This window comes from Cyanistes caeruleus, chromosome 18, assembly GCF_971803275.1.
Source record: "Cyanistes caeruleus chromosome 18, bCyaCae1.hap1.1, whole genome shotgun sequence".
In the NCBI taxonomy this organism is placed as follows: Eukaryota; Metazoa; Chordata; class Aves; order Passeriformes; family Paridae; genus Cyanistes; species Cyanistes caeruleus.
Window position 1 is genome coordinate 1,313,287 of NC_141718.1, and position 72,089 is coordinate 1,385,375.

General features: G+C 43.4%; 1 long non-coding RNA gene across 1 annotated transcript; it reads right to left on the reverse strand.

Annotated features, from left to right (window-relative positions):
• Positions 1-48,566: 48,566 nt before the first annotated feature.
• LOC147649872 (uncharacterized) lies at positions 48,567-50,144 on the reverse strand. The gene is made up of 2 exons (XR_015277734.1): positions 49,614-50,144; positions 48,567-49,516 (listed from the first exon to the last, which is right to left on the reverse strand). It is a non-coding gene; the product is annotated as an uncharacterized LOC147649872 (long non-coding RNA).
• Between the last annotated feature and the right edge of the window lie 21,945 nt (positions 50,145-72,089).

A 72,089-nucleotide genomic window follows, 5' to 3' on the forward strand; every position in this document is an offset into this window, starting at 1 on the left:
TTCCTTATCTGACTCTTCGAGGAGTCCAAACTTGGGTTTCCCTCCGTGGCAGCAGCCAAGCCTTGAGCACAGAGGACAAACCCTCTCCTGAAAGCCCACAGGAACAAATCATGAGGACAATAAATCTTACCCAAAATGAAAAATGATTAAATATCGAGAGTCACTTTTCTGGTAGGTGAATATCCATATTTCCTTTTTCACACGGAGCATGTGGATCAGCTCCTGACTCTTTAACTTTCCCCAGACTCTTCCACAGAGCTGCTGTGTCTGTTTAGACTCTTATTTATATTTATTGTCCAAAGGCAGTGCACATTCATCATTTGTCTCCCAGGGCTGGTGGCAGGCACTTAGAGCGTGAGAAATGTTTTGGATATAGTCACTGGAAGGTGCAGCAGAGAATTCCACAGTGGGATTTAAAAAACATTTTCCCTCATCCAAACCCCCTCCCACAGCCCAGGGAGGGGTTTGTCACCTGAACATTCCCAGTTCCCGCGCTCAGGGTCAAGAAGAAACTTCCAGAAGGAAAATCAAACCACTCTGATCTTGCTGGGAAAACTTTCTTTCCTCTCATGGTCTGTGTTTGTGCCTGGACCTCTCCCTCTAAATCAGCTTTTAGAGACAGCTCCCAGCGCTACCAGAGCAGCCTTTGTTTCCTGGAATAAAATCAATTAAGCTCCTTGTTTCTCTGACCCCATCTCATGCTGAGGCTTAGCACAGCAGCTGGAGCACGTTGTGCTGTCCATCCTTTCACAGTTTGGGTTCCAGCAAGGCAGGTGTCAGAGCGAGGATTAATCTCAGTACAACACGATGTGTGCGCGTCTCGAGGCTGCGCTCGTCTCCTTATTACACTTACATGCCTCGCTCTTGCAAAAACAATTTAATGAGCCTGTGACACCTTTCAACAGCCTTCTTGAATATTTTTGTTTTGGTGAATATTCCAATGGACAAAGTGATAAATTTATGGCAGGCAATTTTGAAGATTTTTCACAGACTTAAAATATCGAGCTGTTGGAAAGACGCTTCTAGAACACAACACTAAACTTCTGTCGCTTGTTGAAATACTTTGTTTCCAAATTAACTTCAAGAAAGTTGAGCATTTCAAATTAAAGTTTTTAGAAGACAAGCTTTTGTAGAAAGATTTCTTTTTTTTTCCCCCTGTCAAAACTGCTTCAACTTATTTTGGGCCAGCTTTAGAGAAAATGTTCTTTGGTTTCCATAGTTGATGGCACGATCATTGCTGGAGAGAAAATCAGCACTGCCCTTTGCATTCTGTTTTAAAATTGCTTTTGACTTTGAGCAGGTTATGGGACCTAATTGATCAGCTCCTGCAGTCTCTTGCTGTTAATTGGCTCGGTGGGAGGTGATAAAGGGAATTAGAGCAGCTCCCATCATGGCACAGGAGACACTTTGTACCAGAGATTCCCTTTTCTCACCAAGTGCAGCATCTGTGCTTCTGTAGCAAGTCCTGAGAGCAACCAGGAGAAGAAAAAGGCTAAAGGAGCATCTGAGTTTAGTTTGTTCACAGAAAAGTTCTATTCTACAACTATCAAGATTTAATTAAAAAAATGAAAAGGACAGAACCAAACTGAACTGCACGCTCGGTCGTGTTATCACCACTCCTGCCTTGGCAGTTTCTGGAATATTGAATAAATTGCTGTGCTTGCTGTGATAGCCTCAGCTGAAAACGCCAGTGACATTTCACTTTGAAAACGGAATTCATTGTTCACCCCAAATGTGATTTTCTGAAAGCCACATTTCCCTTTCATGTCTGTAAGCAAAATTTTCAAAGAATTTGATAAATAATTGGACAGAGCTATTCAGAGGGCTCTGCTGCCTTCAGAAAAGGCTGGCCTTGTTTATGAGTGGAACATTCTTGTAAAATGAAGGAGAGAAACTCTGGATTACAGGCAGGTCCTGCCTCTCTCCCTGTGGGAAATCTCAGGGATAGGTTTTGGTTGCTGGAGCTCACCAGGGAGAAGGAATTTCTCAAATCTCAGGATAGAATCCTAAATCAGAGCCCATCACTGCCCAGCCCCTGCTTTTCAAACACGACAACACCAGTGCCCCAAACCCTGGCCCCATCAGGAGAATGGGGACATATCTGATAATTGTGGTTAAATAAGTGTAAAATACTGTGTAAATAATATAAATACATCATTCCCCCTCCAGGCTGAAACATGAAGGTTTTTCTTTTTCAAAGGAAAAAAAGCCAATTCCACAAGTGCCATGTGAGCCTGGCACAGCAGGCAGAAATTCCTGCTCCTTTCCAGGAGGAAAGGACTGGACTGGGAGGTGTTTGTCACAGCCTGGGCTCCAAATATCTGTGCAGCAGAGCCTGACAGAGACCTCCAGCGTCTGAGCCTCTGGTGTTTGTAGGAATGCTGGTGGCTTGTGCTCAAAGGCGAGCAGAGATGGACAGAAATGCTCTCATTAAATCCTGGGTGGCTCCCAGGAGACTGGAAAGAAGGGAACTGTGGAAATCTCTTGATTGAATCTATCCTCAGTGGGTCCTGGGTTGGTGTCCTCTGCCCAGAGCCCCCACGGAAGGAGCCAAGGAGGGACACAGGTGACAGGAACATTTGCTGCAGTGTCCCTGGGATTTGGCTGGGTGTTTTATTGGCTGCTCACCGGCCAGCTGGGACAGCTGGGACTCTGCTCTCAACACTGCAGAGCTTTTCTCTTTGGGCAGGTGGCATTTCCAGGGGAGGGAGAAGCTGCTTTTGTCACCAGCTCGGCTTTCAGGTGCTTCTGTGGCTCCCCAAGGCAGAGGAGGTGCAGCCTGGCCCCGGAGAGAGCTTGCACAGAGTCAAGTTCTAATTATTTCCAGACACATATCTGAAAAGTCTTCTTGCTTAGGCTCTGACACAAGCTGTAATTACGAGGTGGAGCAGAGGAAAAACCCGGTGTTTGAAATAGGAGTTGGGTTGGGATTGTTCTGTTGGTGCTGGGCTGGCTTTGGTGCAGTAACATCCCACGAGGCAGCTCCTGGATGAGCTCTGCTATCAGCAGGAGATTATCTGCTCTGGACAGGTGCAGGAGGAGCTTTTGTCTCTTCTGCAGACTGCAGGAACTGGAAAGAGAGCAAAGAAAATTAATATTGCTAATGGTATTTAATGAGACCTGGAAATTGAAAACAAAGACAAATAATCCTGTGGCTCAACAGAAGTGGTATTTAACACTCATGACCATACAGCTGGAAAAGAAAGGGTTGTGATTTGGATGATCAGGGATATCTCAGCAGTTCCAGAAGTGATGGAGCAATGCTCAGCAGACCCTGCTCTGCCAGCACAGGGGAGCTGATGGAATTACCTTTAATTCCTTTATTGTCCTCCCACGATATTCAAATCCCGCTTCCCCTTCCACAGGGGATGACACTGTTGACAGAAATGGGACTTTCTTGCCAAATTTCACCCAGCACAAACCTTTTCTCCTTTTTGTGTGTGTTTCTGCCTCCCCACCCTCACTCACATCCCAAGGCCATCAAAGGAATTACATCACTTGTTATTCACACCTTTTCCTCAAAGCTTCTCTGTAGGTATAAATCTTTTTGTTTTCCTTAATTAACCTTAAACATTTTAAGTCTGTTTCTTTCAGCAGTCCCTCGAAACGAAGTGACAGCCGTAATGGGGCTATTCTGGATTCTGATCATTATATCTCTCTAAAAATAAAAGCTCAATATGAGATTCATCTAGAATTGTGCACCTGGGGAAACTGATTACTGCCTGCGGTATTCAAGGCTATTAAAACATTCCCAGTGCAAGTGGCTCTGCAGCCAGGGAGGATTTCAGCTCCTCGTGGGCTGGGCAGCAATAAATGTGGTGGCTCTGCTGCCTCAGTTTGCTTAGGAGAGCTGTGTGGTTTAAGTGGTGAGGCAGAATCCAGAAGCTCCTTTATGAGGAATTCCAGGCTGTGAACTTTTCCTTGTCCTGAGAAAGAAACAATTCAGCCACTGGAGCAGCAGGGCAGGAGCTGGTCAAGGGGATGCTCTTGGTGATGCAGGAGTTTTTACCTGTTCTGCAATTTCTAGGTTTGGCCCCACTATGAACCCCAAGACCAGGGTGCTAAAGGAAATGTTATTTTCCCCAGGATTTTTTTGCCAGTTTCTTTGGAGCTCTGTGTTTACAAGGGTTTCTGTAAATCCACTGGAAGTGTTTTTGTCTCATTCCATGAGAATGCCAATGCCTGCTTGTGCCTGGAGCACTTTCCTCCTCAGCTGTTCCCTCTTATCCAGAGCAACACAAAGCCAGAAGGATCAGGACCACTTTTATATTTACTCATTTCAAGTGGAAGCTGTAAGGAAGGGCAGTGAACAAATATTTGTTGTCTTGCTTTCAATAAGGCTAAAGCCATGTCAATACACCGAAAGAAAAAGGCAGGAATCCACGTTGGGAGGACAGGCAAAGGATGGGTCCAGAGGAAAATAAAACTGTCCAGGGGAAAATTCGGCATTCAGAGGGGAACTGGGGGTTGTAACAGTTCGTGCATCTGTCAGAAGTTGAAGTTAATTCAGGTTCACACTGCACTGGAGCCTTGTTTGGTTTCACTTAAGTTAATACTCAGTGTTTACTATTTGGCCTTGTATAACTCAAGCTCTTTTAATAGTTAAAAATCTTAAGGAACTCCAAGGTGTTGCCATTTTCACATATTGAACCATAACTGTGACAAAAAAAGAAAAAATATTTATTAAAGTCCCTTCTCCTTCTCTTATTTAGGCACTAGAGAGAGCTAGAAAAACTATTAAAATGCAATAAAGTTCAAGCAGAAAAACAAACTAAAGAGCTGAAACATAATTATCTCTTCCTGCAAATGATGCACAAGCAGCATGTAAAGCTACCAAACAAATGATTCGAGTAATTTGATGCTGTGTGAGGACACTGAGGAGATTTAGAGACAGGACCAAAGCACGTTCAGATGAACCAAGAAAGGGTTTCTTGTGTAGAGTAGACCTCATATTCTCTGGGGTTTAACCTATCATTTTTAACCTGCCTTAATTAAATATTAGCAACGTGTGTACTCGGTACTTCAGAGCTAACAGCTCTGAATTTTGAAAAGCTGCTGCTTAAAATGGCTTTTCATGCACAATAAGCAAAGGAGCCCATCGTTCTCAGCTAATTACCACTGATGCTGGCTAACCTTGCTCTTGCTGTTGGGAGGAGAGGCTTCCATCATTTCTCTGGAAATATCTTTTTCTTTCCACTGACTGCTCACCTTTTCAGCCTAAATGTTTATTGGTTTGGCTATGGTGGTGATTTATTTCTATTTGTTTTTAATTTCCTTGTGCAGTGTTTCAAACGGTACCACCAGCCATGAATGGATTGCTGTTAAATTACGTGGAGGTGCCACATTGCTCTTGAGTGCATGTTTTTGATGAGGTTATTAAAACTTCGACAATACAAATTACCATAGCAACCAAACCCATAAATTCACAGCCTATTCCAACCTCTGGAGTATGGAAATAGTTCAGAGCACTCAAACAGGGCTCGTGTGCCTTGGCTCACACTTCCTCACTGTCCTAAAACACATCAGCACTCGCTGCTCCCTGACCTGTGTACCAGGCAAAAGTCATGACTTTGTTTTTCTGTTTTTACGGGGAGGGTTTGGTCCAGCTCCAGTTCAGCTGGTGACTTTCCCTGTGACCTTTTGGTGATAATTTGGGTGTCACCCTTAGCCAAAATCACAAATGTGTGAGCAGGGCTGTCTCTGCTGCTGGTGGTGGAGTGGGGCTCTGGGTTTGGCTCCAGTCTCAGGCCTCGTAAAACAACTTCTGATTTTTGGTTTTGTGTTTTAAGAGATCTGGTTTTAGAAATGGCTCTGTAGTGTAAGCTAAAGATGCTGTAAATCCTTACTTCATAAACAGGAGTTAGTTAGGAATGCTCAGCACAGTGCTGGATTGAAGGAATTTCTCCTCTACAGCAATCAAATGTTGGAGGTAGAACCAGGACCAGGAGAATTCGCAGCAGTTATTTTACTCCTAAAAAATTCCAGCCAGCATTTGGTGCCTGCAGATCGTCCCTGTGGCAGCTGCCCTGTGTGTGAGGGGTGAGGCTGAAGTGGAACCTCCCCTCTGAGTGCCTGGCTGCCCTCGGTGTGTTTAGAGGTTGTGTGGGGTGGGTTGGCTGGGCGAGGTGAGGGATGAGGCTGGAGGAGCAGCGAGGGCAGAGCTCCGGGGCTGTGGGACCCTGCTGGTTATTGATGCAGTAATTTCCCCAGAGTCAATAGCACAGAAGTAAGGAAAGTGATGGGGATGGAATCCTGGAATGATGGAATCCTTCTAGGAGCAGCAAAGCAGCGGGAATGATTTCATATCTCTGTGGTTCATGGGGCAGCTCTGCTCCCCGAGGTTTATGGGGACCGTGTGGTTTATTGAGGTGACCCTGGCAGTGTTCCTGCCTGCTGCTCCTGCTGGGCAGTCACACTGCAGCTGGGGAATTTACCCTGGAAATCTGTGCCCCCAGCCCTCTCCTCCTGCCCTGATGGTTATTTCACACCTCTGAACTCTGCAACCTGGGGTTTGACCCTGCGAGGGTTTGAATTCTCAGCTTGCTGGAAACAAACGCTGTCCCTTGGACAAGGACATCCAAATGCAGCAGGGTTTTGACTCAGCTCTGATCAAAATGGACACTACAGATCTCCTTTTTCTTTGATTTAGTTATTTTTGATATGTAATAACCAGCAGTGATGGGTTACACTTCTCCTGGCTCAGTCGTAAACAAGAAAATAAGAATCAGGATTCCACAGCAAAGTTCTTCCTTTAGAACCTGCATTATCTGTTTTTATATGGAGCACATAATCAGATTTATGTTATGGAAAAAAGTGCTGATCTTAAGCATTTCATACCATTTGAAAATCTGAGTAGTTTTAAACTGTTTATTTCTTTATTAATAGGCTGTAATTCAGCTCCAGGACAAATAGCAATCCTAATCTGCAGAAACCCCAACGTGGCAGATTCTGTCCTACATCTCATTTGCTTTATTCCTGTGCCTAAATACCAGCAAATAACACAACAACTCTGCACTTGTGCTGAGGGAAAACCTCAGAGAACCCACGTGCTGTCAGAGCTGGGGATGTGTTTGACAATTATCATCGTTACAAAACTCCCAAATTCCCGTTTTCTCAGCACTTCTACCTTCCAGAGGGAAACTGGTGTAATTTTACTCTGTAAAGAAAGTCACTCTTGTCATAGCTGGAGTTGAACCCCGAGATATTATTTTTAATAACAGGAAATGATCCAGCTTGCCCTTTTCTTGATTTCTCAAGTGAGTGAGAATGCAGTGCCATGTTCCATTCCTTTTCCTGGCATTAGCTTGCAGGAACCAGCAAGAACATCACCTCTTCTGCAATACTGGGGGAGAAAAAAATGAGTTTTCAGCCAAAATTCCAACTATTCTATTAGCAAAATTTAAAAAAACAAAAAAACTGTTTGTGCCAGACTTGTCATAAATTGTTGTGCCAGTGGAGGAAATGCTGTTATTCCTTCTCCTGCATCAAGGAACAGAAGCACTGCCCTACCAAAGCAACCAAAATTCTGCACTGAGGGTTTCCAGAGAACTGAGATGAACTCTGTCGTGGCTGCAAGGAGTGGAAAGGAGGACATATAAAGCCACAATAAGGATATTTTTTTATTTTAAGAAGTGTGGGAGGAACTTGAGAAAGTGCAGAGCAGCGGCTCAGACTTTTCTCCTGGATGAAATGGTAGAAAACTGTAATAAACAGACTTGACAGACACCCAGATAAATATCCTGGGAAAGAGAAAACATTGTTTTTGTAGGGGGAAGTCATATTTCACAAACCCATTCGAGTTTTTGGATAGAATCAATAAATATGTGAAGGGTGATCTGGTTTGTGCTGCATTAGATGGATTTCCAAAATCTTCCAGGTAAGATCCATCAGAAAAACTTTTGAAATAACTGAGCTGCCATGGGCTGAAAGGCTTTTCTTTGGACTAAGCACTTGAAGAAACAGGGAAAAAAGGAAGTTTTTTAGGGTTTTGTAGTGTTTTAATGCCTTATTCCCCCTTAGATTCCTCCCATCCTGAATTTCACTGGGATTCTGTGGCTGAGGAGGGAAGTAGGGGAAAGGGACAGGATCTCATCACTGGTGCCAAAACAGGATTTATGACACCAGGCTGTCATCACTGCTTAAGAAAAAAGTGCTTGTTCTGATTCAAACTTAAAAATACACACACACACACACACACACATATATATATATACACATACATACATATATATTAAATATGTATACATATATATACATATATAAAATATATTAAATATATATACATGTATTAAAAATAAATATAAAAATATATACACATACATATACATACATCTATATATACATACATATTTCTATATATGTGTGTATATATAGATATATGTATGTGTGTATATGAATATATATGTATATATACACATAAAATGTAATTCTTTTTCCTTAACTGCATGCTCCTAATGAAGCCTGTCACTCTCTAGACTAAGTGGCTGCAGACTGGAGAAGCTTTGAAAGGGAAGAAATTGGTGTTTTGGAAGAAATTGTTGGTTCTTCCAATCTGATTTTCTTGCTGGTGCAATGAATGAAATGATCATAAATTCTGACCCAAGTTCATAGGACAGTGCTGGTGCTAAAGGTGACTGTCTGGGGGAGTTTTCTCTTGATTTTAATTTGGATAGGAATGCTCAGGAGAGGTTTGTGAGAGGAAAGGGGGCAGCTGGCAGAAGAGATGATCACGGTGAGACCTGGCGCAGGCAGAGGTTACCAGGAACACGACGGGACCAGAATCCTTTCAGAGAATTATCTCACGTCACAAAACACTTTATTTTCCTTCCCTCACAGTAAACTTGAACGATGTTAATGACAGAAAATGAGATCCAGCAGGTGTAAACTACAGCAGTTAAATATTCATGAGTAAAAGAAAAGCAGGAACTGAATTTGAGCTCAGGGTCAGCACAGGGTGAGGCTCCTCAGGGCACTGAAGTGAAATATCTGTCAGCCTGCAGTGCAGACAGGAGGGAAGGACAGCTGGAAAGAAAAGTGCTGATGGCCAACTGACAAAAGCATGAGGAACTGAAAAATTCCATTTTTCCAGATGGAAAAATGCTCTTGGAATGTGGCCATTCCCAGGGATGTGGAATTCGGTGCCCCAGAGTTCAGCAGAAGCTCTGGGGCAGAATTCCAAGGAGATGTGAAGACAGGAGGAGCTGGTTCCTGCCCTTCTGTGCTTTCCCTGGAATGCTTGGTCACTGTGGATAAACCTGCAGCCTGTCCTGCTGCAGAGTCCCAGCACAGACCAACTTATGGAAATCCTGAGGGGTTGTTCCTCTCCCTCATTTCCATCTGGGGAATGTCACTGGGAGAGGAAAGCCACCCCAAAAGTGATAAAAGAGTGAGATCTGACATTCAGAGTAAGAGAAATAAGCAGGAAGGTTTAAGCTGAGCCCTGGCTCTGTGGCATGGTTGGAAGAAGCCCTTTTTTCCCTGGAAGCAGAGCAGGGCTGAGCACAGCCAGGTGTGAAATTCCATCTCTGTTGAGGACTGTTGGATGGGGGCTCATAGCAAGTGGCTGTTCCCGAGATTGTGTGCAGAGGGCAGGGTGTCAGAGGCTGCCAAAGACCCTCAAATAGCAAAATTTCACATAGTGTGGCCCAGAAATGCTCTGTGAAACTGCTGCTTGTTGCAGTGAGCTCCTGCTCCAGACGTTTCTGTGCATTCCAGGAACAGCTCCTTCTCAGACATCTCTGAATGCCAGCTCAATAGAAGGTGGGGGAGGCTTCCATCCCTGCATTTGGAAATTGTTATTTCACTTTTGCCATGGTAGGAGCTGGTATTAGACACGTTCCAGGCCTAAATGTGCATCAGAGCCTTCCCAAGAAAGCAGAATTGCTCCTCAAAGGCAGGAAAAACTCTGCAAAGATTGGAATGATCTGGGGGTCTTGGAAAGTGTCACTGGGTTCAGTTTAAAGCAGCCTTTTCCATCTGGTAACCTTACCTAGTGTGTGTCCATGGAGGAAAGGAGGCAAATTCATTCTCTAAATGTTAATACACAAAAGAAAAAAGGAAAATTGACCCTGTCCTTGAAGGATCATTACAGTAGGTTAAATCTCTGTGACATCTGAGGAGATAGAAATGGAGCTGTCAGCAAGAGAGCAAAACCAAAAGAAGTTCCAGAAGGTTTCCTGTTCTCCTGGGATCACAGATATTGCTGGAGAATGTTGGCTCTGTTACTGACTCTGTTCTAGACTGGGCAGTGCCCAAATTCCCTGGTGCCCCAAGCCCTGAGTACAGAGGATATTCCCTGGTCTGGGAGGGGATTTTGCAGGAGCTGTGTTTGATATCCAGCTCTTGCTGCTGATTTCATGAGCTCTGTGTAACCCAGCCACAAATGCAGCCAGAGAAATCCTTGTGCTGCCCCACTCCGGTGTTATGGAACACTGGGGAAAGAAATGGAGCATTTATGGCAAAATTTTCAACCTGCTTACAGTTTTTGGATGAGTGTTAGTTAGAGGCAGAAGGCTGGAAACAGTAGGGATTATTTTGCATTTATAAAGTATATGCTGTTCCAAAGGAGTCCCAAGCATGTTATAAAACTAAATGGGATTTTCAAGAGTAAGTTTTAGATAAGAATAAAATCTGCTGGGGAGGGAACAAATCAGATGAAGAAAATCAATTGACCCACTCTTCAAAATACGAGCAGAGAGTAGTAGGATTATTTCTCTCTCTGCTGATAAAGATATTTGCCACTCTCATTTTGCAGTTTCCATCAGAAGACTTTAAGACACTTGTAGGATGTGGATGGCATTGCCCTGTTCTTGGGGAAAAGGAAACTGAGGCAGACTTTTGCCAAGGTTATGTTGGAAATCACTGTAGAGGCAGAAGGAATACCCTGATTTTCCCAGACCTTCATCTCCTGTGGGTCTGGCCTTTGGGTAATGGAGGCCCAAATTTAATATTTAATTTTATATAAATCTGGGTATGTGGCCAGGAGTTAATGGAGATTGGAGCACTGGAGGCACCTGAATGGCTGCAAACTGTGATCCCCATTTCTGGGTGGAGCAGATCCCATTGGTTTGACCTTTAGAGCAACCACTGGTAATTAATGGATTAATAACAAATAAATAAAAATATGTAATAATATATATATATAAAATACAATATGCAATACACAATATATTATTTATTATATATTATATATTATATATTATATATTATATATTATATATTATATATTATATATTATATATTATATATTATATATTATATATTATATATTGCATAGTACATTTTATATATTATATGGTATATATTATATGGTGCATATGTTATATATTATACATTATACATTATATAGTATGTATTATATATTATATGTTTATAATATACAATATTATATATTATAGATATATCTTAATACATTAATATATTAATATAAAATATTGATACTTTGATATTAATATATTAATGTATTAATATATAATAATATATAAATATCTATTTTATAATATATATTATATATGCTATAACACGATAGATAGATAGATAGATAGATAGATAGATAGATAGATAGATAGACAGATAATGGATGGATAGATAGATAGATAGATAGATAGATAGATAGATAATGGATGGATGGATGGATGGATAGATAGATAGATAATGGATGGATGGATGGATGGATGGATGGATAGATAGATAATGGATGGATGGATGGATGGATGGATGGATAGATAGATAGATAGATAGATAGATAGATAGATAGATAGATAATGGATTAATAAAATGCTGGATGAGTGCAGCAGTGTGTGGTTTTTAGCCTCCCTCCAGCAGCATTCCCCCGGTGGGTTGGGCACCCCAGGCAGGTCAGGAACTGATCCAGGGGGAGCTCCCTGCTCCCCCTGTTCCCATCCTACCCTGGCTCAGGGAAAAGGGACTGTCCTTGGGAGGGAGTGCTGTCCTTCTGCAGAGGGGAAGCTTTTAGAAACGGAGCCTATTGTGCAGGAAACAAAAGAGACTGTTTCCATGGCACTTAGGTTCCATCAGGAAATTGCTCCTGGGAATTACTGGAAATCAGAGGGTTTGTCCTCCCCGTAGCCCTTGGATCCTGTACATAAACTGTGCTTTTGAGACCAAGCATAAAAAAACCCAGCTGCTTTTGTTTACAAACCTCAAGTTTTCTGGGAAGCAAGAGGGTGTGACTGAAAGCAAAGTGAAGGATGCACAGGATAGGGCAGTTTAGCTTGGAAATTCAAATTGTCTCTCAGCAGCTCGGCGTTGTTCTACAGAAATTCTCCTTCACCAGAAAGATTTTCACCTGTGCTGCGGCCAGTGGGAACTCAGAAGTGCCTGCATTGACAGCAACAGGAAAATGAGTTATTCTGGTGGCAAAGCATGAAATATGTGACAAAGTCCAAGACATTATGGCAGTCTAAACATGAAATGCATTAGGCAGAGTTTCAATAGATCAGTATCAGTAGGGACTTTGTACTTTGGGGGAGGAATTTGACCCCCTTTTTTTCCTGAGGAAGAGCCTTCTCTTCCTGGCATAATGCTCCCCTTGGGAATGCCTGCACATTTTGAGGCACTGAATATGCTCAGAGATAAAATAATAACTGATTACACACAGTGCATTTTTATTAATGCTGCAGTAATGCAGGTCACCTTCAAAAGCAGATTCCCTTTAGGAAATGGGGAGAATGGCAGTCGAGCTAGGATTGGAGGCAAATGATTATCTGAAATGCTCACTGCCTGTTTTGTTTTTATAAAATAACATGGTGGAATAAGTCTTCTTTTAATGACACTGAAGGGAGGTTGGAGGTTTCCTGATAAGAGGGAAAAGTTGGCATGCAATTTTCAAGCAGGATTTGGGAATTATTCATAGTTCCATATAATCCTTGATCTCCTTTGTAAAGTACTGGGGCTGATACTGTTAGCCCTATTTTACAGATAATGAGAAAGTGGCATGGGGACTTAATAACTTGCCCAGGAAGTTCAGTCAAATTAATTGATAACACAATATCAAAACAGAAGTGGATTCAGCCCCCACAACTTGGAGCAGAGAGGTTTCCAAAGCCGTTTCATTTTGATGAGAAACTGCATTTATTTGTACAATTGCTGCAAAGGATTTACGGTTAGCTTGCATTCCCCTCCATTTCTGTCTTCCCACCTTGTGGGGGACACAAATTCACGGATTTTTTTTGTCTTTTTGCTGCTTTTGTGGTTGTTTGGTTGTAGTTTGTGTCTCGAGAGCAGCTGCTTGCACAGGAATACAGAAATATTTGGGGAAATTCTGGGCCAGCAGCACAGCAGTGCCCACCTTTCCCCTGCCCTGTGACACTCCTGTTGCACAGCTCCCTGGCATGGTTGCTTCAGAGATGGCTGTGGAAGCAATTAATAATAAATTATTGATATTGGCAGCTGCTGTGCAGTTTTCCCCAGCTGTTGCTCACACTTAGACCTGTCATGTGCCTTCAATTCTGTTCTGATTTACATAAGTTCATCCTAAAAGCAGACAGGATATTTTTCCACGTCCTTTTGGTCTGAATATGGGAAGTTCACTTCCAGGCTGTGACAAATTGATGCTTCCCTGCCTCCTCAAATGTCTTAGTGTTAAACTGGAGTTTAAAATTCCATGTCAACCCTCTGAGAAATACAAAATCAGTATTTGAGGTTTTTGCAGCCAAAGCTGGGGTTTAATTTCCCGAGCTGAGCTCTCGTGGTGTCCCCTTGTCAGCCTGAAGGTGACCTGCAGGGGTGGCCCATGCAGGGAGATTTCAGGATGCATTATCCCAACCTGCATCATCCCCTCTGACTCCTGGCTCAGTGCTAATGGACAGCTGATGACTCATTCCAGAGCACAGATTCTGATTTTATTAAAAAAAAAATTAAATAAAATAAAATTATCCTGTCACTTTTAAAACTATCCAAACCTTCCAGAATAATGAAGAGCAGATGAAAGGGCTGCTGGAGCGAGTCAGGCTTTTAGGATGAGGCAGCCCTGCTTTTGACTCCCTGCCATTTTGATATTCTCTGCTGGTAATTGCAAGAAGCACTTGAGTTACACTTTTTCCAGTTGTTTAGTTCCAAGAGTTTTGCTGCCTGATTATCTCTGTCCTTTCTCCTTCAGAACAAAACTATTTGTCTCTGTTTGCATGTACAGGCATTTGAGCCTCCTTCCCCAAGGTCTGGCTACCAGCTTTGCTCTCCATTGGGGTTTTTTTGGTGTTCTCATTCCCTGGGAAGTGGCTGGATCATTTCTTTTGGAGCTTGTAACAGATGAGAGCAGGAGCCATGCCCAGGACTTGCTCCCCAGCAGATAAAAAACCTTCCCAAACTCATTTTCTTCTAACACACCTCCTTGCCATTTGCCTGTTGTTTCTGTTCCCATGGTGTGGGATTCCTTTTGTCCCACTGTACTTTCTTTTGTTCCAGCTGGGATTACTCTGCTGAAAGCACTTTCTGAAATGTGGGATCTGCTGCTCTCCACAGGGGCCCATCCTGCTGAGCTCTGTAGGTTCATGCCTGCAAACCTGAATTTTCTGGCCTAGGATCTGTAAGATTGGTGCCACGAGGACACAGCTCTGTTCCCACCTGACTCTCATGGCTCTCGTTGCTGCTTCGAGTCTGTGCCCCTTCCATGCTCAAAAGGAACCACTTTAATCTCTGCATGGTGTTATTAAACCCAATCCCAACGAGATTTCCTTCTTAACCTCACAGCCAGATCCTCCCCTTGAGCTGGCTTTGTTGGGAAGGGATCAGGTTCTGTGTTCCTGACCAAAACTGGTCTGGCTCTTCCTGCAGCCCTCATCCAAGTCCCTGCAGTCCCACGAGGAGCAGCCACGGAGGATTCTGCAGCCAGATGTTGTTTCCTGAAATCCCAGCACCCACCCAAGCTGCAGCTGGGTGTCTGCTCAGCCTCCAGAGCTGTCAGTTCACAGACACCCTCTCAATATTCCCTTTTTTCCCCGAGTTTTCAGCTGTGCTGACCCATGCAGAGGGTGCTGCTCTGAGAACCTCTTGCCAGGCCCCAGTTTGTGTGTGAAATTGGGCTGGTTTCTTTGGGACACGTCTGTGCAGCCACAGGGCAGGGTCAAACCCTGCTGGCCATTCCCTGAAGGCTCCCAGCAGAAGCAGGAGCACCAGAAATGGGATGGGGAAGGGCTGTGGAGCTCTGGAGGGGCTCTTCACCCTGGAAGGGACACAGCCAGGCCCTGTGTGTCACACCCCAGCTCCTGCAGGAGATCTCTGTGGGCTCCTTCCAGCCCTCCCTCTGCTGGGAACATTTAAAGACAGTTCTGGGGCTGGAAATGAGTTTAAGGACTTCCCATGGTCCAGGTTTTTGTGGAGCCATGGGTTTGCTCACAAAAATGCACTGCAGAGGTTTTCCCTCTGAAGTACTGCATGTAAATCTGAGAGGATTGCTGTCTTTCAGAAAGGGGGGAATGAATTTTCTCATCTTGTTTAGAAGATTTCTTTCTGATTATTTTTTTCTTTTCTTTTTTTCCTTTTTATGATCCTTCAAGTTAAATATATACATTTTGAAGTCGTTTGCATGCGGCAGTTTTCACATCTGAGGGAGGATGGCCTTGGATTATGAGGGTTTATTCCAATAAAAGGTGTCCTGACAATCCTGCATTTATATCTTCTCTATTCCATTGCAGTTTGTGCTCCCCACCTCTGTGAAAACACACTGCTGCAGAATGTGAGACGCTGCTCAAGTTTTCTGAATCTCAGGATTACATCAGGGAAAATTCAATAGATTCATTCCCTGACACCTTCACACAAAATACAAATGCTCAACCCCCAGCTTAAACCGCCAGACTGTTACAAAACCCAGCTAAAACTGAACATTAGCAAGTGTGCTCCTCACACACACACACACACAAAAAAAAAATCTCAATTTTGGTGGAGATGAAAGTTGTAATTATTTTAAGACAGCACACAGCATTAGTGTGTGTTGAACTACAACATTTACAAACCCTGAGTCTGCTGACAGTTGGCAGCAAGGGTGGATTTTGATTAAATAGGCCAAGAACACTGGAAAAAGGAGAAATTCTGTTGAGCCTCTGTGTTTATCTCTCCTGCAGACAGAGGGGTGGGCGAGCAGCTGCCTCCACAGATGAGTGCAGTGCTCCTCAAATGGATTAAAGGAGCCCAGGGTTTGGTTTTTCTGTTGTTCTGGGGAAAATAGAGCAAGGAGGAAGCTGAGAGAGGAAATATTGCCAGCCACCTGCAGATCCAAGTTTTATTTGTTCAGCAGGGAAGTGCCCAGTCCCTCTGTGATTAATGGAGAACTTGGGCTTGTAAAAAGCTAAAAAGATGTTGGGAAAACTCAGCTTGGTTACCCATCAAATGCCACACCAGTATTTCACATACAATTAGAATTCCTTGATTAATTTGTTCTTCCTTGAGTGCCATCTCTTTGTAAGGAGAACTGAAGGAATTATGAAAAGTTTTAAGACATTCCATTGAAACCATTGCACATGCATGAATTTATCACATGGGTGCAAGTAAAAATTGATGAGAAAATTTGCTGAGCTCCCACTTGCCCAGTTGATGACTTAGGATATCAGAACTTTTCTCTCCAGGATGATTCACCCCATCCTTCACCCCTTTGCCAGGCAGGACCACGGGAGGGTCCTCAGAGCTTGACTTAACTCCAGTCCAGTTGGAGGAGATTTTGGAAATGGTTCCATTCTTTTATAAAATTGTCCCTTTGTTTCCAAGGTGAACTTGAGACGGCAAAATAAAATTTACATGTGGTAAGGTTACGAAAGGAAGATTTTGAGGAATGAATAAATAAATACTCCCAGTGCTTTGTGTAACATGAACCCCATATTCTGAATCTGACAAAGTGAAAGATCTACTTGGAAATGCTCAGATTTGAGAGGTTTTTCATTCTCAAGCTGCATCCTGGACCTGCAGGATGTAGAGATGGTCTGGAGTCTCACAAGTGGCATTGCAAGTGTAACACAGAGCGTGGATTTTATTGCTGAAATTACCTCAGTAATGGCCATTCTTAGGTGAAGATGATTTTGAAGGCATAGATGTTCTCAATATGAGCTGTGGGGGAAGCTTGCAGAGATTTTAATCAGTGAAGCAAAATTTCTGGAGAGGATTCAATCTGCTCTTCCCTTCTGGGACCCTGAAGCTTCTGAAGCCAATGCTGAAGTAACTGACACAGCCAAATGCAGCAGCAATGCTTGAGGATGATTTTATCAACCCTGAAAACAGCCCTGGTGATTTGAGTTTTAATCCAGCTTTTCAATGCAGTCTCCTTGCTAACTAAATGTTCCATCTGGCTTGGCTGGTGTTTATCCAAATGTTCTGAGTCTTTGACCTGTCAGTGCAGATGTGGGCTGTGCACTTAATTCAGATTTATTTTCCTAAGCAAGAGCAGTGGAGGGGAGCAATGTTGCTTTGATAGCCCTGGAAAAGGAGGTTGGTAGAACAAATTTCCATTCTCTTCTTACCATCATTCCTGTCCTGCAACAACCAATTAAAAGTTGCTCAGCAGTGCTGTGGAAATGATGCTTCAAAGCCAGGGACTCAGAAATGGATCCTCTTCTACTGAACGGAGAGAATATCTCCCTGCCAGGTGTTTATAAGCACATTTAAAAATCACAGAGACTTTTATCTAGGTACACAAGATCCACGTGATGTAAGGATTTCACAGAGCAGCAGATTTGCTCATTTACACGTGGCAAATGAAAATAGCAGATGGCAGCCAGGAGCTCAGGGTAGCTCTGCAGACCAGCAGCAGAGCTGGAAATTGAACCTCTGAACTGCAGGCAGAGCTCTGTCCTTTAACTTACAGAAATTGTTACTGATAAATGTCACTGATAGTGCTCCCACATCCACTAACTCTCACACTCTGCCTGCTCAGAGTGGCACGGGAAATGTGACCTGCAATGAGTCCCCTCGAGAAGATGAATTTGGTGAGGGAAGAAGGAGGAGCAGAGATCTGTGATCCACAACCCAAAGCTCAGGGCTTTGGGGAGCGCAGGGTGGGCCTGGCCTGTGAAAGAGGGGTTGTTCTAAGAGATAGAAATTAATAAATTGAGGAAGTGGAACTTACTGGTGAGGCTGGGAATTGGAAATCTACACAAAGCATGGCAGGGGAGAGCAGCCATGAGAGGAAAAACAGAGCCCAGCTCGTGCTGGCTGCTCTCTGACCTGAAATATGCAGTCATGAGCTAGTCAGGTGAGAAATCTGAACAATCTTGAGAATAAAACTCAGCTGTCATCTCATAATAAAAGTGACTGGTGCCTGTGGGAATGAAGAACAGGCTCTGGCTGAGCAAATTGCAAGGGCTGTTTATCATCACATGGTGTTGGACGTGCTTTTCATTTACTTGTTACTTCTCCCCCCCTTTTCAAATTGCACCCATAAGTCATGGGAGGGGAAAAACCTCAATACTCAGCTTCATTAGACAAAGTTATTCTTTGAAATTCAGGGCAAGGAGCATATGGAAATTTCTACAGCAAAGAACAGACACTACACCCAGAATAAGAATCAGCCCAGTGCAATATTGAAATGAGTGCCACTCTGGGTTATTTTGAGTCACACCATGATATGATTGAAATTCAATTACTTCTCCTGCTTTGAAGGGCCAGGTAGCTCACACAACACAAAGTTAGACCATAAGGATTAAGAGAACAAAGAATCTGTGTTGGCTGTTGTTCTTGGTGGTTCTCTTGTGGCTGGAGGTAACCTATCCTGAGAGCCCTGGGGCTCCACACAGTAAATGTTGTTTGTGCCATGGTTGTGTTCAGATTTCCTGCTCAGACAGGCTGTGCACAGTTGATCTCTTAAGCAGCCAGAACGTTTTTGGTAGAACCAATGCTGTTTGTAACTCGCCCTGAATCTCTGATTTGTACTGAAAACTTGTTGAGTAAATGGCTTTTGATTTAGTTTGCATATTCTTCTTCTGTTAGGCTGAATCTTCTGTCTGTGTTCAAAGGCTTTTCTCTTCTTTTGTCCTAATGTGACTCTTGCCATTAAAACGGGGTGTGGAGGTGTAGGGTGACAGCAGTCATGTGGTGTGGGCCCAAACCACGCTGCTTTTATAACTAAATGTGAGATGAATGCTCAAAACTCCATGGCTTTAGCCTCTGGCAGTGCTGGGTAAGACAAAGATCTAAGCCTGCTGGTCAACAGGATTCACTTTTATTTATAAGACAAATTGTTTCGTTAAAATTTTGCTATGACTTTTTCCAAACCAAAACATTTGATTCAGGGTGGGACTGAGCCAGTGGCACCCTGCTCTCCTGGAAAATTCAAGAATCCTGAGGCAAAGTGTTGAGTTAGAAGAGAAATCTCCTTTCTCTTACACCACTATGCTGCTCTAAATCCACCTTGGCCTCAAAAGAATGCTTGTCCAGGAGCTGCACTCTGGTGCAGCCACAGGAGCCTGGGTGGGGCAGCACTTTGGAGCTGACTCTGTGCCTTTGTGACCTCTGCTGCAGAAGGAGGACATGGCTTTACCAGCAGACTCTGCACAGTTCCTGGCAGCTCTGAACGCCTCTGGCCATGCCTGGCTGCTCCAGCCTCAGAGCAGGGATGATATTTCCCAATCATTGCTGACAGCAGCTGGCTCAGCAGCGTGTCTGGGGTGCGGGTCCTCCTGCTCTGATGTTCTCACTGGACTCGGATTTCCCGTCCTTCCAGCCAATCTCTGCAAATTCCAGATTCCAAATCCTGACACGTTTGCACCAGGATGGGGAAGGCAGAGCCCCAGTCTCAGTGTGGAAACAGAGGCAATCTCGGGTTTGTAGCCCACAGAACTTGAAGAGAAAGCTTAAGCTGAGATTTGTGTTGCTAAGGGGATAATGCCTTTGTAGCAGATTTATTCTTTGCTTGCTCCTTTGGAAATATTTCCTAACTCGCATTTTTAATATGGAATCTATTCCTTTCTCACACACCCTTTTAATGCAGAAATGTGATTATTGGTATTTTTAAAAAAATAATAACTTGTAATGATCACAGCACTATAATGGAAACAAACTGAATTTGAATCCCATTTTAGGGCTCATTCGGTGCAAAAATAGGCTTTAGGCATAAATGCAGCCTTTGCACATGCCCCCACACTAACAGAGATATAATGCAACATTTTGTTAATGGCTCTAAAAGCAACTATAGGCAAATAAACCCCTTTAGGATAGAGAGATGTACATAATTAGAGTTGTAGATCTCAGATTATTCCATTTATCTTTGACTCCTTACGAGATGCATTGTCCTGTGCCTCTGCACTGAGTCTGGCTCCAGCTATTGCACAAAGGCAATTGTTATAAATGCCTTTGCCTTCTCTGGAAATTAGAATTCAAATTTTGTCCTTTCAAACACCCAGCAAAGAATGTCTCTGAAATTACCATTCAATAGGTAACATGGGATTATTGCCACATCCATTTCCTGCAGCACAGCCTAAAAGCTGCTCCTTGGTCAGTTCAATCACCATTCCCCCTTGGAAATGCACAGCCTGTGGCTTGCTCCTCTCCCCGTATTACCAGAGCTTTTTATTTTTCAAGACAGTCACATATTCTGCAGCCCAGACTCATTGGGAGGCTGCTGTGTTGGAATAGACCGTGTTGTGGCTGAAAATTGGGAAAATAATAAACAGCGCTTCGCTCCAAGCTCAATAAGAACGCCTCGCAGAGGGAGCGGGACACAGGAGCAGCTTTCATTGGGGTTATTAAATTTAGATAGGATCTTAGGAAGACCTTGCTTCAATTTCCATCAGTCTGGCTCCTTCTGCCAGAAGTCACAGAAATTCTTAGAAAGCGAGAGCCTGAGCCGTCGTTTCGTGTCGTAAGTGCTCCAGGTGATCTCTGACCCCACGTTGTGCTCAGCTCATTAGCACTGGCACCCAGGAGCTGCTTTCTATGCCTCAAACTGCTGTCAACAACAGATGGAATTGGAACTTGTTGGAATTCAAGTTTCATCACTCTTCTGTCCTTGGTTTTCTTTATGACCTGATGCTTCAGTAAGCTGCTTCCATACACATGGGCGTTTTGCAGCAGCCACCAAGGCCCGTGGCATTGTTCTCAGCAGCCAAAAAATCCAACTTTCACGGGCTTTACCTGTGATTTACAGCATTTCCATCTATTTCTGAGAAATAAGGCTCAAAAGGGATCATAAAGAGAGAATTCCAAAGAGGATAGCATTCCAGTCTCAGCAGACTTCTTTTGCTGAGCAGATCCCAGTGTCAAACACACTCTGAAAGTTTCTGGTGTCTTTTACTGCTCTTTGTTCTTAGGCTCAATGAATGCATAAAACTCAGACAGGTATTCTGCTCTTCTAAAAACTCTCGGTGCACATCCAAGTGGACTAATTATCTCTAGAAAAGCATTGCTCCCTTTGTAGAAACTCCCAGCTATTGTTGGCAGACTGAGAAATAATCCAGCAGAAAACTTCAGTGCAGCTGAATACAATTGATTTTGTTTCAAGGATTACAGGCAATTTAAGGCATGGCAGAAATGAACTTCCTCTTTTTTTTTTTTTCTATTTTCAGCTATATTCCAATTACAAAGTGCTCCTGTCCTGGCATGAACATCTGCATTCATTTGGCAAAAGACATATTTCTGATAGAACAGCAAATTCTCCCATGGTATTAAACCCCTGGTCTTTTTTTCATTCCCAAACTTGTACAGACAAGAGAGAAGAGGAAAATGATGTCATCTGTGATATTGCAATAATAACTTTTCGTCAGTTCTCGATTCCTCTTGTAGGTTTAAGCACTGAAAAACCCAGCAGTGCCTCATGTCTGAAAAGCAACATTTCCACTGAGTGCAGGACTGGGAAGGAGTTTGCATCCAGTTTCTCCCCCACAAAAATACAAATACAAATACAAATACAAATACAAATACAAATACAAATACAAATACAAATACAAATACAAATACAAATACAAATACAAATTCTTGAGCAATTTTTTGATGTCCAAGGGAACTTGTGTGAAGGGCCAGGAATGCTCAGTTCTCCCATGTGATAACTGGGACAGCCCTAGACTGATTTCAGCCTTTCTTTGGGTCAGTCTCCTTCATTAAGGACATTCATATCTGAGCTGTGAAACTCTGTCCCATTCCTGTGGGAATGAGAGGAGGTCACAGCACTGGCATGTTCCTCCTGCTGGGTGTGGATGAGCATCAGCTGGGAAGGTCATGTCCACAGAAAAACAGAATAATTCATTCTCTTTTCGTGGATTGGTATTCCCATACAACCTGAAGATTTATTCAGAGGAAGGGAGGAAAAGGGAAATAAAAAAAAATCTTGGTTGCTTAAAAATAAATCATTAAAAAATAAACTTTTTTAAAAGTATGAAATATCTAGTGAGCTCTAACAGCAGAACACGGCAGGGTAGGCATTAATGACCCATTAATGCACTTCTCAGGTGGTAAATGGCCCCATTAATGCTCCCTTGTCAGGTCAGCCTCGATAATTTATTCAAATTTACAGCCAGGGCATGGTGGAGGAGGGCAGCAGCCACAGCAGAGGTGTTTGGGACATTAACACCACAGGTCTTGCTCAGAACGTGCCTGGCCACCCCTGTCCCCTCCAAAGTCCATCAGGGCTGAGCAATGAATCCCCTCTAAGGGCTCTGCAAGGATGATCTGCAGCTCTTTGCTGTGCTCTGCAGCAGTGGCAAACCATGGCTGGCCTGGGGATGAACATAAAATCCATCTGGGCTGAGGTTTTCCAGGAACAGGGATGGCTGACAGACACTTAGCACTCCCCCCCAAAACGAGCTCTTCTGCCAACAGCAGGTTTGGAACTTCTGAGTTTAGATCAGCTTAGATTAAGATTTTCCAGATGAGCCCTGCCCTGTGGATCTCTTACTGTAACGCACACTTGGGATGTAAAATCCTGATTTTTATCAGCATGTCAGCACTGTAGGTGACTGTTCCACCCCAAACCTAAACCATCCATCCCCAAACAGGTGTTTATACAAGTGTGTGAGGGAGCTTTGGAGGGTAACCAGGAGAGCTGAGCTTTTGGGCCATCACATCCCCATTTTGTGCTCAGCATCTCTTTGTTCTCCCCCTGTGCGTGGTGGTGGCAGCCAGGAGGGTGCTGTGACCCTGCTGGCATCACCAGGGAGGTGACAGCACCAGGATGGGCCCAGGGCAGCTCGGGGAGTGACACCCACACCCTCCCAACGAGGGCAAAGCCAGGAGGGCAAGCTCAGCTCCTTGGGATGGGCAGCCAAGGAGAAAACAGCGTTGTCTGTGGGGGATTTCTGTCTGTGGGGGATTTCAGGCTCTGTCTGTCTGTCTGTGGGGGATCTGAGGCTGTGGCAGAGCCGTGCTTCCCCACACTGAGCTGTTCCATCTGCTGTCCAAGCAGAGAGCAGCCGGGGAGGTGGGAAGGGAAGTTCTGCTCCTCAGGGAAGCTGCTGCTGGCCCCAGCTCCTGGGAGAAACTGTGTGACGGCATGGGAGCTTCACCTTGTGTCCTGAAATGGGAAAGGAGCAGGAGGAAGGGCAATGGAGGAGGAGAAATGCAAAGAGCCAGCCTGGGGGGATCCTGAATTGTGCAGGAAACAGGATTTTCCCTGACCTCCTTGGAGCTTCTGCAGCTCATGCGGAGCGGGATTCAGGTAGAAAACCCCTCCACAAACCAGCCTGGGCCCACTCCAACTGCAGCCATCCCAGTGGAAGCCAAGAGGCAAATTCCCATCCTGCCAGCACCGCTAACCACCGACAAGGTGCCTTTTTTTAGGGCTCGGGGAGGGCACTGAGCCAAAGGCATCCCACATTCCTTCTGCCGAGCGCGAAGGTTGCCAGAATTAGCGCACGCAGAGTGCACGAGGAGCCACTTCCCGCTCGATCTGCCAAGGAGGCTGAGGGATCTGTGAATTCTGCTGGGAGAAGGAAGCACGTACCCAACATCTTGTCCATCAAAGCAGAAAACACCTCGGAACGGCGGCGGGAGCGAAGCAGCGTTTGAAACCAGCAGCAAATCAAGGCCCGAGCTGGCGCCGACAGCTCCTCGCCGCCTGCCAAGAGTGAAAAAGCAGCGTACGCCAGAGCCTAATCAAGCTCTTCAAATCCACCATGCAAGTGGTTCTTTCTCCGAGAATCTGAAATGCTGAGAGCTGTCTTGAGGGAGGCATTTCACACCCCTGCTCCTGGAGGTGCAGCAGCAAAATTACTTGAGCTGGGGCACGGCTCTTTATTCTGCTTTGCAGAGGTAATAAACATCAGCTGAACAATTTAGGCTGAAATAAAAAAGGCCCTGTATTTTTATTTTTTTTTTCCCTTTGACAAACAGTTATTTCTGTCACCCACAATAACCATTTTTAAGGATAGCAGAGTGAAACTGAGTTTTCCATTTATAAGTTTCATACTTTCTTTTGTTTAGAAGGCCTGATTTATTCACATTTTTGCAACGTTTCACTGTGGTGGTATTTGAAGCCAGGATTTGAGGAAAAACATGATCCATTGGCAAGAAAAAGGAGAGGAGAGATGTATCTATTTCTCAAGCAACTGGCCCATTGTTTTAACAACCAGGGGAAGAAAGGAGATTGATTTCTGTTGAGAAATCTCTGATTTTTGTATATTCATCTGTGAATCTGACTGAGAAGTTCATGGAGGTAGAAGAGGTTTAGGGCCTACTTCTCACTCAGGTGCAGGTGGTCAGAAAGTTCCTCTGAGATTAAAGGATTAAACTTGCAAGAAAAGTGATGAAGGTTCACTGTGTCTGAGGGACACAATTCAGAGAATGTGAGACAAAGCAAGTTCAGAGGACATTTCTCTGGGCAGCTAAAATCCTGTGGCCAAACAGCAGAGGAGAGGTGTAGGCAGCTATTTGAAATATGATGGGAAAATGACCACACACATTAATGTATGATGGACATAAAGGGAGCTTGGATGGAAAACATCCATCCAAAACAGTACAAAACCTCCTGTTCTGATCCATATTAGATCCTACTTCACTCACTCCAGCATCCTTTCTTGCGCTGCACACCAGAGCACGTGGGCTGTCACCTTGGTGTGACATTACAGCCAGGCTGGGGCTTGGCTTTGGCCACCCCGATAGGATGAGCCATAATGATTAACAATATGTATTAATTCTTGGCTCTGCTTGTCCTTAAACTGATGACTCTGTGTATTCATCCCACAGCTTCTGGCGTTGGCTGTGACTTGAGGCCTCCTGGATGTAAACGAGAGCAGCTCAGGGCTCAGCAGTAAATATTCCAGGGCTCAGTAGTAAATATTATAGTGCATGGCTCAGCTTTTAGCTTAGGTGATACATGGCTGGAGATAGAAATGAAAAACTCGCAAAGAAAATGGGAATATCTGTTTACAACGTTATCTTGAATTGCAGAAATCTAGTATCTTACTGCATCTTTATTTTCATGGGTATGAGCCTGGAGAGAATTTTCTTTCTAGGTAAGACCAGCTGCTAGTGAGTCTATGTTATGGAAGTAGTTTCTTCACAACTGTCTTGCAATTGAAATGTTGTTAAACCATTGTCTAAATATAGACTAAAACTAAAACCCACAGCAATTTCTTCCTTTTTTTTTTTTCTTTCCCTGTGCAACACTTGATGGTGTGGGCAAAATCCTGCCCTAGGTCTGCCTGCAGTGGGGTCCTGCCTTCTGGGTGAGAACAGCACTACCAGGCAAAGCTGGGAGAGAGTGAATGATTGCTTTTTGGAAAAGCAGTGAAGTCTCCTGTCTGTGATGCTGAGTTTGCTGCTCTTGGGAAGGTTTGTGATCTGTAGATGTGTTCCAGGAGCCCATTGCAATGTAGTCAGGAAGCAGAAGGAATTCCATGGCATGCAGTCTGCAGCAAGGGCTTTAATCCATCCTGAAGGCACTTGAAGCTCTCTCTTTTTCCTTTTGATGTTCTTTCAAACATGAATCAGCCAGCTGAACACACACACACACAATGTTAACTGCAATCTCTGTGTCATGTCCTTTGGAAGTTTGGTGGCAAGGAGGCAGAGCTGGGGTGTGAAGGGCCTGGCTGGGCCTGTGCACACAGTGCCTGGCTGATGGCTGCCTCAGGATTTTAGCTTTTATTTTATTGATATATTTGTAATCCTGCAGTTCTTTAGTGTGTAACTCCAAACTCCACGTGCAGAGTGAGCTGCTGTTCTCCCATTTGGGTCAGACACAGCAATTCCTCTCCAGGCCTGGCAGTCAGGGACACCTCACTGCCTCAGGCCTGAGAGATGGAAACAAAAGTGAGCTGGGGGCAGCAAACTGGGGGTAAATTCCTTCATTAGCTGAAGCTGTAATTGTGGGATTAACCCCCAATGTGCAAATGGACCCCTTTTTTCACATAGAAGTGTGAAATCCATGACCCATCTTCCATTTCTGGGTGCAGCCCCTGAGAGGGTTTGGTCTGCCCGAGACGTACCTGAAGGCCCTTCAATAAATATAAATAGAACTGCTTTTTATTCCCTAGATTTTCTCAGCCCTCTGTTTTCAGGTAGCCCCAAAAGGCACTACAGCCACAGCCAAGCCAGAGTGGCCACAGGGCTCCCACTGCCGAGGGTCTGCGAGCCCGGGACCGCTGCACCCTGCGCTTGCTGCAGCCTCACACAGCCTGGGCTCGCGGCGTGAAACGACGGCAGCAGAGATTTCTCTGAGTGCTGGCTGTGATCCTGGGACATTTCACTGTAAACCTGGCTGCTTGAATGAGCACGTGAGCCAGAATTCAGCCTCAACCCAGCCTGGATCCCCTGTGCACCCCTGCTGCCTCTCCAGGGCTGCAATCCCTCCCAAAGGTTTTTAGCTCGAAACACTTGAGGGGTTCAGCCCTGAACCCAACCTGTAACCGCCTGCCTTATTTTGGTGCCAGCAGACAAAACAGAGAAAAGCTCTCTTTGATTATTTTTTTTTCCTTTTATGTGTTGCCTTGCAAGTACTTTTCCATCCAATTAATCCCACTAGGTTTCTAATTGAAGTGGTGGTTTGCATAAATATTAATCAGTCACTAAGAAACATGGAGGGTCAGGGACAGGCCAAATGAAAGAGGGTGTTTGGTACCTACTCTGATTTATTTTTGCTGAGCTCTCCTACTGCAGAAGATGTTTAGATTATGTTTGTTTGCCTGGTGTGTTTTTGTTGAGTCTTATTGGTAACAGCAATATGGGTAAATAAATTACACGAGCGTGTAACTTGTTGGACCTTAATGCCATTTCAATGGGAAATAAGTGGCTGCATATTTTCTGTGTTGCTCTGGTCTCTCAGTTCCTCTCTGACTAATGAATGGGGAAATATTTCTTCACTCTCCCCAGTGTAATATGTTGTGAGGACAAATAAATTAAATGGAGTCTCTGTATGAGTAGTGGCCATATAACCTGCTAGAGAAAATTGCCAAGAAATGTTCCTGGTACTCACCTTGGCTGTGTAACTTGTTTGTTGCTGGCAGAAATTCAGCTCCAAACTGAGACAGTTTCGGATGCTTTGCTCTTCGGGATTGTTTTCATTTCAGTGTCCATGGGACCTATCCAACCACTTCATTAGACCCCTTTACCTTTGTTAATTCAGTTCTTAAAAATTCAGGAAAATTAAAAAACTACTTAGGAAGGGGAATTGACAATGAAGGCAAGGTACTGGCCAAACTAGGACTTATTTCTTTGTTATTGATAATTAATTAGAGGGGGATAATTTCCTGCAGAGTGGGCAGGGCACTGGAATTGTGTCTTGCCCTCATTGTCCCTGTGCTGTCCCCAGGTGTCCAGGCTGGCAGCAGGAGGGAGCTGGGTGGGTGAGGACAGTTTGTGTTCTTCAGGGCTGGGACAACCTCAGCAGCGAGGGCAGCTCCACGTTCAGAAAAGCACAGAACCCTCCATCTGCCTGACAGCGAGAGAGAAAAGGAGCTCATTAAAAACCCTCCCTGGTTTGACACCTCTCTGTGCTCCTGGGGCCAGGCTGCAGTGAGCTTGTCTCGCTGCCACGTTTCTGTGCAGTGGCAGGATGGCAGCAAGGGGCTGTGACAAGCAAGGTGCAGCTTTGTCACAGGGAGGGACAGAGCTGGGTGCTCTAAGTCCAGTGAAGCTGATTTTCTATGGATGCCTTTCAACAGCGTTGGACAAGGTGGAGAAAAGTGACAAAATATCAAAGCTGAAGTGTTAATACTTAAGTGATATCACTTTTCAATCCATGCTTGTAGTCCAGCACTGTGGGAAGTGCATTCCTATTGATGGATCCAAGGCACAGATCCCAGCCTTGTACCCATCTGCCTTTCCCTGCCATTGGAAGCTCAGTAAAGTTGCAAACACCGTTAAAATTAAGTTGCCAGAGGAAAATGTTCCTGATGCATCCGTTTTTATCAGTTACCCTGTGGTGACATCAGACAGCCTTGCAGGCAGCCAGGGAGCACAAACACAATTGCAAAGGGGATGGGGAAAGGAGTTTCAATTTTTCTTCCTCTGAAATGCAGGAGTTCTGGGGAAGCACAGACAGTTCAGAGATATTTGCCTTCCTTCAGGCGTGCCATCAGCTCTTGTAGAAGCTTCAAAACAAAACTCACCAAAATGACAGCACTTTGTTTGCTGCTGCTCTGAGGAAGGAGGCTGTTCCTGAGGGAGCATTTTTTTAACATCCTTGCAATGCAAGGCTGGAGAGAAGCCTCAAACAATTGTGTGATGACAGCCATTCCACTTCTCAAACACGGGGATGCTCTTGTTGCCTGTCACCATGCAGCAGTCACCTGAAAGGCCATTAAAGTGGAAATTTGGAAGAGCCGAAGAAATAAAGCCACAATATGATAGAGTTTGTCTGTCAATCTGATATCCACCACATACATGTGGTGTGAAATCGTTCTGTGCCAGAATCTGGCTGTTAAATAAAACAGTGTGTGACCATCATCAATAGACCAGTAGCAGTTTTCTCTTCCCCCCTTCCCTTATCACAGCTTCAGGTTATCATTGGAGCCCTTCACAGCTCAGCTCTTCATAGATCTGGGTAAGCTACCAGGTAATTTTGGTTTGGTTTGAGGTGCTGTGTGTAAAACCCTCCTACAAGCTGTTCCTGGTCCCATGGGTTAAACTCAGGCCAGAGCTGTCACGGGGCTGTTTCACCTGTGGTTCCAGCATTTCACAAACACAGATTCCCTGTGCATGCACTCGGAGAAGTTCACAGATCTGCAGCTGTTTGCTTCATCAGGCCAGAGCAGAAGCTGAGCTGCAAAGGGAGCAGTTGTTCTGCTGGCTGGGAAAGATGAGAACAAGAGGAAAAGACAAAGTGTCAGCCTGCACAGACTGGGGACAGCCCGGGGCTCCTGGGGAGGGCAGACCCTCGGGGAACATGTTGGTGTTCCTGGTGAGAGATGCCTTGAAAAGCCTTTTCCCATGCCATGAAACCCTGGGACATCTGGAAAAACCTCACTCTTTGGTCTTCATGGAAACATCTCTGGAGGAACCACAGCAGCCTGGTCATGGGGTCACTCTCGAGGAGACCAAAGATCCAAATCTTTTAATCCTTGAAGAAAAGATTTCAACCTGGGTCTGCACTAGCTGCTCTCTCTTTCACATGACCAGGGAATAATATCACTCCTGAAAACATTTTATGGCTTTGACAAATGTTCACTTATAGATGAAATATATTTTTGCCAAAAAAAAAAATTAAAAAAAAAAATCCCAAGCTCTTTTTCCCTTGGCTCTGCCGTTCTTTATTTTCCTCTGCTTTCATCTCCAAGCCTCCTACCCTTTTTCTGTCTTGTCTATTTTGATTCAGCCCATGCCCTGAATGACTCCTGTCTTGCTCTGTGCTTGTACAGTGTCTATCACCACGGCTTTCAATCTGTTAGCACCCAGAGGCATTAACATAATGCAGGTAATAAGGGCTAAATTTAACTTGCTCACAACTACTTTTACCCACTCTAATATGCATCACACCCTTCAGCTGACAGACTCAAATTGCATATAATAGCTGTCTGGCTACAGTACACAGACAAAGAAGGTGATAGAAAGCATTTGCTTCAATTAAAAAAAAAATAGTTTCTCCCATTTGGAGACCTCAGCTTCATTTTTTCCCATTGCTTTCAGAAGCTTCATGTCAAGATAGATTTTCCTTCCACTGATGACATTAAATCTCATGGCTGCTGTAAAATATGCTTTATGAGTTATTAAAGAGTGTTACAGCAGCTGAATTGGGCAATCATTAAATAAATATTGCTAAATAGTTTATTAAAAGAAAATTTAAGTGCTTGCCATTTTTACTTATCCTCCCTAGGACAGTTGATTTTATAGGTTTTCTTCCTTTATCTATTTTCATGATCTGGACTAAACTCTGCAAACTTCATCATTCATCCAAATATCCATAAGAGGTTTAATTGATGAAGATCCCATTTGAGTAAAAAATAACTAAATAGCAGTTCCTAATTTTCTGTCTTTAGTTCCATGAGTATCACAAAGCGAGAGCTCCAGAAAATAAAACACTGAAGTTCTTTAGCCTGTAATTCTTCGCTTTTGCAAGTTGTACTCACTGACTTAACCAATAACAATCAAATTATGGATGGAAAAGTAGGAAAAAAGTAATTTAAAAAGCACAAAAAGACTGAGTCACGGGGAACAATCATGGCACAGAGCAGGAGTGATGCTTCAGCCTTCCCTTCCCGAGCACACCCAACCTGCCTGACAGACCCATCTGGACTGTCCCAACTGGTTTAATCCTCTGCTGCTGCCATCTGAATGCTCAGCCAGCTCAGGCAGTGCCACATCAGTGATGGGCTGGTAACAACCCTTGTGCTGCCCAGTGCTGCCCAGTGGGCACCACAGCAGTGCCTCAGCACTTGGGTACCCAGCATATCACCAGAGTCCCCCAAAGATCTGCAGAATGCAGCTCCAGCTAGTGATTTTTTTGGGTTTTTTTTCCCTAGGAATTCATGCTTTATTCCTCAGCTCTTCTTTCTGAAGCCCTCATGGCCGTGTGGTCCATTTGCAGCTGCCACCATCTTCACTAACCCCATCTCTCCTTGGATTGCACCAGTCTGTGGTGCTGCAAGCTCTTGACATTCCCCAAAATCCCAACACACGGCAGCTGGGTCCATCCCCTTCATCCCCAGCTCCTCTTGTCCAGCTCTAACATGACTTAATCTCTCCTGGCTCTTTTCCATTTAATTGTCTTCATTTCTGTAGGTTTAAAAATAGCTCCTGCATATTTAATTATGCTTCACTTCCCTCTGTTCCTTCCAGTCCATTCAGTCTCCAGTGCAGTGCTTTGCCTGCAGACAGAATTCCCATTTAGGCTGGCCCACGTTCAACCCATTACACCCAGCCCATATCGACTGGAAAAGGCTTTTCTCTTGTAAGGCTGGGAGCCTCTGCAGCTCAGCATTGATCAAAATTAGGTCAACAATGTCATACAAGTGCCTTGCAGTTCATGGTAAAATTGGTCATTAAGAGCCATGAAGGCAGGGTATAACCGTGGACAGAGAAGCGGAGAAGTAATCAGAGGAATATTTCCCATTCCTCTTTTAATAAGCTATCATTTACCCTTGTTCTGTTTTGATCCCTTTGGGGCATATATCTTGTGCAGGGAAAAGTGAAAAGAAATAGAAGGATAGAGGAAAGTAATAATGAAATAGCACATGTGTTTAAATATTTGCAGGAGAAAGGAAACAGCACAGAATTTCTCACTAAGTCTGTGATGAAACAGAAGAAGCACAGGCTTGTCAAAGCAATAATTAAGTTCAGTTCCAGAGGGCTGTTTGTGTTAAATCTGCTGGGTTTTCTTGCAGGGAATGGTCTCTCTGGAGGGCTCTGAGACAGAAACCCACTGAGGTCAGGCTTTCCCACTGACTCAGTCTGAGAGTAAAACCCCAAAAGCAGCTGGAGCTTGGTCTGTGTCGAGGTTATCACCAGGATAATTTGACTTCTTGGTGTAACCCCTGTGTCTGTGGTCAGCTCCTGTTCCAGCTGAAGTAAAAGATGTACAAACAGCAAAGAGGGGATGTGAAAAACACCCTTTTCCCTTTATTCTACAAACAATCCTGTGTTTACAAATCTATTTACCTCAGCACATCGGATGCACGTCAGGGGAATTCCACCAAACACCTGAAGGTGCTGGAGGTGAAGTGAACCCTAATTTAGCTGTTTGAATATGCTCTGCAAGGGAAACACATTCATATTTCATGGCTTTGCAGAGCTCTGAGCCCAAGGTATTTGACCTAGCTCATCTCAGATGAGTGTAGCTGGTCTGTTCCTGCAGCATCGATACGAGTGGCACTTCAAGCACTGCTGGAGGTGTTTGTTTCCTCTGAGATGCACTCTTCATTTGCTGCATTAGTGGCAGAGATGAGTGATGGCACTTGTGTTAATGCAGAATGAGCACAGCATCGGCGTGGGGGAAAGGGGGGAGCTGAGACAGACCCTGGGATATAACAATATAATCAAAATCCTTTATTATCCCATGGGATGAGTTCTCAGGGCAGGGGGAGTCTCCAGGCACCAAAGGGGCATGAGAGGTGGAAAAATAAAAAGATAAAAAGTCAGCAGCAGCTGACTAACCTGCACCAGAAAAACCAAAGGGCTTTGTTACTGTTGGACACAAAATGATTCACAGACACTGCTCAGTGTGGGATAGAGGAAGAAGAAAGAACTTTATTCTGTCATTTCAGTATTTATAGATTCTCAACAATGACAAGGGATTGGATAGTCAGGTTACCACCTTCCCAATCACACTGGTCATAACATCCATCAAAAGACATTTCTTTAATGGAATGGATAAACATCTATGTTTATAGTTACTTTCCTGGGAAAGTGTCTAGGAACTCTGAAAAACAATATCAGAAGGCTTGATTCTCAGGGTGACATCTCACCCTCTTTGTCTTTAAAAAAGAAAAAAGAAAAAGAAAAATGGAGAGAGAAAACAAACAGTATCTTAAACAATTAAAAGGAAAGTAACAGAGAAAACAAACAATATCTTAAACAATTAAAAGGAAAATAACAGAGAAAACAAACAATGTTCCAAACAATATTTTTAGTTTCAGGGTGACAGGGCTTTTCTGTCCCGTCCTGATGTGCTGCAGACACCGGGCACCCATCCAGGAGGCTCCATGGGCATGGCCTGAAACCTGCTGAACCCAATCAAAAGATGCTCATTGAACTCAGGGGATGGTGAAGCAAGTTTGGAGTGGTTTCATTCTGTTAAATTCAATTTTTATGATCTTGTCTCCGTGTTTGAGCTGACACCGTTGGTAGGTGAGTGCTGAGCCTGGGAAGGGCCGTGTCCAACCCCCCAGACCTGGCAGAAACATCAGTCAGGCTTGGGATACAACAAAAGTGGAGTGCTGAAGAGCCATCACATTTTGGAAAAAAAATGTGAGAAAATTAATGACAGACGATCCTTGCGCTTTTTTGTTGTTGTTCTTTTTATTTTTAAGCAAAAAAGAATTTGAAGTAGAATTTGAAGTGCAAAACTTAAAAAATTGCTGCAATATTATCAGTCTGCTCAAGCTGCCAAGATGGGCAAAAGCTGGCATGGTGCACACACACAAAGACAAAAAAATTCTGCTTTTTTGTGTCCAGAAAATGCGTGGAAGGTTCCATCCTGAAAAGATAATAACTGGGATGAATTGCTGATGCTGATTAATTGATTATCTTAAGAAATACTTAAGAGCACCCACACAGCTGAAGGTGTTGAGGCAAGCCTGTGACATAGATTTCCCATCTTTGACCTTCCAGGGGTCAGGCACATTCTAAACATTTCACAGGGGCTTCAGTGAAAGGCCTGAGGAGGAAAGCTCCAATTTCTGTGTTTGTGCTGTTTTGGGCTGTGCCACGGGCCTGGAGCAGAGGGGATGATACTGAAGGTGCTCCAGGACAGAAAGATTAGGAGGACACTAAAAGAGTTTCATGGAATGAGGATTTTCAGTTGAATTTTCTTGGGCATGACCCCATTTTTCACTGTAACTTGCTAACTCCTCCCAAACTTGAAGCTAATCTCTATTTTCTCTTCTGGCCCATATTTCAGTGCTGTCACAGGAGGTTTTGCTGTCTCACTGTGCTTTTGCCTGGCTTTTGATGTCACTGAGGTGTGTTTTGGAGAGGGGACAGGCAGCAGAGCACCTTTGGGATGCCCTGGATGAAATGCTCTGGCTCGCTGCAGGTATCAGCACCATGCTGCTGGAAATGGAGTGGGAACCACAGGAAAGCAGATTGTAACTGCTGCCCTCTGCCCCACACAGCTTTACACACGAGATTTACACCTCTGGGGTTTTATTCCCTGAGTAATCATCAATGCCAAGTGGAGAAATGGCTGTGAAATGGGAGGGAAAGAGCAGAAAGCAACTGAGAATTCATTGGGCTGCAGCTCAAGCCTTTAGCCTGCCCATCCCCTGGATCCCTGGAAATGTGCAGGGACAGAAAGCACAGCTGGGACAGAATCCCTTTATTCAGGTGCCAGGTGCCCCTGAGGGTGACCCAGGTCTCTGAGGACTCAGCAATGCAAGAACTGGAATGTTCTCAGAGGAACCCAAGCTGGCATTTGCTGTCCTGGTGCTTTGCCAAGGCTGAAGTCTGATGCAAGTTCCATTGCTGAATTCAAGAACCTCGCTTTCTAATAATTTGGTGCAAAGCACTGCAATAGTTCCTAAGTGTTGACATTAAATAGGTTTTGATTTCTGATTTGTTCCATGGTGCTAAGATGGTGCTGGAGGCAATTAGCTGCGTTTGGAAGTCGGGGAATGATTGATTGTTCTGCTCCCTCTCAGCTGCTTTGTGGGTTTAACTTTTATCTACAGTTTAAAATCAAAGGGTTTCTTTCTGGTATTTTTTAAAATCAGTTTACAATCTGTTGACAAAATGGCCCTCCATCTGAAAGGATGGTGTACTCTCACATAGCTGGATTAAAAATGACAATTATATTTCAAGCGAGATAATATTTTCCTGATTATTTCGTTCCGGGGGAAAAAAGTAAAAAGTCTTTATGGTGCAATTTCTGTTTTCATTTGACAACTTCAGAGCCTTTTTTTCATTTAGAGAGTTCTTCACTCCGGCTCTGCTGAACAGCAATAGATCAGTATTTGTTTGATTTGGGTTTTAAGTGACTACAGGCTCTAAATTTACAAGTGGAAGAAGTCAATGAGGCTCTGTGCTGACTTAGGTTAGAATGAACACACAGGGACAGACTCTTTTGGGATGTTTTAAGCATATTTTCAAGCTGTACAGCAATCAAGGCAGTGCAGAACAGTTTCTTGTTCCTTTCTTTGCAGAGCATCGTTCCCTGAGCCTGAGCAGGGTGTGAGAGGTGCTGACTCCACTGCAGGGTGCCTGTCCCAGCTCTGCACCGTTACAATATAAACGAGTTTTTTCATGTAGAAAAGCTGAATTTTTATTGCTTAGTTCATATTTTTATAGGACCATAGTCTTTATAGTGTCAGTGCAGTGCCCAGGAGCTCTCAGCTCCCCTCCTGCAGCTCAGCTCCTAACGAGAACACCCCATAAATTACCCAGAGAAGAGGGAGAGGCACGCACAGACAGGCAAGATGAACAGGGAGGAGGATCCGAGATTTTAAGGCCACGACAGAATTCTCTGTCTCATTTTGTGCATATTTATGACACAGAGATGGGAGAGGCCCACAGGGAGAGCACAGCTCACAAATCACATCCCTCAGCTCGCTCCAGAGTTTGTTAAAGTTCACTCGTGTCTGCTCTGCTCGTGCTCCATGAATCATCCCCGCCTCTGAAAACAGGGGTGAGCTCACATCCCACATCTGCAGTGGGATCGTGGCCATTCCCTCTCACCTCCCTCCTCTTCCTCTCTGCCTGAGCCTCCCTCCTCCCCGAGGGATTGGGAGATCACAGCCTGGGGACAGGAATGTGGCACCTGCTGGAGCTTCCCCTACACCAAGTTCTCCCCAGGGACCTGACCCCTGCCCCCAAAACTGTCCTGGGGGCTGTGGGAGGACAGAGAGCTCTTCTCTTTGCTCTTAAAACCCTTAGAAATCCTTAAGTAATCCAAGAAATACTCCATCTGGAACTGGGTGATTGCAATATTTTCTCCCTCTGTGTTTTGACCTTGTGGGGAAGGGGAATCAAAGTTGAAAGTGTGGATTTTATAATATTTTTATAATTGACTTTACTTAAAGAAACCTTTACTTTCAAATATGAAGGCTCAGACTGGGATTTTGTTTTTTCCCTTCTGAATGCAACAAACAGCAGATTTGATGCTGGATCTAAGAGCTGCCAGTTTTACACTGATGGACACTTGCAGGTTTCTCTGATGCTGTCCCTGCCAGGGACATCAGGCCCAAACTCATGAAGTTACCTCAAGTTTGTGAAAATAAACAGAATAAAGCAGATACCCAGGAGCTGCCCAAACCTCTCTGCACTCTGCAGAACATGTGCTACAAATGAAAAGCAAAAGTGCATGGGTTAAAAAACAGCCATTTGTTTTTCTCCAACACCTGCTGTCCACAAAAACTGAGATTCCCAGTTAATTTAATCTAATTAAACTGAATTCCACCCCTGATTATTTGTGATTCTATCCAGAGTTTCTGTGTGGGTGTAGGAGCACTGCAGCTCTGCCCAGCTCTTCAATAAAGCTCCAGCAGCACTGGGAACCCCTCAGAGTGGTTTTCCTGCTTTAGCACAGGGGTTTGGGCATTTTTTACCAGTTCTCTGCCAGTCCTGACCTTTCCACTGGAAGGGTTTTTTGGAGTTGCAGACATTATTCTCTGGCTGACATAAAGATTAGGTTCTGCTCTAGCTGGCAGTGGCATCAGTATCCTCAGTGATAAATATTTTGGCTCTAATATTTGGGTGCTCAAGGTTCAAAAGTCCCCACAAACCAAACAGAGGCTTGGTCATTGTGAAGGTAAGGAAAGCAAATCCTGAAAGAAATGGAACATGCTCATTTGCAATAGAACATGCTGCATGATTCCCAACGTGGTTTTCTTTACCTCACCGTGTGTCCTTCTGCTCTGGCTCCTGCACTGTGCTGGTATTTATAGTTTTCAGAGATTATGGCCAAGTCTTTTCCAATTCAGCAGCCCAGCATGAAAGCCCTGAGAGAACAGGGATGGAGCACGAGGATGTAATGCCTCCTGATGGAGCTGGAGCTGTGGCATAACATCCTTAAAACCAAAAGTCTTATAATCCAGTCAAATGATTTTATTCCTTAAACATATCTGCTGTGTGCTACAGGGAAACATTCTTGCTTTTAATATTCCTGCCTCATTTTGCTGTATTGATTTCATGGTAAGTTGCATGGCATTACCTGCAATTATTTGTCATTTTGCTCTTTAAAAAAAATCATCCCAAGTCGTGGCCTGGGCTGCAAATGAGATGATCACTGGAGTGGAACAGCAGCATCCAAGTTACACTGGCTTGTGCTTAGGGGAATTCAACTTGCATATTTACAGCAGAGCCCTCCAAATTTCTGCCTGGTTTTGTTGGAGCTGGAAATGCTGAAGATTTTATACGAGAGGGGAAAAAACATATAAAGGACAGGTTGAAAAATCAGAAGCAATTCACTAAAATTCTTGTTAGGATTTGATCTCAACCCCCTGAAAATTTAAGAAGAAAAGTTTGAAAAAGGCAGAAGTTGTCACAAAATTGTTTGTAAAAATATTCGGAGGAAGTGTCAGCTCAAAATTCTAGATGGTGATAATTTTCTCCCAAACCCAAATGTTTTTAGCTTTAAGGTAATGGTTTTGTTTTGATTAAAGGCACATCCATGGGCAAGGCCACTCCTAATTTCAGTGTGTGCCACAGAAATTCCCCCTGCTCCCAGTTCTTCCTCCCTTAGGCAGAACCAGGAGGGTTCCCACATCTAATCCCTGTTAGACTGCAGCTCAACCTGAGTCTGCTCAGCTAAATAAATCACATTTACATGAGTTAATAAACCAGATTCATCGGCTACAAACAACAAATACGGAGTATGAAGGAGGATGTTGAAGGATACACGAGTCAGAAGCTAAAGCAGATGCTAAAATGCATTTTCCAGCGTTTTCAGAGGTCTCACACAGGATGAGCCCTGAACTCCACTGCAGCAGAGGGGTGTGACCTCACCTACTCATTCACAGTCATGACAAGAAGTCACTCAATTTGATTTTGGTTTGATCATTTTTTAAAAAAAATTATGCTAATCTTAGCAAACAGCTTTTTAATTTCTAGTATTCAGTCTTAATTAAAATGCAAAGGAAAGTTTAGAGGCACTGCCTCTCTCTCCCACGCGATCTACCACCTGCAAAATTTTATAGGGAAAAAGGGGAAAAGATACCTGAAGTTCTTAAGTATTTCTGCTGACTGAGGCCCCAGGGCCCTGTTTTTTCACCCTGATGTGGGTTTGTGCCATCGGGTGACGGGCAAAAGGAACCTGAGAGCTCCTGCCAGGCAGGGCACGGTTATTGTTTGATGGCTGTGAAGGGTTCTGGGCACTTGGTTGCACTTGGAGCAGGCAGGGATGGCACATGCACATCAGATTCAGAGAAGGATGTGTTTTCCTTCATCCCTTCTTGAACTTTTCCCATCCTGGTGACACATATTAGAGCTCAGCAGGAAATAACCGCGTTGGCTCTGCCAGTTCTGCCACCAGCCTGCTTTAAATTAGAAAAGCTCTTGGCAATGGGTCCCTCTTTGCATACTTTTAAGGAGTAGAGTATCCAAATAGTAAAGAAATCTGACTCATGAGCAGCAGCAATGGAGAATATCAACTGACATAGAACAACAATGGCTTGTAAATCCAACCCTGTTCCCCCCGTGCTCTTCTGTTACGCTGAGTTATGATTGGAAGTGACAGAAAGATGTCCAAATTTGTCAGCCCTAGTCCAGCATTCTTCAGTTCCTAAATATATCCTGCTACAAGTGATCTCTCCCTGACAGGAGGGATTTAAATAAAACTATTTAAAATGTTTTTGAGGAAATGTTTGAAGAGTGCTTGTAAAGGCGTTGTAGAGATCAGCAGCGTTCATTTCCCTCGTGCACTACACAAGGCACCAGCTTGGCCCAGAATTAACTCCCAGATGTTCTGGTGCCCTGCAGACAGCTCCAAAACAAAGACAAACTTGCTTGCATGAGGCAATAAGTGACTCACTGGAGGAAAAACCCATTTGTGAGGCTGTTTGGGCAGCATTTTGGGTGGTGTGAGTCCCTTGGGAGCGGGTTTAGAACCAGCTATTCCTGTAAGCCACAGCAAGGCAAGGCCTCATTCCAGTGGTTTTCTGAGCCAGGAACACGGATCTGCTCTTTGTATTATTTCCAGTGACTCCTGTAGCTCTGAAGTGACATTTTGTGCTGGTGACAATCACTGGGGTCACTCCCTGGGGAAATGTTTCAGTGCCAGCTGAGAGATCCTGGCAGGCTGGGGTTCCCAGCAGCTCCCCAGGCTCTGGGTCAGATTTTATTGCATTAATACAGTTCCCTAAATTAACAATCAATATTTTCTTAGGGCAGTGAGATTCCTGCCTTCACCCATTTGTTATGTATTGTTGCACTGCGTGCTGGCAGCTGGTTGGGTGAAGGTAATCACTTCCTAATTTACTGATCTTATCTGCAGCTTAAGGGGAAAGGTTGGCAACCTCAGATGGAAGATTAAAGGAGTGAGACTCCCAGAGATTCCTTTAGCTGGAGAAATTGATTTAGAGCATGCAGGAAAATCTTTCTTTTGGAAATGGAAGGAGCAGGTGGCTGCAATTTATATAAATTAAACCTTGGGCTTGTTCCTCTGGCTTGAGTGGGTTTTTTCCCTGTTTTTAACAAAGCTACTGGTGCATAAATAGTGTTTGATTCTTTTTCTAAATGTTGGTTCTGTACAGTTGTTTTTAATCACTGAACCTTTTGGAATCAATTGTGGGATTAATCTAATTGCAGGTTCCTAATTCTGTGGAGCACAGTGCAAGAGAAAAAGCTTGTGGCCAGGGAGGGAAATCACAGCTTTGCATTCTTGTCTCATGCCACTTTTCTCAACCAGCCTCTGCTCTATCATTACAATCAAAATTCTTTATCCTGAAAATTGAGCCACGAAATTTTAGAGCTTAAAATAGCACTTCTGTAAGGCAGAGATTAGATTATGCAAAGTGTTAATGCAGCATTAACTGAAGAGGCCCAATTAAATAATTATAAATAGTTACAAGTCTAGTCTCCTTATTTCCAGAGCACTGGAGTTTAAAAGTTTTGCACTCTGGCAGCGTTCCTGCCAGTTAGGAAGGACCAAGACCTCTGCAGCCTTTGCTTTTTCTTCTTTTTGTAAAAGGGAAGACACAAAAATTCAGTTTTAAAACAAGTGTTCCTTTAAAAGAAAGTGATGTCTGTCCCTGAGGCACAGTCAGTGGTTCAGGCTGATTTTCAGAGCTCAAGAGGTGCCTGCTGCCCCTGGAATGTGAAAGCCCAGCCCAGTGGAAATCACGTTCAGTGAATAACCCCCAGACAAGGGCGAGGCCAGAGCTCTGCCCATTCACCTGCCCAAAGGAGATGTTTCAAACCCATGCAGGGATCTGGATTTTGAGCACCCCTTGCAAAGTCCCCAGAGGATTTCATGCTCAGGAACACGTTCCTGCTCACGGGGATGCTGCAGGTGCATGTGCACCTCTCCCTCAGGAAATGCCAGGGAGCTGCAGCCTCTGACTCCCTGGGAATGGGGTCTGAAACCTTTTTGCTGTGCTGGGGTTGTTGTTTTCCCATGGTCACACACACTGTTCCCGTTCAGCTGTTCCTCACTGCACCCTACCCCAGCAGAGCATTGTCCTTTCACACCACAACAGGGGGGTTGCTCATTTTAGCTACTCAAAACTCTTTTTTTTGACTCTTAGGGAGTGCCTGTTTTTGCAGCTGCCTACTAAAATGTGCTTCTGATGGACTCAGAAGTTAAACCCAACTGCTCATGTGTGACCCTTTGCCAGCTTGCTTCCTTTCCTAATCTATGCAGCAAAATCAGAAAGAAACATTGAGGTGATTTTTTTATTCATTAAACTAATAATCTAATCACAGAAGAGTATTACATGTCAGCTTCAGGAATCTACAGCATTTTTGCAGGCTAGCAACCCAGTTCAACTGAAGAGATAATTCCCTTTTTTTTTAATTCAGTGCAAACCAAGTGTGCCTTGAATGCCCATTCTGTCTTTCCTTTGCTCATGGAATTTACATTTAAGTAATGGTTTCCTGAGCAATTATAGCACTTTAGATCATTTAAAAATATTAGCATTAATATAAAAATATGGAACTCCTGGTCTCTTCCTTGTCCCTGCTGCTCTTCCTGCTCACAAGCAAAAGCAGCTTCCCTTCCACCCCAGCCAGGGGGGTCTCCAAGAGACACAATTAATTGTGTCCCCAGTCTCACTGAGCATTGCCTTAAACTCTCTGATGTGTTTTAGGTTAAAAAAAAGATGGGTGGGAGCTCCCTGGGGACAGGGGTTCCACACTGCTGCAAGCACAGCCTTTGCTCCAGCAGCCCTTTTAATTTTATTTTTTATTTTTCCCTTTTATTTTTCCTTTTTATTTTTCCCTTTTATTTTTCCTTTCTATTTTTCCTTTCTATTTTTCCCTTTTATTTTTCCCTTTAATTTTTCCCTTTAATTTTTCCCTTTTAGTTTTCCTTTCTATTTTTCCTTTCTATTTTTCCCTGTAATTTTTCCCTTTAATTTTTCCCTTTAATTTTTCTCTTTTATTTTTCCTTTCTATTTTTCCTTTTCCCTTTTTATTTTTCCTTTTTATTTTTCCCTTTTATTTTCCCCTTCTTTTATTTTTCCCAGTGCTGGGGGACACCAGCTCAGCTGACACACTTGTTCTGACCCATTGCATTCCAGCAGGAATTCCAGTCAGCTGCAATATCATATTTCCTTTTCTGCAGAGCCAGGAGAATAAAAAATAACCAGCAGCATGGGCTGTGATCTGTTTGTCCCCCACAGGTGTCTAAGTCATGCTTGAACAGTTGTTTTTTGGCTGTGGCGTGCCAAGTCAGCTCTGATTCACACCTTGGCCTGGCAGAAGGCAAGACATTATTATTATTTTACTAATTACTAGTAATTTAATAATTACTAATTATTTACCTCAGCTGCTCCTTGTCTCATAATAATGCACTTCACAATTTATTGGGCTTCCTCCTCTCTGAAATACCATTTTCCCAAGGCCAGCTTTGCCAGTGAAATCCCAAAATGTGCCTAACCACGAGTCACTGTCACAACCTTGGCACAGCCGGGACAAAGGGGGGAAATCTGATCTCAGAGGGGAGGTGGGACAAAGCAGAAATGAAATTTGCATTTAGCATGAAGGAACGGGGAGGTAATTCCAGGTTGGTGGATAAAAGCAGTGGGATAAAGTGTTTGAACTCTGTTAAAGCAATCACACAGGCTGCTGGAACATTTGCTCGCTGGGAAGACATCTCGCTTAATTGCTGAATTGAAAACTATTTATAAAATGGCCCCATTCCTGGAGGCTCAGGTAAAGGAGAACAGCTGTTGTGCAGGAGAAAAGCTCCCTTTTTTGTGTGTTTTACAGAAGTTTCACCTCAGACATCCTGATGTATATCTTGGTGAAGGCGTTGTCTCAAATAATGCAATCGGAGCAGGCAAAATGGAATTTTAGAACTCCCCTCCTGGGGCTGTGGGAGCTGGGAAGGCAGGGATAAAGCAATGAGGTGTTTGTTCACTCAGTCCTGGCTGACATTTCAGTCAGGATGGATGAGTGAGTGTTCCCAAACAGAATCCAGTGCTCATTCCTGTGAAATGGTCAGAGCTGGGCAGCGAAGGGCACCCGTCACCTGCCCTTTTGGAACGCTACAAACTGCATTCTGACTTCCCAGGTAAATGCATTTAAAATGGCAAAAAGGCCTCTCTCAAGTCTCTACAATGGAAAAACTGATTAATCAAGTTAAAGAGAAGTGGGAGTGGGAGAAAAGTTGTTTTGGAAAGCAATGCTGTCATTACACTGAACTAGAATTTGATTGCTCTCAAAGCATTAAAACCTGTTCTTTTGGGGGTGGATTCAGTTTTTTGGTTTGGTTTTTTTTTTTTTTCCCCAGATACCAAATATTTCTCAGGTCCTCTTATTTGGAATTTTCACATTATTTTCCAAATCCACATTCCTCAGGGGACTGCTGACCCCTTTCCTTCCTCCTTCCAGCTGGGTCTCCAAGGGCAGCACGTCTCTCTCAGCACATCCCTGCCCTTGACGAGGCTCAGTTGTGACAGGATGGGAAATCTTGGCTCTGTCCCTCGTCCCTGCTGCTGCTGGGGTGTTCTCATCCCCTTACCCACAACTGGCTTCATTTCTGGAGGCTTTTCCTGCCTCTGCTCCTGGTCCCCAGCTGCTGTGGGACCCTGGGTTGTCCTTCCCTGCTCTGCCTCGCCTGCCCTTAACCCTTTAACCCTCACCCTAGGAGTAAATCACGGTGGAATTGAGGTTTTTTGGGTCTGTGGGTGCTGCTGTAACACTGAGAGTGTGTGAAAATAGAGCACAGAAGGTGATTACACCTGAAAAATGATACAAATGATCTTGTCTGATGCAGCAAAACACAATGCAATGGTTGTGGGCTTTATAATTAAATTAACCTAGTGTAACTTTGTGATTTTGGGGGATTACTTTGTGCAAGCAGTGAAATCACTGCTGTTTGTTTCACCAGAACTTAGATGCTGCATCATCTTTCCCATTCCCCTCTCGGCAGGACAAGATAAATGCTCATAATGTTTTCTCTGGAGTGAAATTTCAAGATGCAGCAAAATATGCTTGAGGGCTGTGGAGCGATTGACCTCTGGAATACTGTTTTTCTGCCTGACCTTCTTCTTTTAAAAAAGAAAAAAAATCAATTCTGTTGTGTCTAAGCATCTCAAGTTTGAAGATCAACATTAGATTGTCATAATCTTTATTTAGTGCAGTGTTGTGTGGAGTTATTTGTTTAAAGCTGACGCTTCCTGACAGTATTAGGTTACATTTAGGGAGATGCTGTGAGTTGTGTTTGAAGCTGCATCTTGGATTTACTGCAGCTGCTGTAAATACCAGCTAAGCAGCATTCATAAATTATGCTAAAGGTATTTCTCAGTTACATAAGAATTATTCTGCCACAGAACTTAATATCTGCCATCAGATACTTGCAAAGTGTGACAAGGCCAGGGGAAGCATGGCATTTAAAATCATATATTCAGGAGCTGCAGTTTCAGCAATATGAACACAAGTGTTGTGTTCTCTACACCCTCACTTTGAATTGATTTTGCCAGTGATGAGGCTGAGCCTGGCACAGCTGTAGAAGAAACTGGGCAGGTTTTGTAGCTCAGCTGGAGAAAGAGGCTCCCCAAATCTCTGTTCTAAACCTGATGAATTTACTGTGAGCACACGGAGCTCACGAGGCAGCAGCTCAGCACTGAAACAAACAAACAAACCAACGGGGTGAACTCAGCACAGGAATGCACAATCCTCTCTTCTTGTCCATCCTTTTCCTGGGATTTCCAAACACAGGCCGGTCTCTCCTCCTCTGCCTGCCCTGTGCTGCACCCCAGAGCTCAGCACCGCGCTCCCCCAGGGGGACAGAGCAGCAGATCGGGGTCACCAGCCCCAGAGCCATCAAACCCCATCATTTTATTGGGATAAACGCCCTGTGGAGGGGCTGAGCTGCCTGTGCCTGCCCCTGCCAGAGCCAGTCTGCACCCAGGGAGAAGAGAAATCCATGGATCCCTCATTCCTGCATTTCCCAAGGGAGATCCATGGATCCCTCATCCTGCATTTCCCAGGGGAGATCCATGGATCCCTCAGTGCTGCATTTCCCAGGGAGAACTGAGATCCATGGATCCCTCATTCCTGCATTTCCCAGGGAGAACTGAGATCCATGGATCCCTCATTCCTGCATTTCCCAGGGGAACTGAGATCCATGGATCCCTCATTCCTGCATTTCCCAGGGGAACTGAGATCCATGGATCCCTCATTCCTGCATTTCCCAGGGGAACTGAGATCCATGGATCCCTCATTCCTGCATTTCCCAGGGGAACTGAGATCCATGGATCCCTCATTCCTGCATTTCCCAGGGGAACTGAGATCCATGGATCCCTCATTCCTGCATCTCACAGAACTGAGATCCATGGATCCCTCATTCCTGCATTTCCCAGGGAGAACTGAGATCCATGGATCCCTCTGTGCTGCATTTCAGAGCTGCCCCTGCACCGAGGGAGCCACGAATCCCAGCTCAATAAAGGGCCAAGAATTGAGTAATGAACTGCAGAGACACAAAATGAAAACCTTGCAGTCACTCTAAAGAACCAGGAGCCCATTTAGCATCCTGCTCCCCATGCTGTGGCTCCTGCAGCCCGGGGTGTGGCAGAGCTGCCCGGGTAAATGCCAGGACACACACAGATAAATGGGAGCAAAGGACCACACTCCATTATATTTACAAAGGGCCTGATCCCAGGCCCATTACAGAATCTTTCTATTAACTTCAGCACCGGCTTTGGACTGGGGCCAGGCGTATTTGCAGTGATTATATCAGTGTGAGAAGGAGAATTCTTGCAGTGCAGAGTGCTCTGAGCCATGGCAAAACCCTGTAATGTAGTTTTCCTATAATAAAAACAACAATAATTCTTCAGTCATAGCTTTATGATTAAACAACAGTGAGGCTGGGCTTTTTTTCCCCTTCTTAATTTGCATAATTCCTAGGCTGCAGTGCAGAGAAACCTTTTGAGATATTAAGTAGATTATAAAAATGTCGTGTCAGATTTGAAACTGTCGCTAACACAGGACTTTTAATTATGAATAAATTTAAAAAAAAAAAAAAAAGAAAGAGGCAGCGCTTTTCCCGTGGCCGTGAGATTTTGTGTTATGCACAAAGCACGAAAGCTTAGAAACGTTCAAAGGCTGAAAAGCAAAAGCGAGATAAGAGAACGGATTATTCTGGAAAACAGGCGAAAATAAAACTGATAAACCACTGCTATTCAAATGATATCTTCACAGGAGTCATTACAACAGAATTACTCCTGTTGGAAGGCAGAGGGAAGATTTCTGTCAAGAAGTGAATCCTGGCGCTTGCAGCTGCAGGCGGTGCAGGAAATGCACGGGAGCTCAGCAGGCAGGAGCCCCCTCCTCGCTGGAGCTCAGGGGTGGGGATGAAGGGGGAACCTCTGGGTTCCCTCAGGCTCCCGGGTCTGTCCTGGCTCTGTCCTTTTGCTCAGGAAACGTTTGGAATTGTTAGGATAGCCTAAAGGTGGTCAATTTAAAACCCCCGAATAAATAAAGTCGTTGGTGCCATCTCTTCTCCTGACAGAGATTTTTCCCAGTGAGACACCAAGCATTGGCAGCCCCACGTTCAGGTGGGAGCTGCAGGATCTGCTCAAGTGGTATTTCATGTTTAAACACACTTCAATTTACCAGACCTAATGGATAACAATATTTCAAAAAGAGACTTAATCTATTTCATTGCATTTTATATTACTTTGTTTAATAAATCATCTTCCACTAGAAGCCCACTCTAAGATGAATTTAACAGACCTTATAAGTGATGGGTCAGTATCAGCTTTGTCATAAATTCATTTTTACTTTGGATACAGGCCTGGTGGGTACATTGGTATTGCTTTATTTCAAATGATCCATAATTCATAGTTAACTTTGACTTTAAAATGTGACAACGTATTTCCTTTTTTCAAGAATGGGACTTTTCCCTTTAACTTTTCACCGAAGAGAAATTAATACCCCTTTAATTAGAGGTTTAGATAATGCTAATTTCAATTTACTTTTCTTTGTTGCATAGGATGGCTTGAAATCCATCCAGCAGCAGGAAGAACAGGATTAATAATGAGCACTGGCAAAAACAATGCATGAAGGAACAAGGGTAATGATTGTCAGCGATTCAGGGAGCTGCAGGGGGAATTCAAGTTCCTTAATGCAGACAAAAATATTTGTTTCAGTTCTCTTTTTACTCAGCTGTTGGCTTTTGGAGGCATTTACAGCAAACTGCACCATTCCTGTGATTGCAGGGAGCTGAGGTGCAGCAGAAGGGTTGTACTAATTTGATAATAATAATATGATAATAATGATAATAATGATAATAATGAAAATAATGATAATAACGAAGGGAGGAGAATTAACTGGGAAAATTCCATCTCTGGGGGGCTGGGGAAATGGGCAGGGTGCAGTGTGGAAGGAAAGTCACCTCCAGGTGGAATATTGCCCTCAAGCATGTGCTGTACAGCAGTGAGGAGTGGGAACAGGAATAAACAGGAAAACAACATCCAGAGACCCGTGTAAAGACACTTTGTCACAGGACAAAGTCACAGAAGTCACTGAAATGGGAATGTCCTTTTACAGGCTGAGTTCTGTGCCTGACGAGGGTGTTCAGGTAATTTAGAGAACATTAATTAGCACATCTGAGAGCAGAACGTGCTGCAGGTGCCCCCAGGTGAGGGGAGGTTGCCCATGGCACAGCTCACAGCCAGACTGCTGCTGTTTGTAGCCAAACTGAAATGGAAACAAAGCAAATAGAGAGGGGCAGAAAAGCGAAGCTGGGAGCTGCGATCGCCCTGCTGCACCTTGTTCTGCTCACAGCCACCCTCTCACCTGTCAGGTGGGCAATGAGAAACCCCAGAGGGATCTGTTCACGCTCAGAGAGGGCTCTTGCAGGGAAATGTCACCTGTGGGGTTGGGATCAGCTGTGCTGAGGCTCCTGGTGGCTCAGTGAGCTCCATTCCTTCTGCTCTGCCCTGCCCAAAGGCAGCTCTGAACCATCTCAGCTGTCCCAGCGTGGGAAAAGCCTTTGATGGTGGATGGTTTTAGGAGCTCTTTGATCACTTTATGAGGTGGCAGCCAGTAGCACCTATCAGCACAGAGATGAGAGAATCCAAATTGCAGCTCCAATCTCTTTTTCAGGTCTCCCTTTAAAGGGTAATATATCTGCTTTCCTCTCTGACCTGAAAGGAGAGTATTTTGAGTTTGCCTTACCTTGTTATCCTATTTGGCTTTGCTTATCAGATCACAGCCTGGGCAGGATTGTCTGAGGAGGTCTTTTGGAGGGTGATGGATGAATTGCAGAGGGAAGGAGCAGGAATTTCCCAGGGGCTGGCCCTGCTGGGTGCTCTCCTGGCTCGGGCACTGATGTGTCTGGAGGCTTGGTCACAGTGTCACAGTGTCACAGTGTCACCTGTGCCTGGTCACTAATGCTGTTTGCAGAGCTCTCTTTTCTCTGCCATCCATCACCCCTGGCACGTCCCTGCCTTTTGCTTTTTGCCCTGTGTGCAGGGGCAGCCTTTTCCTGTGGCAGGGGAGCAGGGGCTGTGCCTTTCCTGAAGCTGAGTGAAGATGTGCAGCTTTATCCCTGAGCCTGTCCCATGCAAGAAACGTTCTGCTGTTGCAGCTGAGCCTCCTGCATGATAAATGCATCACAAGCACGACATCAGTCACTTTTCTGGGGGGCTTTTTGCCCCAGATTCTTTTCTTTTCCAGGGGAAGGTTTGGCTGAGGTCAAACTTTGTTAGCTCTGTTTGCTGGGATCCTGGTGAATCCTGCTGGTGCCTTTTCAGGAGAACCTAAAACTGGTGCTTGTGATTTTTCATGTTTTGTATGAAAAATATAAAAGCTAAAATCCTGAGGCACCATTGCAAGAGCTGTGAGATGGATTTCCCCAGGTTTTCCTGTTTGAATTGGATGCAGAAATACCTGGCAGTGACCTTGGGCGCTCCCTTACTCAGGGCTTGTTTTATCCAGTGTTTGCACCAGCTTTTAATCCAACAACCCCAAAAATGCAGGACTTTAAAACCTAACTCAAGTTAGGAAAATCCCTTATCTTGGCCCAGGATCATTCCAGTCCTGTGATGACAGGATGCTGTTTAGATATTTCTGTTCTAGTCAAACATCATGAAAAAAAGGTGTCTAAGCAAACAAATAAACACAGAACCTTTATGATCCAACAAAAAAAATATTACAAATATTATTTATATTATGTAATCCATGCTGTATTATTTATACATTTGTAGAAATACAGAAACTGATATTTCAAAATTGCCCAGGGAGTTTCAGGGAATGTGCTTCTCATCTTCAAAGACCTTTGAACAGAGCATCAAAACTGAGTCCCCGACCCTTTTTCATTTCCAGAAAAATGTTGAGTTCAGATTCTTGGACAAAACCTCGGAGGTGCTGTTTTGTATCCCTGTCACATTCCAGACTGGCTTTGAATGTCATATTTAAATAGGAGTTTCATGTAGATTTGGGCTGGCTGCCATTCTCCAGGCAGAATTCTCAAGGATCTGAGAGGGAGGCCCAGTAGAAAGCTGCCAGGCAGAGGCTCTGTAGTTTTAATAAGTGACAGAAAACCTTTTCATTTTTTGTAGCCTTTTGGAAAATTCAGACAACATTCTGCAGCTAAAAAGTAAAAATGTTCTTCCTGATAACATAAACAATTGATTTTTCCAACTTTCCAGTTGTAATGGGGAGAAACATTTTATCAACAAGGGCCACGAGATCCTGTGGAGAACTTTTATTTAATAAATAACTCCTAAGTCAGGGAGGGTGAGGAAGGCAGGGATGAGATGTTGACAGGCTGGCACAAGTGCTGACCCGTGCTGAGGTGATTGTCATGCAGGAAAGCTTCAGAGCTTTTCTCTTTCATTAATATAAATCCAAAGCTCCTCAATGATTTCATCGGGATTTGATTATTCCTTGGCTGAATGAGCAGAGAAACAAGTGATTAAATTAAATTCATTGCTGATTTTTAGGTGCACAGCTTTCCTTGTGCATTGTCCTTCACTAACCACACTCACCTCATGGTGCTGGGCAAATCAAAAATAAATTAAACCAGAGAACTGAAAAAATACTGTCAGTGGCTGCTGCACGGAGTTGTGAGTTGTAGCTCTGCAATTGCTCACTTGGGGTTTCATTGGGGCTTTCTGTTGTTTTTCCAATTCCAAAATCACTCCTGCCCTCTCTGGATTCAGTCTTTACTGGAGGCAAAACTCAGCCTTGAGATATTTGTACCACAACAGCTCTTTTTATCCCAAATCTCTCAGATATCTTGAGAGAACAGTCCTGGAAAGGAAAATGTGTTGTGTTTCTAAAGTACAGGAATGGATACTTCACACAGGGTGCTGATAAAAATTATAGTAATAATAGTAATAATAGTAATAATAATAATAATATCAATAATATTAAATTACTTTTCTCCTGCCCCTGGATATTTAGGTAAAAAACTCAGGGGAATAAAAGTGTCTGTGGTTTTCTTTGGGGACAGTGGAATTTTGATCCTGGTGAGGCTGTGACCAAATAAAGGAAATTCTCATGGTGGTTATGTCAGTGGTGGCTCTCAGCCTTGGACAGGTCTCTCAGAAGTGCTCTGCTTTCAGCTGGAGCTCTTCAAACCAAACGAGTGAGTTTTACCTTTAATGGGCTATAAATGACTTCAGGGGGAAGTGAGGCCAGCTTGAAACCTGTTTAGAAATCCCAGTAGTGAGGTTCCACCAGCTCCCGTCTGAGGAACCAAACTGGGCCCTACTGGTTTTGTTTCCAGTGCCCAGGGCTGAATTTCCCTGTGCTCTGGTGTGTTGGACCCTGCAGGATGGTGGCAGCAGGAAGGATTTGGTGTTGATTTATTTCAAATGATAAAAGTTGATTTTAACATGTCAGGGAAGGACACAGGCTGTGGATTCAGGGGTTGGTCCTGGTGGAGCTGATGGGCATCAGGTTTGGGGAGCACCTGCAGGACTGGGCTGCTCTGTTTGCCCCAGTGCTCATTTGTCCTTGTGTGCAGTAAACAATTCTTCACCTTGGGGTTTTGTGACATCTTGCCACGTCAGCAGAGCCAGGATTGATCCAGGAAAGGACATTTCAGTTATTTTTCCTCTGACTGTACAGCTCAGGGATCTGGCATTTCTGACATGAGTGAAAGATTGAAAAAATGAGGAAGTTTACACTTTCACTCACAATGTGCTACAAACAGCAAACAGCAGAAAAAATTGACATATATTAGATTTCACAGTTAATCATATTCCTGGCTCTGTGCTCAGTCATGAAGAAACAGCTGGGGATAAGCTGGATTATGAGGTGACATAAATCAAATGGAATTTTGGCCACTCTGTACCTGTGGGACACAGGGGAAGGGAAGAGCAGGTGATGGGGTGGGACATTTCCAGTGGGGCATTTCCAGTGGGGCATTTCCAGTGGGGCATTTCCAGTGGGGCATTTCCAGTGGGACATTTCCAGTGGGGCATTTCCAGTGGGGCATTTCCAGTGGGGCATTTCCAGTGGGGCATTTCCAGTGGGGCATTTCCAATGGGACATTTCCAATGGGACATTTCCAGTGGGGCATTTCCAGAGGGGCATTTCCAGTGGGGCATTTCCAGACTGGATTCTCTCCCCTGTAGCTTTTGCTTGCTGGATTTGTAGGAGTGAGGTTGGGTCTCCCTGCAGGGTTAGTGCAGGCTGAACTTCACTGTGTGATAGAAAGTGAGGGTGAGTTACTGGGAGAAAGGAACAAATCACATTTACCTGGTTCTGCTGCTGACCTTGAGAGCATCCCAAGGTATTTATAAGGTAATTTGGTCTCCCTCATTCCTTGTTTATCACCTCCTTTCCCTTTGCAACACAAATAATTAATAACTGCACTCTGGCTCCGCTGAGAAGTTTGGAATATTGCAGAGTAAATTTGTGCCCAGGGATGTTAATGCTGCAGTGCTGAGGGGCTGGGACAGGAATGGTTTCCTCACAGAATCTGTGTGGTGTCTGTGGCATCATAATAATTATCTGGGCACCCAGGCATTGGTGTGAAATTCATTAGAATTTAGTTTTTTCCTCTGGTGTGGAGAGTGGAAAGCATTTTGACAAGCAGCTGGAAGTGCTGACCCCAGTGCAGGTTCCACCTCTGGTGTGTGAACATCCTCCCCAGTTTTGTGTGTCAGTGAGATTTAATCAGCAGGGGTGCTGTGATTTGTGCAAGGCTGCTGTGATTTGTGCAAGGGTGCTGTGATCTGTCCAGGGGTGCTGTGATCTGTCCAGGGATGCTGTGATCTGTCCAGGGATGCTGTGATCTGTGCAGGGATGCTGTGATCTGTCCAAATCTCTCCAAGGGTGCTGTGATCTGTCCAAATCTCTCCAAGGGTGCTGTGATCTGTCCAGGGGTGCTGTGATCTGTCCAGGGGTGCTGTGATCTGTCCAAGGGTGCTGTGATCTGTCCAGGGGTGCTGTGATCTGTCTGAGGGGTGCTGTGATCTGTCCAAGGGTGCTGTGATCTGTCTGAGGGGTGCTGTGATCTGTCCAAGGGTGCTGTGATCTGTCCAAGGGTGCTGTGATCTGTCCAAGGGTGCTGTGATCTCTCCAAGGGTGCTGTGATCTGTCCAAGGGTGCTGTGATCTGTGCAAGGGTGCTGTGATCTGTCCAGGGGTGCTGTGATCTGTCCAGGGGTGCTGTGATCTGTGCAGGGGTGCTGTGATCTGTCCAGGGGTGCTGTGATCTGTGCAGGGGTGCTGTGATCTGTCCAAGGGGTGCTGTGATCTGTCCAGGGGTGCTGTGATCTGTCCAAGGGTGCTGTGATCTGTCCAAGGGTGCTGTGATCTGTGCAAGGGATGCTGTGATCTGTGCAGGGGTGCTGTGATCTGTCCAAGGGTGCTGTGATCTGTCCAAGGGTGCTGTGATCTGTCCAAGGGGTGCTGTGATCTGTGCAGGGGTGCTGTGATCTGTCCAAGGGTGCTGTGATCTGTCCAAGGGTGCTGTGATCTGTCCAAGGGTGCTGTGATCTGTGCAGGGGTGCTGTGATCTGTCCAAGGGTGCTGTGATCTGTCCAAGGGTGCTGTGATCTGTCCAAGGGGTGCTGTGATCTGTCCAGGGGATGCTGTGATCTGTGCAGGGGTGCTGTGATCTGTCCAAGGGTGCTGTGATCTGTCTGAGGGGTGCTGTGATCTGTCCAGGGGTGCTGTGATCTGTCCAAGGGTGCTGTGATCTGTCCAGGGGTGCTGTGATCTGTCCAGGGGTGCTGTGATCTCTCCAAGGGTGCTGTGATCTGTCCAGGGGTGCTGTGATCTGTCCAGGGGTGCTGTGATCTGTCCAAGGGTGCTGTGATCTGTCCAGGGGTGCTGTGATCTGTCCAAGGGGTGCTGCAAGCAGGGGAACCCCAGGGGCTCCAGGCACAGCACTTTGGGTCCCCCTGGGGACAGGGGGTGACAGGAGCTCTGTCCCAGCACGTGCTGAGGCACAGTCTGCATCCAGGGCTGCTCCAGAAAGAGCAAACTCACTTTCAGGGAGGATTTCTCATCGCTGTTTCCATCTCCTGGCATCCGAGGCAGCAGGAGCTTGGCTAAGCAGGTCATGGGTTTATTTAAGGGATGGGTTCCTCTGTGTCCTCAGAACATCTGGCTGAGCACATCTGTCCCTTAGCCAGCGGCTAGAGCAGGGTTTGCAGTTCCAGTTGTGAGCATAAATACAGCTCTAAATAGCATCTGGACCCTGAAACCAACTATAAACTACTGAATTGCAGGCATTTAGGGGGGAGGCAGCTTGACTAAGCTCAATAATCACCAATTCCAAATGAAACTCAGAAGGTAAAAAATAGACAAGAGAGATTGTGGAGTGATTCTGAATTTCAAAGTCATTGTCATGAACACAAACTCTGGCAAGCGAATTCTGTTTGCGACTGAAATTGAAGCAAAATTAAAATTTCCTTCTAAAATGTGGATTCCTACAGCTTGCTCCATCCTCTTCCCACATCAATGCAACTTTCTGTCCTCAAGCTACAATCTTCCAAGCAAAGCAATGAAATAAAACTTGAGAGAAAAAGCTTATTTCTCTTTTTCCCAAAATCACAAACCCTGATTTTCAGAAAAAGAAGAACAAAAGCAATAGCTTTAGGACAAAGGTAGTTGAGATCAAATGAAGCCAATTTGAGATGTGATTAAAATTAAAAAAAGAAAGGAAGAAAGAAAGAGTGAAAAGTCATAATGAGAATATTCAATTTCTTTCCCAGAAGAAGGGTCAGTGGATTTTAATGGAAAATATTTTCATTTTAGATCTTTGTGCATGGATATCAGTAATGCAGCTCAGCAGCAGCACCCACACATCATGGTGATGGCAGCAGGAAAATTCTCTGTATGTGAAAGTTTGTTCCCAGTAATGTCAGAAAAACAAATCTTCAATCAGCTGTGAAGGAAAGGAGGAAAAAATTTCATTTTTTTAGGGGCAAAACTATGAACAGGGCCATTAAAAGAAAGGTTTCTACTGCTCATGCACAGTTTATGAAGATGGACTTTAAGAAGTGAAATCTTAACTAGAAATATCAGCCATCCTTAAGGAACTGATGCTCTTGTTTGAGCTTTAGTGATTCCACTAAAATTGTGGGTCCTGTTTTAGCTTTAACCTGTGCTGCTGCCAGGGGAAGGAAAAGCATCTCCTCTGTTCCTCCTGCACTGCTGAGGAACGGGCAGGTAAGAGAAAACCTCCTCCTGGACACAGCCAAATGGATAAACCTCTGCAGAATTTACACAGCCTTACAATATTCTGTAAAAAAAGCTGAATTTCTGTCGTGAGAGGCAGTGAAATATCAGAGATTTTCACAGGAGGTTAGGAAACGTGGCACCCATTGCTCTGAAGGACCACGAAGGAGTTGGTCTTTGAGCAGCTCTCCCTAAATCCTGGCTTATTTCCTTTTTCCAGCTGCAAGTCCCCGTGCTGAGGGTGAGGTAAATAAAATGTTTATTGACATCCCAGTGTGCCCCTCTGGGATTTTCTGTGAACATTTGGGGAAGCCACAGAGGACTCTCTAAGATCTCATTACATTAAAGAAGAAGCGATTTTAGTTGCAAGGTGTGAGCTCTATGGATGAGTGAGCATCCGTGAACAAGCTTAGTCTGAACCTTGGAAAAACAACTTCTAGAAGCAATTAGTGATGAATTACTCTGAGCACTCAGGAAGGTCATTGAAGTGCGTTCCCAGCATTAGAAGGAACAGAGAACATTCTCAGCTCAAAGACTGGGGAGGAAATCTCTCAAGTTTTTCCCAGCCAGGATTGTCAGCTCGGGAACAAAAAGCATTCCCACGTTTGTGTGAGCAGCACCAGAGTTCAAAGGGACCAAAACTCCAGAAAACAGCCAATTTCAAATTTCAATTTTCAAATCCTCCCACAGCTCTCAAGCATCGCATTCATCTTGAAAACATCTCAGGATTCTGAAAATTGAGGTCAGTTTTTCTGTGCCACTCCAGCAGCTCAAAGCTCACCCACCTGCACCTTCCTGTTTGGTGCCCACCTTGGCACTGCCGAGCCAGCGAGGAGAGAACGGGGAGCAAGAGCACGGAATAAATTCAGGAAATCTGCTGTGGAATGGTAATTGTGGTGATGAGTTTGTAAAATGGGCTGGGAGGGGCTCCTGGGGGGCTTGGAGAGTGGATTCAGTTCACAGAACTCACAGTGAAACGAGCTGGATGTGATTGTTGATGATGCTCACATTGGGCTGCACACCTGACTGAAGATGCAGAATCAACAAATTCACTGTGAATTAGCAATGGTTTTAATTAATTTAATAAATTCATTAAATATATAATAGAATATGGTATAATATAATATGGTATTCTATATAATATCATGATTAATATAATCACACCTCCTTTCAATAGGATTTGGTTGTGGTAATTATTGAGTTAAGCTTAAAAGTAATCTGTGATTTGAAAGAAATTTAAAATGAAGAGGCAAAACTAAAAGAAAATGCAATTTCAAGGCAGATATCTCTTAAAGCTGTTTTACCTCCCAGTCCAGCAGGCTGTAATGTTGAGAGATGTTCTGCTCTGACCACACATCACAGCAGAAAAGTAAAAAAGTTCTCATTCCTTTACAAGTTTGGCTGAAATTGGCACAAAGAGAGGAGTGAATTTCCCCCCAAAGCTCCTGAGTGTGTGTAAACACCTCGGTGTCCAATTCCATTTGTACCTCTGACACTTGCTCTTAAAAGAGGGAAATTGGGCGGTTTTTCCTTAGGTAAAACACCCAAATAAATCAGTGTATGGAAGGCCCAGGGACAGGGGAAGGAATGAAACCGAGATCCTTTGGGCTACAGGATATATGAATTCCTTTTAATGAGATTTTGATTACCAGCAGTAGTGCCTTGGAGCAAAAACTCCAGCAATAATCTCTAATGTATTATTTTGCAGGAGAAATTTAAAGATGATAATGTTAATCCAATGAATGTCCATTTAGGCTGGCTAATGATGAAACACTGGATATTGCACAGTGCTCACCATGGATATGAGGAGAGATGTCCTTTATGGGATGATATAAAAAGAAATCAGTTCCATCAAGAATGCAGTTACTCACTTGGAAACCTCCTCATTTACTGACTCTCAAGAATCATGGGGGATCAAAAACTGATATAATGAGATCATTTCCCCCAAGTAAAAATGCAATATGTGATTAGCCATTATTGACTATTACAGCAAATGAAAAGGACTTCAATCCCACATCCATATCCTCTCACATGCTCAAGCCTGCTTATAGAAAGAGGCCTATAAACAGAATTTTTGTGACTGGAGGATCCAAGGTCTTTCATTACAGAGACTTATTTTTAATGGAAAGTGGTGTCATTATTGAGTTCTGCTAGATTTTGAGGAGAGGGAAAGGAAAGGAAAGGAAAGGAAAGGAAAGGAAAGGAAAGGAAAGGAAAGGAAAGGAAAGGAAAGGAAAGGAAAGGAAAGGAAAGGAAAGGAAAGGAAAGGAAAGGAAAGGAAAGGAAAGGAAAGGAAAGGAAAGGAAAGGAAAGGAAAGGAAAGGAAAGGAAAGGAAAGGAAAGGAAAGGAAAGGAAAGGAAAGGAAAGGAAAGGAAAGGAAAGGAAAGGAAAGGAAAGGAAAGGAAAGGAAAGGAAAGGAAAGGAAAAGGAAAGGAGAAGGAGAAGGAGAAGGAAAGGATCTGCAGCAAGGTAGAGCAATTTAGCTTTTTTTTTCCAGCCCTCTCAAGCTGAATGGAGTGAATAGAGGAGAAAGCTGCACATCTGCCACAAGTAAATAAAAATAGAACGAGCTGCCATCTGACGTGGCTGCAGCAGGTCCCAGACAGAAGCTGGAACAGGCCAAGGTGTGTCTGGGCACCCTGGGGGTGTGTGTGACATCCTGAGCTCTCTTTTCCATGGATATGGTGTCCCCTGGCACAGGGAGAGGAGTGACTGCAGCAATTGCTGCACGGGCCAGGGACTTTGCAGCAATATTTGCTGCTCCTGTGATTTACTCTGATAGGGTTTATCTGCTGGAAAGGAGGGAAGCTGACAGAGTGTGCCTGTCAGAAGGCTCTGGGAAGGATGGGGAGCTCTCCTGGCGAGGCAGCAGAGTGGGAAGTGCTGCAGCCCTGCTCATTGCCCACATCACAGAGGCACTGCTGGGGCCCAGGCAGAGCCTGAGCTCCAGACAGAGCTCCAGCTGCATCCCACAGCCCCAAACCCACAGCAAACACCTTCTGCCACAGCTCAGGGGGAAGGACTGTCGCTGCTGGATGAAGATGAACTCGGAGACACAGTAAAAAACCCTCCTGTGCCTCTGGATAAATTAAAAACAAAAGGAAGACAAAGAGAAGCTTTGATTCTGTAAGCAGTGGATGCAGAAGGAGAGAGAGGAGCTCTGTGCTGAGCAGGAGATGCTGCAGGACATCAGAGGAGGCCATCAGTGGTCTGTGACCACTGAAAGAAATGGAAATAATGGGAAGAAATAATGGAATGTTAATGGAGAGAAATGCTGGGGCAGTGCCCACGACATTCAGTGGTCAGGTCCCTGCTTCCCCTGAGAGGGGACTCTGCTCTGGAGCTCAGGGTTGGGCTGGGTGCCCTCCCAGCCCCTCTGCTGTTGCTGTTAACCCCGTTCTGCAGCACTCTCTGGGCTCTCAGTCTGCTTTCTGCCGAGGTTTTAGCACGTGCAGCCGGTTTTGGCAGGAGAATCCTCAAGTGGGATCACACCTGCCAAGAATGGGGCCGAGGCAATGAGCAGGCAGGTGTAGAGATGGGCAGAGAAATGAGGGATAGAACTTGCACAACCTTGGCAGGTGCTCTCCTGCTAAAGCTCCCAGCCAGGGGCTGGAGCCGCCTGCTTGTGATGTGGGGCTGACAAATGAGCCATGAGATAAATGATTTGGGCTGCTGGGGATGGGGGCTGCAGCCTGAGCTGGGCATTTTGCCTTTTCCTGCTCCAGCAGCTGGAAGTTGTGCATGGGATGGCATTTACTGGCAACGTCAGCTGATGTTTTTATGATATAATTAAATAGCAATTAACTTCCCTTCCTTCCTTCCTTCCTCTTCTGTCTTCCTACAGCACGCTGTGAATAGAGCATGGTGAGATCTATTCTTGGTAAAGCCGTACAGTTGTGCTCCTTTTTTTTTTAATTATTATTTTAGCAGACACTTTCTCTGCATAATTCCGAAATAAGAAGCTCCACAGCACGTATCTGAGGCTTCCAAAATCTGATGTTCTTTTTCCTGGGTCAGCAGCAGTGCGTTAGTAATGACTGAAATAGATATTTGTTGGATTTTTATTTTTTTTTTTGTTAATATTCTGTATTCTTTTACAAAAATAACAGCTAATTCAGTGGATATTAATAGAGTACTGTGTTTGGAATTTTGTTCTCGCTGTGAAATTAGTTTATTTGGGTTCACTTCCTGCCCAGTCGTGTTTGTGTTCAAAGCTGATGGAGATTTGTTGTCAGATGACAAATTTAAGGTAATTTGTGATGGTCAGACTGATTTGCTCATCTCCCAAAAATGTTTCCATAGATGCTTTTGTGTGTGTGTGACCTGGGATGCAGAACTTCACTCTTCCTGGACTTTATTCCTGGAAATTTCTTATCTCACAATTAGAAACAAGGAAATTTGAGATTATTCATCTCAGAACTAAGACAGGTACTTTCACTCTGAAAAAAAACCCTAAAAATAACACCAGATTGTGCAATGTATGAAGAGAAATGAAGCTCACTCACTATCACATCATTGAGAACAATCCCAAACTGTCTCCTTTTCCCAGGAGTTAAATCCAGGCTGTTTTTCCCAAACTCCCCTGGAGGCACTTTTGGTGTTTGGTGTCGAGTTTTCCCTTTCCATGCAGAATTCCCACATCTTTCATTTGCACTTCTCTAACTGAACAACCCCCATCCACAAGAAAAACATGAAAACAAAGGTTTTTACATCCTTACCCTGGAGGGAAGAGCTGCACAGGTAAAGCTTGGCCCAGCTGGGGCTCTGTGGTTTTCTTTCCCCTCTGTGGCAAAGTCACATCAATTTCAAGTGCAAAGCATCAGTCCTGAAAATTTTAGCCAGAATCAGCTCGACACCAAACATTTCCACCTAATTCACCTTTAGTTTACCAGTGATAGCTGGTTTTGGTGCTGCATCCTGCCTGAAGGCTGTGCCACTGGGCTTGGTGTCTCCTCTGTGCTGGGAACGAGCTTAAAATGAAAGAAAGAGGTAAAATATCCTCAGAGCCCCTGGAGACTGAGCAGAGCCAGCTTTTTGGAAGGGTTTCTCGCAAAAAGAGATAAAAAGCACCTTTGGCTCGTGGCTGCACAGCTGGAAGAGCAAAGGGCAGAGGGGAAACTGAGGCACTGAAACTCTGGTTGTGATTTGAGTCATCCCTGGGACTGAAAACTCCCCCAGAGGAAAAATGGTTTCCAGTTTTTTCTCTCAGCTCGTCCCAGGGTGCTAAAAGAACTTTTATTTTCCAAACTGGATCTCAGTGGAATGTGGGGAGGAAGGAAGAAATGCACTTCAGGTTCAGTCTCTGAAGGAAAAATGTCTGTGCCATGACTCAGAAACACGACTGTCCTAGACAGGTTTAGTGAGTGTGCGAAGAAATCTTTCTTTGTGGTCGTTTACGTTCCTGTTTTATGTCTGAAAGGCGTTTTTGTCTTTCTCTGTATCCAAGCATTTGGTTCCCTGTGTTTTTTGAGCTGAGCATCGTTTCAGGGAAGCCTTGGCTGTGGTTTTGTCTGTCACTGAGTATTTGGGATTTCTCTGCCCCACCATTGCTGCCATGGTCAATCAGCAGAGCCAAAGGATTTGGGCACATCCCTGGATTTATTTCATTTCCTGCACAGGTTAGAGGGAGTGAAACAACAGCAGGATAATTGTGGCAGCTCTCATCACACCCTCAATCAGAGTGAGCAGAAATAAATACAAGGTAGATTGTTCAATCAGACAAGAGCAGTGCTAATCCAGCACTAAGATTCCTCATTCCTTAATGACAATCACACGTTGCAGGTACCATGGATACATCTCATTACACTTGGGACAAATACTTTTGTTTGCTCTGCTGTAATTTCCCAAATTGGCAGATTCTAGTGGAGGACAGAAATTATAGGTTAGGCAGACGTGCTGTTTGAGGCATTGTCCATGGAAATACAAAGTGGAGCAGAACTGAAATGGGAAATTTTTTTAGCTTTGTGGAAATGATGAAATTCAGGGTGAAAAGAATTGATTTAGACTTTTCTTTAAAGCTGCAATCAGGAAATTGAAACTTCTTTCCTCATCAAGGTTTTGTTTTGAGAAGATTTCCTTCTCTCATGTTTTCTTGCCTTTTTTTTCTCTTCTTTTTCTTTTTTTTTTTTTTTTCAGTAAAAAAGGAGTAAATGAAAGAGCCAAAATAATTTCAGAGCAAAATGGTAAAATTTCAAAATTTCACTAGAATACTTTTGGAAGAAGCATTTTGGCATTTTCAAAAATAACTTAAATGTGAAATTTGGCAGAACATTTGAAATTTCCCATCACTGTTGTGGTGTGGAATCAGCATGTTAATTCTCTGAACAGACCTTATTAAAAATTTTGACTGGCCAGGTTTGATTTTGTCGGAATACAAAGAGAGAAAGAGATCCTTGACAAAATTGTGTCATCCCAATCCCATTCCCCTGAGAATTCCTTGCTTTTCTAACCCTTCCAGACCTTTTATTTAACTCCCATTTCCCTGCCTCCCCCTCACCCACAGCTGTAGTTTGGCACCATGGGGGGAAAAAAAAAAAAAAAATAAAAAACATTTGGGAGATGATAAAACTTTAAAAATCTGTTCGTAGGAATAGTTCAGATGACAAGAATAACTCGGCACAGAATGTTCCTGAGTGCAGGAAACAGAATGCAAGGGAAGATTGTGGGGATCCTGGGATCAGGAGGAGGGATTGATGCTGGAGGGGGCTGAGGGGGAAGAGGGAGGACACAGGAAAGGAGTGGAATCCGCAGTGTTTGGCTACAGACAGAATGAAACACGGGTGTTTGAAGGGACTGAGCTCCACAGTGGAATTCTGAGTGCTAAAAAAAGGGATTTTTCATGAAGTAATGGCTGTGGATTCACTCAGCACTTCAGGAAAATCTGAGAGCCCTGGGCTCGGGACTGCTGGGGAATGAGCACACCCATGGAGCTCTGAAACACCGCAGGAGGAGCTGCTCACTTTGGTTTTCTGATGGGTTGAATGGCCTGGGTTTCATTTGTTGCTCAGTTTTGGGGGGGAAAAATGGGGCTGCCACCTCATTAAGCTTTTTTTTTTTTTAATTTATTATTATTTTATTTTAATTGTGGAGTCTGTACTTCCATTAATTCCCAAGGAAACTACTTTGGTGGGGAGGAACCAGAAGAGTCTCAGACAATCCTTCCTGCTGTCCCAGAGCAGGGCAGCACTGAGGACACCCTCAGGAGCTGCATTAGAGCTCAAGAGAACCTGAATTACAGGATTTCCCTGGAGGATGGAGATGAAAGCAGCCACCTGCAGCCTATTTTAGACAGGAGAACACCCCAGCCCCTTCTGAGCTGCAGAGATCCTTCAAGCCTTGACCTCAAACTGAGATCAGCATAATCTGCACTTTGTAGAGTTTCTAGGGAAGGGTTAAGCCCCCTGACATGGTTATTCTGTTTATTGAGCCATCCATAAACCCAGAGAAAGCCCTGAATATCCTGCTGGACTTGTTTTTGTTGTCAAAACTGTCCCGTCTGATTTTTGTGCGTATGATGGACGTGCAGCTCTTTTTAGCAGGACATTTTCACAGGCTGGATAAGATAAAAACTTGCATTGCTTCAATGGTCGAATTAGCAACAATTTGGCAACTGAAGGAGAACAGCACTTCATTGTGAAAAACGCTTCTGTAACCATTAGCAACTCTGATTTGGTGTCAGGCTTAACTGTTCCTTAAAATTGAAAAGACTTGTCCTTGGAGATGCTGAATAATAGCAGGTGTCTCTGGGAGTAAACCATGCCTGTCTGTCCTGATACTGAGCCTCGTTTAAAGGTGGAGGGATCCCTGGTAAATACCACAGAAAAAACCTGCAGCAGGAGAGACAGCCCCAGATAAAAACATAAACAGGTTTTGCTTTGATCCTCCCCTCGCTTTCCCAGGGCAGAACAATGGATTCACTAGCGAGGAGGGTTTCATGAGGGAGATGCAAAGTGCCTCGAGTCTCGGGAGAGGGAGATTAGTGGAAATAGGTGGGATGGGGATTTAGGAAATAAGGCAAATATCCAAAGGCTCGCAGGAGAAATGAGGCTCTGCTGCCAGAAGAACTGTGCAGCATTCCATGGAAAAGGGCTGACGCCTTTCAAAGGGCAAGTTTGGCCAGGAAATGCAAGGGAAAAGTAAATGGCATTTACAATTCAGAGTAAAAGATAAAACACTGAACAAAATAATGTAATAACCACCAAATATAATAATAAAATAACCACCAAATATAATAATTTAATAACCACCAAATATAATAACCACCAAAAATAGTAATATAATAACCACCAAATATAATAATATAATAACCACCAAATATAATAATTTAATAACCACCAAATATAATAATATAATAACCACCAAATATAATAATATAATAACCACCAAATATAATAATAACCACCAAATATAGTAATATAATAACCACCAAATATAATAATATAATAACCTCAAATATAATAATATAATAACCACCAAATATAATAATATAATAACCACCAAATATAATAATAAAATAACCACAAATATAATAATATAATAACCACCAAATATAATAATATAATAATCACCAAATATAATAATATAATAACCACCAAATATAATAATAAAATAACCACAAATATAATAATATAATAACCACCAAATATAATAATATAATAACCACCAAATATAATAATAACCACCAAATATAGTAATATAATAACCACCAAATATAATAATAACCACCAAATATAGTAATATAATAACCACCAAATATAATAATATAATAACCTCAAATATAATAATATAATAACCACCAAATATAATAATATAATAACCACCAAATATAATAATAAAATAACCACAAATATAATAATATAATAACCACCAAATATAATAATATAATAACCACCAAATATAATAATATAATAACCACCAAATATAATAATAAAATAACCACAAATATAATAATATAATAACCACCAAATATAATAATATAATAACCACCAAATATAATAATATAATAATCACCAAATATAATAATATAATAACCACAAATATAATAATAAAATAACCACCAAATATAATAATAACCACCAAATATAATAATATAATAATCACCAAATATAATAATATAATAACCACCGAATATAATAATATAATAACCACCAAATATAATAATATAATACCCACTGAATATAATAACTGCTGGGAGCAGGACTGCAGAAAAATGGGAGTTCCACCTGTCTGGAGTGGAAAATGTCTGGAACAAGCTGGGCTTGGGTCAAGGAGCTTTGGCACGGCAGTTCTTGAGCTTCCACCTTTTCTTTCACGTAGCACAGAAAACCTGGGAGTGTGGAAGCAGCTGGGCAAGGAGACCAGCTTAATGAAAAATGATTTGCCACAGATATGACTTCAAATCCCTTTTATTAGTGTGTCTGTAGCTATCCTATCTCTTCTTCCTTAATAGAGGTCTCTCACCTCCTTAACTTTTACTAGGAAATAAATTTTTTGGAGGAGAATCAGCTTTCCAAATAATAAAAAAAAAGAATTTTAAGATGATGATTTTATTTTTTAATGCCCCAACTTGCTGGTTGAAAAGTTGAGAACATAATTTGTTAGCTAAAAGCTATATTTTCCTCATTGAAAAATGAGTGTTTGGCATCATTTTGGCTTGTGTTTTCATCCACAAATGGAAAGACTTCCATTGGAAGCTTTAGGGACAAAACCAGAAGTATTTAGAAGTTCTCTTGGAAAATGTTATGTGTTGCTTGGCCAGAAGTCTTATAATGCAATTAAGACAACTTGTTCAGGCAGAGAATTATAAATGCTGATCTCTTCATGGTTCTGTTGAATAATTATAGTATTGCCCTGAGGTTAGTGGTTAAGTTTAGCTAAATGTTTACCCTTTTCTATTTATTTCTTTTTTAGAATGAAACTTTCCAGAAATAGAGAGTGATGTCTAAAACGTGTTATCTTTAAAACTCTATTTATAACACACATAGAAGTGTATTTATAGCCCTATAAACACATCTGGAAATAAACACTGTCCTGAAAAGAGCCCGAATTTGATTTATTCAGGGTGCCCAGTAGGGAGGCAGATGCATCCACACCCCTTTGGGAAGGCACCAGGGATTTATCATCCTTGAGGAGCGGAGCCAAGGGCAGCACCTGGGAAAATCAGGTGTGGAGCTGGATCCTCCCTGCCCTTGGCTCTGCAGGGCAGGACAAAATCCAGGGGGAGAAGAACCTTCCTGGAAGGTTTGGTGCTGGTGGATGGAACATTTCCCCCGTGCAGATCCAGGGTTGTGGCTGTGGAGCAGGAGCTGGGGGGAACTGGGGGGCACACACGGCTGGCAGTGACAGAGAGGGACAGAACATCTGCACAGGACACCAAAATCATCATCACAGGGACAGGAGAGGAGAGGAGAGGAGAGGAGAGGAGAGGAGAGGAGAGGAGAGGAGAGGAGAGGAGAGGAGAGGAGAGGAGAGGAGAGGAGAGGAGAGGAGAGGAGAGGAGAGGAGAGGAGAGGAGAGGAGAGGAGAGGAGAGGAGAGGAGAGGAGAGGAGAGGAGAGGAGAGGAGAGGAGAGGAGAGGAGAGGAGAGGAGAGGAGAGGAGAGGAGAGGAGAGGAGAGGAGAGGAGAGGAGAGGAGAGGAGAGGAGAGGAGAGGAGAGGAGAGGAGAGGAGAGGAGAGGAGAGGAGAGGAGAGGAGAGGAGAGGAGAGGAGAGGAGAGGAGAGGAGAGGAGAGGAGAGGAGAGGAGAGGGGAGGGGAGGGGAGGGGAGGGGAGGGGAGGGGAGGAGAGGAGAGGAGAGGAGAGGAACAGGAGAGGAGAGGAGAGGAGAGGAGAGGAGAGGAACAGGAGAGGAACAGGAGAGGAACAGGAGAGGAACAGGAGAGGAGAGGAACAGGAGAGGAACAGGAGAGGAACAGGATAATGCTTGTGGTGACCTTGTCTGGCTGGGGTTTCCTTGGGGAAGGTCATGGGTGTTTGGATTAGTGGCTGAACACTGAAACAAAGTCAGAGACCCTTGGCTCCTCTCCTCAAGCCTGCTTCCAGTCAGCTGGGCATGTTTTCCCCAGGCTGTGGTGTTCTTTCCCTTTTCACTCTCACCTGCCTTGTGCAGATCTCTTGGGGAGGGTTGATTCAGGTGGCTTCAGCCTTGGCTGGGCCTGGAAAGTGTTATTGTGATACAAACAACAGCTCATAATGAAGAAATCCAAGATAATGATGTGGTAAAATTACCCTGAGAAATCTGTCCAAATATCAAGATGATATGGACAAGTGAGATAAAACTTTTTCAGAGAATGTGATAGATTTTTGAGAAGGAAAGGAAATGTCATGTAAAGTCCTGTTTGCCATTCTTTGACTCCACAGCTGGCAGAGTTTGGGCATCTCTGTCATGAGATGACACAAAAATGTCACAGACATGGCCAGCTGCAACCTGTGAAATTCAAAAAGAAAATTTAGATTACAGAATTTACCACACAGTCTCTTCTATTTATTTTTTTTCTTTAGGTGTGTCTGACCTGGGGATCCTAAAGGAGAAAAGAATTTCTGGTGCAGATGGGAAGGAAGTCCTGGAATCCCAGTGTTTCCTGCAAGCTGAAGATTCTGGAGTGTGACTCAAGTTCGTGGTGATGCAGCCCAGCAAGGGGTGAGTACTGCACGTTCCCAGGCCAGCATGTGATGCTTTCCTAACCACCCAAGCTATTAGCAAAATATGAAGAAAAGTTTAAGTTATGAAAGAAAATGGGCTTTGGATTCCTATTAACGATAAAATTAATTTTATACCCAAACCATTGGACAATGGCCCCCTGGAGAACAATGAAGAGAGCGCAAATCCCTCAGACAATGAATGTTGAAAGCTGCATAATAGTCTTATCATTTCTGTACAGCCTTGCTTGAGACAGCTGTAATTAATTATAAGAAAATGACAAATGGTCAAGGCTGTGCTGAAGGCAGTGGCCCTGGTACTTGACATTGTAATGCAACTGGGGAAAAGCTTGTCAAATCAAGGTTGTGCTAATTTATTAGGCAGCCATTTGTGTCAAGCTGAATAAAAGGGGGAAAAAAAACAAGAGGTGAAAAGCAAATATGAAGTGTTTGGGTGGATTTTCATACGCTGTGGGTTTTAAGAACGCCGTCACTTCATTCATCCGACTTCTGCTCCAGCTCCTTGTTTCCTTCTCCCGCTGGAAACCCAGCCAGCACTTTTAGTTTGCTGTACCCTAGCGAGGCAAATCTTAGTTTGGGGCTCCACTTCAATAAGCTACAACTCCTTCCCACTCTGTCGAGTTTAGCTCTTGTCAAAAGACGCTGCAAACTTCTCCCTTCAGCTCCTGGGATCCCTCACCCTGGTGGGGCAGGGAAGGGGCATCGCAGCCCAGCCTGGGCTCCTGACTTCTCCTGTGCACTTTTTGCTTTCTTTCTCACTTTTTCCAGCCATAATTCCTAAAATCACAGCTTTCTGTTAGCCCTTCAACGCTTTCAATAGGATTAAACTGAATCAAAAGATTGATGTTTGTAAGTAAACTGAAATTTGCTGTTTGCTTGCAGCACAAACTCATAGGGGAGGGGTTTGGGTTTTTTTTTGTAGTCACCAACAAACACTGGCTGCAGCCAAGTGAAAAACACGTGTCAGGCAATGTCCAGGAGTCCTGGACTCCTGACTCCTTCCAGCATCAAAGTGCAGGCCTTGGAAAACCTCCTTGTGCTGCCAGTCCCTGGACAGCATCATGGTACTGCCCAAATGGGTTTGGGTAGGAAATGGGCCCTAAAAGGCTCCAAATCCCATCCTGGTAATTCTCCCTGAATATCAGCATTTAGCACAGATGCTGCTCGAATTATGATGCATCAAGAACTTTGTGTCAGTACTCCTGAACTCCAGTCAGACCAGGGACTGTAGCTGGCAGTTGTTACAAAACCCAAGGATTCTTAGGAGACCTCTAATCTTCATTAATCTCTGCATTTGGGGTGGTTTTTAAAACTAGAAAATGCTGTAAGGGTAGAAAAGATCCTTTATATATGAGAAAACACTTGAATTTGATTTGTTTTTTTGCCCTGAATGGTGCCTTTCTGGCTATTTAACCAGTTAACTCCCATTTCAGCACCCAGAGCAGGAGGGGTCAGAGGGGGAGGGTGCAGCTCTCATTAAATTGTGCCTGGAAGAGGTGGCTGATCTAACAGTGAAATAACCCCTCCTCCCAAAATCACTGATTTTTTTTCTTGCTTGAGCAGTTGATTGCTGAGACTTGTGTGGTTTTGTAGCGTGGATCTGATTAGAGACACCTTTGGCTGAATGTTAAGCATTTATCTGCTGGGATGCAACTCCAAACAGGGCTGTAAATCTCTTTATATCCAGATGTCTAAAGGATGGCTGGCATTTAAAACTTGTTGGAGGTGGTGAATTGCCAGTTTGATACCCTTTAGGGTTCAGAGGATTCGTCTTCCACTCAGACAGGGCCTGGTGTGGGGGTTCTATTTTATATATTTACGTGTTTGTGTGTGTTATGGTGCTGTGGGCACACCAAACTGGGGTGGACTGGTGGTGAAGCAGCAGGGAATGGAGCCACTGCAGCACTCAGACTGTGACACCACACAATTCTGGATGTGGGTGTCAGTCCTGGCGTGGGGCAGAGGCAGCTCCACACCGGTGGTGACATTAAAATTGTCCCTGAATTAACTGGTGGGCTCCATCGAGGTTTATTTCCTTCATCCAAGTTTTGTGACTGAAGATGATGAGCCTGTGACTTTATTTTTTGTTGTTGTTGAGGCTCAAGACATGAAAATGTGTCTGAAGTCTTTCATTTCCACCTATTGAAAGTGCTTTAAAAGGGAAAGAAACAACCAGATGGCTCTCATTAGCACAAGAGCGCTTTAATCTTTTGCACATTTTAAATTTTATTTCCCTTTCAGTGTTTGTAAGTAAATTGGTACAAAATTAAGACCTCACCAGAGCAGAATTGAATTTCACACATTTCAGCCCCTGAAAGGAGAGGTGGACTCCATCCAGATTGTGAGGACTGATGTAATCCTGGCACCAGGATTATGTGTGCAGGTCCATCCCAGGTGAGTGAGACACGGCGAGGCTGGGGTCACACATCTCACCCCAGCACAACCGAGCACCTTACCCTGCCATTCCAGCCAACAGCTTCTGCTTTGAACTGCAAAAATACAGAAAAACACAGAGCTCAGCGTTCTGAGGAGCATGAGCAGGAAACTGGGGCTGAAATATGGTCTGGGTGTGAATTGCCCAGGTTGGAGGGACACTGATGGAGCTCTGCCACTTCCACTGCAAAATAATCTCCCAGAAATCTGCTGGGTTCTGCTTCTGTGTTAGACATAGAATATAGATAGATAGATGTAAATATATATTTATATATATTATAAACTATATATATAAATCATACATATAAATATAAAATTGTATATATATATATAAATGTATATATATGAATATATATAGATAGATATAAATATATATTTATATATATTATAAACTATATATAAATTATACATATAAATATAAAATTGTATCTATATATAAATGTATATATATTAATATATAGATAGATAGATATAAATATATATTTATATATATTATAAACTATATATAAATTATACATATAAATATAAAATTGTATCTATATATAAATGTATATATATGAATATATATAGATAGATAGATATAAATATATATTTATATATATTATAAAGTATATATATAAATTATACATATAAATAGAAAATTATATATATAAATGTATATATATGAATATATATAGATATAAATATATATTTATATCTATTATAAAGTATATATAAAAATTATACATATAAATATAAATTTGTATATATATAAAAATGTATTAATATATAGATATAGATATAAATATATAAATATCTATTATAAATTATATATAAATTACACATATAAATATAAAATTGTATATATAAATGTATATGAATATATATAAATATATAAATATATATGTATATATATTATAAATTATATGTATAAATTATACATATAAATATAAAATTACATTTATAGATATATATGAATATATAGAGACAGATATAAATATATAAATATACATTTATATATATTACAACCTATATATACAAATTATATTTATAAACATAAAACTGTATATATATAAAAATTTATATATATGAATATATAGAGATAGATTTAAATATATATTTTTATATATTACAAATTATATGTATAAATTATACATATAAATATAAAATTATACATATGTAAACTATGTTAGAGATGAGATATCTCTACATACTTGTCTCTGTAGTGAAAGGAGGTTTTGGGTTATTTTTATGCTTAAATATAGAGGGTTTTATAAAAGCATTGTGTTTAGTTGGTTAGCAATTAGTCACTTTGGTCAGCATATTATAGATCTTTATGTGCTGGTGTTTCTTTGATATTGTTTGTATCTATTTTTCAGTGATTTAGGATAGTTTTTAAAGGTGTGAGCAAATGTCACAGCTTTAGGATTTTTTTTTTCTCATGAGAAGAAACTGGTTTTTACTTTTATAGGATCCTGTTCTTAGGAAAAGTTGGTTTGGGAAAGTTTCCCACGGGTATTTATTAGCTTAGCTATTAGTTTAGTTGAAATAATAAGGTTTGGTTTTGTCAGGTCTCTTACAAGATCTGAGTGCTCTTCTCGTGAACCTCCAGCTTCAAAACTTGGCATTTTCACCTCATTCTTCCTCACTTTGCTTAGCAAATCCTGCCTCAAACCAGCATCAGCTTTGGATCCCGCATCAGGCAGAGGTTTTTCAGCCCAAGCACAAATCCCAGATGAATTTCCAGGGCATGGGCAGCACTTGTGAGGGGCTGGGAGGTCGTGATTTGCTCGGTGTTTAAGGCTGGGCCAGAGGAGTTTCCTTGTGGCCCTGAGGAAATCCCAATGTTTGTGAGAGCAGTGGCACTGGCACAGAGCTACAAATTCTGCAGGCAGGAGGCTTCTGGTGCCTCCCCCTGTAAACAGAATTACATCCTCTGAGGTTTGTTTTGTATGATAGGAATCGAGGTCTCATCCTCTCCTATTTATTTTTGGAACAAAAGGAGGAAAATTGGAGAACTGCTGGATTTGCAGCATCAGAAAATGAAGGCTCTTGGGGGGAAAAAAAGATTTTAATTCTGTTCCTCCTAAAGCAGGATTGTGCATAAAGTGGCTTTTCTTCTTCCTAGGAGTTTTCTTAGTTTCTGAAAAAGAATGTTTATTTTTGGTGGCAGTGTTTGGTGGCAGTGTACAGCATACTGATTAAAATAAAAAAAAAAAGGCTTAACATTTCAGTTATGTTGAGGAATTTTGTTTTGAGCCTAACCTTTTCAAATAGTAGATGTTTTACCAGAAAATGGAATACATCTCATTCTGGGAAGTTATTTTTAAGTGGAGGAAAAAGGAGCATTCTTACTTGGCTAATATACAATTTTTCAGGTTTTTCTATGTAATTTGGATGAGGGAAAGTGCTTCAAAAAATAGCGTGACAAAATCAGAATAAGTTAAAAGGACTTGGTGTATTTCTCCTTGGCAAACTTTATTTTCCTTGATATTTAGGGGAAAAAAAACCATGTTCTGTCCTAGATGCTTTGCATACACTTCTCAGGACAAAGTCAGCTGCTTTGTGTGGGCTCCTGGGAGGCCAGAGAAAATCAGAAATTTGTATTTTTTTTTCTCTCTCAGGATTTCGATTCAGAATGATTCAGTCATGATTCACACCAGGAGAAATTATCTTTGCTGCCTTGCTGATAGTTTCAGTAGTTGAAGTCAGGTGTAAATGACTCTGCTGCTGGCGTTTCCCTCCATGGGAGAAGTTCAAAAGTCACCTTGGCCATTTCCTGGAAAAACCTGGGAATTTTATGGATGCCAAGGGGTCTTTCCTGGACAATCCTTGGGCTTTATGGCAGCTGGGAAAGAATCCTTTTAATTTCTTATTCCTGATGCTCTACAGAGGTGAAAAGTCCACCCACTCTCCAGCCAATTTGTGCTGAAATAATCTCACATTTGAGAGCTCTTCAAGCTCTCTGCCCTGCAGCTCCCTGGCTCCATTTTTTTAACCTTATTGCTTTTGTTTCATCTTTCACGAGGAGCGTTCCTTTCAGCGCCGTTGCAGATTTATTGAGCGAGCTCGGAGGAGCAAAGAGAGGAGGAGGGACACAAATGAGATCCTTAAGAATCAGAATTTCAATTGAAAAAAATCGATTTTTTTTTTTTCATTTTTGTTTGGGAATATAAAAAAAAAATAAAATAAAAAAGGATTTTGAAAAATCTTCTTCCTTTCCTCCTTCCCTGCTCCTGTTAACAGACAGCAGAAAATGACTTTGATTTCCTTGGAGGTGTCTATGAGCTCATGAGTTCATGAAAAGGTAACTGAGATGGTGACACAAAAACCTTTAAATTTAACAGTTTATTAGACCTTCCCACAAAGGTCTGACTGTAGCAGTTGTATTTGTCATAGATATTTATACAGGGATTTTTTGGTGGAGTTTGTCCTTATAAATAATAATCCTTATTAAGATGTGGAGAAGATTGATTCCTCAGTGCCAGGGGCGGCTCTGAACTTGGGGCAGATTCACCTTTCCCCAAAACTCAGAATTAGTTCCAGCCTGGATGGTGGGGCTGGCTGGACAAACACTGCTGATGCTCTGGAGAGAAAAATGTGTCTGCTCATCCTCAGCCAGCACATCTGGGAACAGGAGCACTGGGAATGGAACAGGAACACTGGAAATGTGACAGGGAACACTGGAAATGGAACAAGGAGCACTGGAAATGTCTGCTCATCCTCAGCCAGCACATCTGGGAACAGGAGCA